Here is a 72,089-nt window from a genome sequence, read left to right as displayed (position 1 = left end):
TAAAAGATGCTAGTTTGGATAAAATCAAGCCATTAGTTATGATGGCAACCCAATTAAGCCAGTTTAACACCCCTTATCTCAGCTGTTATAGTAATTGAGGAAGAAAAATACATTGAAGACCCAGCCATCATTCCTCGTTACTTCAAGTACCAGTAAAATATCAATCACGTTAAAAATACTAGCTCAATTTTGTCACTGACAAAATGGCCCAATAAAAGAACTCTTGAGATCTCATAATAGAAGGGCTGTGATCAGAGCCATGTGTAGCAGCAAGTACACTCCACAGAGAGGGGGCCTGGCACTCTGCTCCCCTCAGAAGGAGCAGCACCCCAGCTTAGCTGAGGGCCGGCTCAGCCTGTCTCCCCACCTACAGGGTGCAGATAAACACCTGCCCTGCTGTGCTGTTACAAGGACGGGAAATCCTGAATGCAAACTTCCTGGTGACTTATAAGTCCTTAAATATTATAAAATTTAAATATTTAAGTGAGCCTACTTGAGGTGAGTCACAGACTGATTTTTCTAAATGTATCATTACAAAGTCATCAGTATCTGAAACAAACTATGAAGTGTCATCTGATGACTATGCTAGTGATGGTCTGAACATTTTTCTAGAGAAGGGACGGGCTGCAGAGCCCTCTACTGAGAGTAGGGTTCTGAATCAGAAAATTAGCCAGAAAATGCTGCTTTCTCCATGGGCATCAATGCATGGAGCTTGTTCTGTCTGAATGGGGAGAGGTAAGCTAACCTTCATCTACCTGACGGCAGGACATTTCCACGCTGACCAGTCAAATCAACCATCTTAAACATAGTGTTTTCAAACATTCATTGTGGGGAAAAAAACTGATTTGGGCATTAGAATGCTGTCTGCAAATGCCCATCTCTGCCAGCTCAATTCATCCTGCCAAGAGGTCTCTTAGCTCCTCCTCCTTGGTGTTCCCTCTTCCCCAGCTTGGGTAATAGCGTCACCATCTGCATGGTCCCCAAGTAGAGCCCCATCCCCACTGATGCTCCTCCCCCATCACTCCCTGTCCCGCCTCTGCTCTCGCATCCCCACAGCCCTCACCTAAGCTCCCACTGTCGGTCCTTGTTACTGCCCCGGCCTCCCAACTGCTCCTCCCTGCCCTCCCTCCGCACTCAAGTCCTCTCCTCTCCCTGCCTCCAGCACCCCGGCTTTCATCAAGGCCAACATCCAGCTGAAAAGTCTATGACCGCTTCTTCCCACAACTTCTAGCCACAGGATTTCCTCCTCCTAGAAGAACCTTCTCCAGCCATCTTTTTATGGAGACTTCTGAGCTCTCCCCAGACAGTTAATTACTCCACGTCATAAGCTCCCGTGATATTTTATCCTCACTTCTCTTCCTGCACTTACAGTGTTATCTTGCATCAGTTTACATATCTGTCCCTGCCACATGGTTAGTATTTCAACAATAGACACCCTGCACGGTTGACTTTTGTGCTTAGCCAACCCGGCACAGGGCAAAGTCACAATAAATAATTATGGGCTGAATGAATGAAATGAAACTGTCACGTTTAGAAATGGCCTCCAAATCAATTCTTCCCCTATTTTTGCCTTGTCTTTGGTTTCTGTAAGATGGAAGCAAAAAAGCCAAACGCTGGAATTAAAAAAAAAAAAAAAACAGTTTCAGCTTTCAAATTATTTCTCCTCCTAAAGAATTGAGTCTGAATTATGTGAATAATCGCCTCAGTTCTACATCAAGTATTAACCATGGAAACCTGACGCTGTAGTTTGCAAATCTATTTTCTACCAAGTTTTTGGTTGGTTTACTACTAAATGTTTTCAGCATATAAAATGAGATTGGCAAGATCTCTATTAACACAGCAATAAAAAAAAATGCTTATGAATTAAAAAGCGACAAGATTCTTGGCTTACAGGGCACATGCCAAAAAAAAAAGCGGACCTGTAAAACAGTGATCCTGCAGAGCCATAGTAAATAGAACATAGGGATGAACTGAGTAATATGAAGGGTCACCCTGCAGAGAGGGGTCCTGGTTGACTCCCTCTTGTGAGCACAGGTGAATGTAGCTTAGAGCCCTGCTCACATGAAATAAAAGACCTGGCATTGCTTTGCTCACAGCTACTTGGCAAAGGTTCAAGAGATGCCCAGACGTGCAGAAGGACCTGGGGGGGGAGTAGATTGCCCCCGCCAGTCACCTTGCCCTAACAAACACACCTCAGAATCCAGCAAGGGCACCCAGCCTTCACTTAGTGGCCACATGTGAACTGTGGTTCCCCATGAACTCACCCATCCTCCCGATTTTCCTTCCAGAATTTGGGCCTCAAGCTTCCTTGAGATGCTCAGCTCAGGTCTCCCTCTTGGTCCCTGGAGTGGACTCCCTGCTCTGAATTCCACAGATACTCCCTCCCACATACACACGTGTTTCTCCCCCAGGTGGGGGAAGGGAGGACACTGTTCTCAGAATAGAGGGAAACCTATGGAAATGCAAACATATGTGATTGTAAGTATGGAAAGAGCAATTTTCAAATCAACCTGAATTAATTCAAAACTCAGCCCAAGGAGTTCAGGCTTTTTGAGCACGAGCCACCCGTTCTCCTTGAGCAGCACTTTCCAATAAACACTGAATTTTCCTTTACCACAGATAATAATAATAATTTTTTTTAAATCTACCAGCTACCTATTCTAATAGGACATGACAGAGAATAGTCCTGATGCTCAGAGTCTGGGGAGCTCAGAAACGAGCTTTCTGTCTTTCCCTCCTCTCACTTTCTCTTCCTGCATATTATTCTCCATTGCAGGCAGCCTCACTCTGCACACTATTCCCCATACGGAACCACCTAGATGCATGATCAGTGTTAAGACACATGCTGCACACATCTAGCCCAGAGACCAGAAAAGCCTACTGCCTTCCTGCACTTCTCTGAGCTCACTTCCAGACGTTCTGGCTGAGATTCAACCTTCTTTGCATGTGAAGCCAGCCCAGCCAACTGTGGCAAGACCAGGGAGCCTATTCTTCTACAGGCACTCTCTTGAGGAGATGCACTGGGGTCTGATCTTATCAGTCTAGGGATCTCGTAATGCGTGAAAATCCGGTCTCTCAAATGCAGTTGTTCATAGCAGCATTGTTCATAACAGACTAAAAGCAGAAACAACCCGGATGTCCATTAGCTAGTGAATGGATAAAGAAAACATGGTCGATCAACAGAATGGAGTATTATTCAGCTATAAAAAGGAATGAAGTACTGATTCTTGGAATAACATGGAGGAGCCTCAGCGATACCATTTGGGGACTTTTCTGGTGGTCCAGTGGATAAAACTTTGCCTTCTCTTGAAGGGGCTGCAGGTTCAGTTCCTGGTTAAGGAGCTAAGACCCCGTGTGCCTCTCAGCCAAAAAAAAAAACAAAACATAAACCAGAAGCAATATTGTAACAAATTCATAAATACTTTTTTAAAAGTTGTGTGTTGTTTAATTGCTGGGCCATATCTGACTCTTTTGCGACCCCATGGACTGTATGTAGCCCGCCAGGCTCCTCTGTCCACGGGATTTCCCAGGCAAGAATCCTGGAGTGGGTTGCCATTTTCTTCTCCAGGGGATCTTCCCAACACAGGGATAGAACCCACATCTCCTGCATTGGTAGGTGGATTCTTTATCACTGAGCCACCTGGGAAGCCCTTTTAAAATGGCACATATCAAAAAAAAAAAAACTTTAATAAATAAATAGAATTAGATAATGGTGGTAGTTGCAGAACTCTGCAAATTTACTAAATATCGATTCTTTGTAAAAACAAATAGAGAAAAGAAAGTAGAATTGGAAAAAAATTTTTAATCCCTGTATAACTTTTGAATTTACATTTCTGTTTCTGATTATCACAGTAATCATGGTTATTATAAAGGAGATTGAAAAGAGAAAAGTATTACTTTAATGTTAATTACCTGGAGAGATAATCACTATTTAGGTTTGGGTATATTTCTTCCTAATCTTTTTCCTAATCATATATATCTTTTAATTAGTGTCACACTGTTTTTGTCTGTTACTGACAAGATAGATAGATATATGTGCATCTTTTGAATAATGGAACCTATCATAAAATCTCAGTGGTTTTTTTTTTTGTTTTTTTTTTTTTGGCTAAGTGAAAATCCTATGTGGTCAGCATTCTGAATAAAATGATATCCCCATAACCCTAATCCTAACCTGGCTCCGCTTCTCATTACACCCACCCAGTAGCAGGAGACCAGGTGTGACACGTGCCCTTGGGTACAGACCTTAGCTCCACCCACCTTCAACAGAAAGCAGTATATTGTTGGTGATTTAAGTACCAAAACACACAGATTGTTTTTCACCCCTTCTGCCAATTCTTGATGCCAACCACAGTGCCAGAACCCCTAAACTTGGAGCTCCACAGTCTGGCACAGATGGTGGGTTGTGCTGTGACCACCGGTCATTCCACTCACTTCTGGAGCTTCCGCAGCATGCACAGCATGGGAACACTGTGTCTCAGGGGCCGCAGTCCTCGGACAGGTGACACAGTACCAATGGTCACAGCGCCGTGGACAATTACTTCATCTTCTGAGTCCCAGTTTCCTCTTCAGGAAAAATGAGGGAAGACTGGAGGGTAGAGCCCCACGTGCTTAAACAGCAACCTCTCTGGTTCGCTTGGACTTTTAGAAAATGTACAGCTCCACCCCAACACACCTAGAACACAAAAGTCCAAGCCTCGACACTGAACCAAGCAGACTGAGGGTTTGGCCAGGACGGCTGGCACGGACACAGGATGCCAACTCGCCCAGCTCTCGAGGAGATCATCACCACCAAAGTGAATAGCACAAGTTAAATTGTCTTGTTTCAAAATCCAGCCGCAGGATCAGTTTGGTCCTAAACTGATCGATTTGTGAAGTATTATAAGCTGCCAGTGCTGAGTGGGAATGACAAAGCCAGAAATGGGAGCAAGCAGTGGTCCAGGGCACAGCTTCCTGAGGTCAGAGCATCTCTGTGGTCTTGAAGGCACAGTCCTGTTGATAAAACAGATTAGGTTATTCAGGTCCAGGAAAGAAAATGGTAACCATTACTCCCATGTCAAGCCACTGTTTGGCAGCACGAAAGCTTGAAGCAAAATGAATGACCCACCAAGATTTGAAGGCTGTGGGGAGGAAGACAGGGAGAGCTGTCTTTTAGTGGGGACAGAGTTTCAGGTGGGGAAGATGAAAAAAAAGTTCTCAAGATGGACAGCAGTGATGGCTGCACAGTGGGAATATACTTCATGCCACGGAACTGTACACTTAAAAGTGGTTAAAATGGTAAATATTATGCATATTTTACCACAATAAAAGTAGCTCATAAAAGAAGATACAAAAACAATACTAATAATAACCCCAAATGATGGTTTGGGAATTTTAGTTTGCTTTTGTAGTTGAAACGAGAGCAATCCACGGAGTGCAAACTTGGACATGGAAAGCTAAGATTAACCCTCGTTCTAGAGAAGGAGGCCTGAGACACGGAATTCATCTGAGCCGGTGCTCAACTTCTCTGCCTCAGCCTCACAACAACTGAACCAAGGTGTCGCACATCAGAAGCTCCAACCTCGCACGGAGCCCAGGCCACACTTCCAGTTCTCCCAGTGACTGCCAACCCTTCAGTGTGAGCCGGAGTGCGTTTCCTAAGGCAGGACCATGACCTTCATCAGATTCCCAAAGGGGAACCCACCTCCCATTCTATTTAAGACCCCCTGACAGGAGTGGCTCATCTGGGGGCCATTGCATCTCCTGACATTATAAAGACAAAAGCCCTTACAGACACGGGTTCTGAGGTGGGACTTCCTCTGAGCCTTCACGCATCCCCTGAGAATGTGGCCCTGGGCTCCTCTGAGGAGCGCCCAGGACGGGCAAGTGCAGGTCTAGCTCCACATCCCGGGATTTCGCTCAAATTAAGGCTTTTCCCAGCCGTGCTTTGGTTCCGGTGTTTGGTCATGCAGAGTGGGCCCTTGAGAGCTCTGGCTTGTGGACAGAAAGGAGAGAAGAGGGCTGAGGGATTTTTGTTGAGTGCCAGAGAATATCTGGAAGCTTGGTATTTCCTGGACCCCCCACAACTGCTGGAGCCGAAGGGCTCGTGAAGAATCTTTACATTTTAAATTACATTTTACTTTGGGGTGGTGATTTTCCTCCATCTCATACATAGAAACTGGGAGAGGCTTTCCCTGAGGATTTTGAGAATCCACTCTTTACCTTCTTTCTCAACAAAAGACAAACAAGCTCATTTTGCTTGACTTCAGAAAAAGACATCACCAGCCTGGCCTGAGAATAACACAGGGGAAATTGAAGACAGCAGTATAATTAAGTTCACGAAAGGCCAATTCTTATGACCATATTTCAAATACTCATAATGCCTTCTCATCCGTTCTTCCAAATGACTCCATATTATATTCAGAGTGAAAAAAATATAATGGATTCCTCTGAGATATTCAATTAGTTCCATAAAAAGAGAAAAATAATTTTTCAATAAAGAAATTCAGCCAAATGACTAAAGCTGACAGTGAGAAACCAACTTCAAAGTAATTACGCATCTCCTTTGGGTTCTTGCGCTAACAAAAGTTGATGGTCTGCTACCATTAGAAATGCCTATGCTTCTGATGATTAATTACAGCTGTGCTCCTATTTTAGCAGACACTTACTTGAATGTTTACTCTGGAACTATCTTTGGGTGTTGGTCTGTTTAAATTTCACCAGCCCCACTAAAGAGTATCCATTCTCGAGACTCACAGGCATACAGAACAGACTTGTGGTTGCCAAGGAGGAGACGGGGTGGGGAAGGGATGCATTTGGGAGTTTGGGGTTAGCAGATGCAAGCTATTATATATGAGATGGATCAACAACAAGGGCCAACAAAGGCACAGGGATATATTCAACACATCTTGTGATAAACCATAGTGGAAACGAATATGAAAAAGAATGTGTATACACGTGTCACAGTCAATGTTAGTCAATGTTAGTCGCTCAGTCACGTCTGACTCTGCAACCCCACGGACTGTATAGCCCCAGGTTCCAGGCAAGAATACTGGAGTGGGTTGCCATTCCCGTCTCTGACCCAGGAATCAAACCCGGGTCTTCTGCACTGCAGGCAGATTCTTTACTGTCTGAACCACCAGGGAAACCATATATATGTATAACTGAATCGTTTTGCCATAAAGCAGAAATTAACACAACATTGCAAATCAACTATTCTTCACTAAAAATTAAAAAAAAAAAAACAAAACTTTAAAGAGTATCTGTTCTCATGCTTTGTGAGTCACTGATCAGCTTCCTTCAATCTGGCTTCTTCCCCACCAATGCAAATCTCTCCCTAGAAAGTCACCAGTAACATTCTTCTTGGGAAACCCCATTGCTTCTCTTGACTCCTCATCTTTTTGAGCACCATAACACATTTAATTCTTGATCCTTGCCTCCACCTCCAATTCATCTCTCCCATGTCTTCCAGAAACTATCACCTGGCTTTTTAAACTTTTAACCTGCTCTTTGGTGTTTCTTGAGGTGCCCACCCCTCCATAATTCTGCACTTTCAACTCAGGTAACCTAATTCACTAGAAAGGTTTCAAGAGCATCTACATTGAAAATTCCCATTGGCTAACTCAGCCCTGGCATGTCTCCCAAGCTCTGGGCACTTTCTTGCAGGTTCACTGAACTTGACAGGCTCTTAGCACAGTCAGAGCGGAGGCTGTTGTCTTTCTGCACCCCACTACCTTCCGCTTTCCTTCTGGCAGCCTCACCTGAGGGCCTCAATAAGACGAGACATGTATTTGCCGTTCAAAATGCCCTTCATGATGCCATCTATTGCTGGGCTCCCTGCCTCCAGTGCCTGCATCTCCCATCAACACTACTGTATAGTTCCACAAATAAGTCAGATCAGATTGTTCCACTGCTTTTCTGAAAAAACTCAGCTATTTAGATTAAAGGTTTCATTATGGTAAGCAAGGATAAGTTCTAATTATCATTTCCATTCTTTGAGTGAATTTCAATGTGCTGGTATGACATGTGTGTTTAAAGCTTAGCACTCTAACGGTAAAGTCTGAAGAACATCAGTCAGAAGCCTTACATATGATAAAAGGTTTTTTGTATTTTTTTTTAAGATTCCACATGTAAGCAATATCATATGATATGTCTTTCTTAGCCTGGCTTACTTCACTTAGTACGATTATTTCTAAGTGCAATCCCACTCCTAGGCATATACCTGGAGAAAACTGTAATTCAAAAAGATAGATGCAGCCCTGTGTTCACAGCAGCCCTATTCACAATAGCCAGGACATGGAAACAACCCAGATGTCCATGGACAGGTGAACGGATAAAGATGACGTGGTGTATATGCAGTGGAATGTGACTCAGCCATAAAAAGAATGAAATAATGCCACTTGCAGCAACGGGGATAGACCTAGAGATCATAATACTACAAGGCTTTTTAAACCACTAAACTTTATACACAGATGGAAGCCATCCCTCTTGGTCCTGTTTGAAATCTAATGACAGCAGTAAAGGTGTCTGGCACGTCGGGAAGAGGTACTGTGGACGATGACCCCTGCGTTGTATGGGTTGTGTACTAACATCTCCCCTTTCCCTGTAGGCAACCCGCCCGCCACTGGCACTGGGACTCTGCTGATAACTCTGGAAGACGTGAATGACAACGCACCCTTCATTTACCCCACGGTAGCAGAGGTCTGTGATGATGCCAAAAACCTCAGCGTAGTCATTTTGGGAGCGACAGATAAGGATCTTCACCCAAACACAGATCCTTTCAAATTTGAAATCCACAAACAAACCGTTCCTGATAAAGTCTGGAAGATCTCCAAGATCAACAGTAAGTCCTCTTAACATTCCCTTGTTATTCTTCAGCTTTGAAGCCTGGTTTCCCTGGCTTGGTTTCTGTTCCAACCTGTTCCTCCTTTCCTGTGCTCTCGTGGATTCTCACATGGTTTGTTTCAAGTTATTCACGCATTACAAACACTGACAATTTTCCTACCAGCACCTGTACACAATTTGTAAAAATATTGAATATCAGTTTCTTAGAAATGCAAGCATGACAGCTTTCCGCCTCCTGCCTCATCTTTTCTCTGCTGTACCCTGTGAGCTATGCACCCCATACTTCACCCTCTGCACCCACCCAGGTTTCAGCCTTCAAAAGCTGGGGATCTTGGCTCAGGTGCCTCTCCTCACTCAGATCGCTGTGTTTCCCTTAAATTTCACCAGCACTGCAGAGATTTCTGGGCTATGCTTGCCTTCCTAAGAGAAGCACCAGTGCAGGAATCTTCAGGAAGCCTTACCTCTAATCCCCCACCTTCCGTTTTATGCTGCAGATCTCAGAAATGTAAAGACTTTGTCTTTAAAATGACCTTGGCTTTGACTTTCGGCTTTGATATCTTCTCCTGTTCCTCATTTATGAAACTTGCAAGCAATGCCCCGTTCCACCAATCCTTGCACTTGGACAGGTAGAATTTAAAACTTGTCTCAACATTTATCATCTGCCATGTTAAGACTGAAATATCAGATGTATTGAGTTGTGAATCCCCCACTGCCCTCCCCTCCCCATGGCAAGTGGGAACTCACTCCTGCAATCACCTTGCCTCGCAATAAAACCCAGACCAGAACTCATGTGTTACATACACTTTGCCATCAATAGTGAATTTAGCTTATGATTGACCCGGTCAGGGCTGGGTTCCCTCTTCTTACTTCAGAGGTAGAGTTTTTGAGAGGGATGGAGAATTATACATTCCATTAAGTTTTGAAAATGTATTATACAACTGTGCATAAAATTTTCTATTAAAAAAACCTCATCTGTATTGTTACGGCCTTATCTCATATCTCATTTTATTAGCACCTTTCTCTTGTTATTGATTCTACTTGCCTGTTTGTCCATTTTATTGCTTTTTAAAGAATGAATTCTGTTACACTGATTATTTTTAATTAAAATAGCCCTTCTCTTGTTTGAGGGGTTAGTATTTTATTTGCTAGTTTTTGTGTCTGTCGCTGATTTGAATAATCATCCCCAGCTTCAGTTTCCAGCTGGAACTTTCTCATCAAAGACTTTCTCATCTACCTGCAGTTCAGAGAACCTTCCTTGTGCTGACCTGCCATTTCACCGGGGTCATCATTCACATCGGTTATTTCTGCTGCTGTCACCTTCTGGTTAGGATAATCCTTCACCTGTTTGTTTAATTAATGTATTTATTTTGATTGGCGGTTTCTGCCGTACAACACCACAAATCAGCCATGGGTGTACATTTATCCCCCCCGTCCTGAACCCCCTTCCCACCTCCCTTCCCTCCCCATCCCTCTGGGTGGTCCCAGAGCATGGGCTTTGAGTGCCCTGCTTCATGCATCAAACTTGGACTGGTCATCTGTTTCACATACGGTAATATACATGTTTCAGTGTTTTTCTCTCAAATCATCCCACCCTCACCTTCTCCCACAGAGTCCAAAAGTCTGTTCTTTACATCTGTGTCTCCTTTGCTGTCTTGCATATAGGGTCATCGTTACTGTTTTTCTAAATTCCATATATATGTGTTAATATACTGTATTGGTATTTCCCTTTCTGACTTACTTCACTCTGTATAGTAGGCTCCAGTTTTACCCACCTCATTAGAACTGACTCACATACGTTCTTTTTATACTTGAGTAAGATTTCATTGTGTATATGTACCACGACTTCCTTATCCATCTGTCTGCTGATGGACATCTAGGTTGCTTCCATGTCCTAGCTAGCTATTGTAAACAGTGCTGCAATGAACACTGGGGTATATGTGTCTCTTTCCATTCTGGTTTCCTTGGTGTGTATGCCCAGCAGTGGGATTGCTGGGACGTATAGCAGTTCTATTGCCAGTTTTTTTGTTTTCAGGTCGTCACACTTTTCTTTTCCCTCCTGCTGCTGCTGCTGCTGCTGCTGCTAAGTCACTTCAGTTGTGTCCAACTCTGTGCGACCCCATAGACGGCAGCCCACCAGGCTCCCCCGTCCCTGGGATTCTCCAGGCAAGAACACTGGAGTGGGTTGCCATTTCCCTCCTGGTTTTATTTAATAGTTAAAATGCCTTCTAGATTCTTTTTCTTGCTCCTCCAAGTTTTTTTTTTTTTTTTTTTGAATATTTATCCTTGTTTATGCCCAGAAAGAGCCGGTTTAAAAAAATAGCTGGGACTTTCCCGGTGGTCCAGTGGTTAAGAACCTGCCTTCTAATACATGGGCATGGGTTTGATCCCTGGTCGGGGAACTAAGATCTCACAAGCCATGCAGTCATTTGAATGACTGAAGAGAAAATAGCCCAAGGCCAAAACAGTGCCAGGTGAGATGGCCAGTTCTGAGTGCTGACCAGTGGCCTAGGGTGGATGTTCCCACCAAGCATGAGCTTAAAGATCCAGTCCCCAAGTTGTGTATCAGTGCTATGAATTCCCACAGACCTGGGGCCTGATAAAGACTGGGGTCTGAGGCCTGATAAAGACTAAGCTATAGGGACTTCCCTGGTGGTCTGGTGATTAAGAATCCAAGCTTCCACTGTAGGGGGTATGGGTTTGATCCTGGTTGGGAAAGTAGGAACCCACATGCTGCACAGCATGACCAAAAAAATAAATAAAGATAATTTTTTTAAAAAAGACTAGAGTGTAGAAACCATCTCCATGGAAACAGATGGGGGGCCTGCCCACCTTAAAAGTGAGTAGATTTTTGTTATTGTTGTTCCAAAAGTGTATCTTGATTATTTGAATCTGTGTTCTTATATAAAAATGCTGTGAGCTAACAATTTATTTTTTCCAGCTTTATTGCATATTTTTATATACAAATAAAAATTGTATATATTTAAGATGTACAATGTGACAATTCAAGAATGGGTTTTTACATTATTTTTTCTAGATGTTGAATGTGATCTTTGTGAAGATGTATTATACTTTAATACATTTGTAGGGCGGAGTTCCTGGTACTCAATCGTCTCTACCAAATTGGGTCCTCCTGAAATTGATTATAATAGCCCTGAAACACAGAACTCCTCCATGGTGGAAGTGTTCTATCTGGTATTCTCTGATACGGTGGGCTTCCCAGTGGCTCAGTGGTAAAGAACCCTTCTGCCAGTGCAAGAGATGCAGGTTCGATCCCTGGGTCAGGAAGATCCCCTGGAAGAGGAAATGGCAACCCACTCTAGTATCCTTGCCTGGAAAAATTCCATGGACAGAGGAGCCTAGTGGGCTGCAGTCCATGGGGTCGGACAAGACTGGGCACAAACACCAACAAACACAATCTGGTATGGTAGCCACCAGCCACGCGTGCTTGCTAGGCACTTGAAATGTGATTTCTCCAAATGAAGAGCTGAATTTCTATGTTGATTTGGTGTTAATAAATTTATATTTGAGTACTCTTGTAGTTACATCAGTGCACTGCCTACTTTGTGAGTTCAGTTGCTGAAATTCCACTCTTGTTTGCAGAGGTCCGGCCCTCTCTTATGAAGGCCCCCTTTTGTATTTACAGATACACACGCCCTGGTGAGCCTCCTTCAAAACCTGAACAAAGCAAACTACCACCTGCCCATCATGGTGACAGACTCGGGGAAGCCGCCCATGACGAACATCACAGACCTCAGGGTACAAGTGTGCTCCTGCAAGAATTCCAAAGTGGACTGCAACGCAGCAGGGGCCCCGCACTTCAGCGCGGCCACAGCCCTGCTCCTGTCCCTCTTCAACTTAGCCTGTAAGTTCACCAAACTCTAGTGTGCATGTGATAGGAAAACACAACTGCCCCAAACCCACTGTTTTTCCACATATCTTCTTTCCCAAAATATGCATCCCAGAGGAAACATTCATTTTTAGCTTACATCTGTGTGATGGAATGTTACCTGTAAAGGTGCTCCCACTAATGTCTAAAGGCTCCTTCACATCCCCCTGCCAATCTGAGGAACCATGCAAAGGCACCCAATACCGTCAACAGAGCAGGTGGAGAGGAGGTTCCTGCAGATGACCCTAAACTTGAGCTCAGACAGATGTGCCCAGATTGGTTAACTGGTCTACCAGGGCCCTATTTCTCTCTGCATGATGCAGTGTAATCTTTAGCTAGATTTAAGGAGATTCTACACCCTTTAAAGAAGAGTTATGAGAATGCATGGAAGGACGGGGAGGCTGTAGGAAAAGAGGTGATTGCATATTTACACAGTTTTTTCACTGACCGGTTGTCATGACTGTGACATAATCAAGGATTATTTTAAATAAATGAACTATTATACCGAGTAATAGAGGTATGAGCATCAAATAAATAGATACGGGTATCAAATATTTCCTATTTGGGGCTTACTAGTCCAGTTTTAACCTTAAGCAATTATTTACATATAGCTTAATGCCATTCAAAAGACTTTGGGGCCTCAGTATTTACCTTCTGAGAAGGTGAATGGTGTTGTTGTGAATTAGGAGGCTAAGAAAGTGATGATTAGAAAATAAAAACAGAAATTATTGTATCCTAGTGACAGTGTTGAGTGGAGTCAACAGGAAATCTCATTCCAACTTCAGACACGTAGAGCTCCCTGCTGAGCCACTGACCTTGGAGTGGAATTAGAGAGGGGAATTTACAGTGCAAAGTGTCTCCCTGGATGGATGGATAGATGGATGGGGGGAAGTGAGGGATGGAGGGGGAGAGAAAGGAAAGAAGAGGGGGAAAGAGAGAAAGAGAGAGAGAGGGAGGGAATATATATTCCTGTCTCTCTTGTTCTTTCTTCCTCCCTCCTTTCCTTCTTTCCTTCCTTTTATATAAAACATGAGTATTACAGATGAAGCTGAAATCCCCTGTCCCTCTCCCCGGTTTCATTTCCTGTTCTCTCTCCCCAGAGACAACAGCTGTCATGCCGCAGCGTGTGTGGACATTGCTTTATACTGTCACTACACACCACACGCACACACACCCCATATAGTTCTACTTCGTGCAGTTTGTCAGACTTGGTCTAATTCATATTGTGTTGAGCCTGATGTGCTGGAACTCTCTGATCTCCCTCTTTTCATTACGTCTCCAAGCTCCATCTATGTTGCTGTAGTTCAGGGGTTGGCAAGCTTTCTCCATCAGGGCCCAGGTGGCAAATATTTTGGGCTCTGGGGGTCTCATCAGGGCTCTGTTTCATATTCCTTTTTATAGCTGTTTTGGTTCCGTCTTCCGTGTTTTAGCACCAAAAGTATGAAAACCATTCTTAGCTCGAGAGCCAGGCAAACACACTGCTCTGGTTCATTCACTCTAACAGCTAGAGAGCATCCCTTCCCATCCTAGGAATATGGCGCAGTGTACTCCCCTATCAACAGACACACGGGGATTATTTAGTGTCCTGCTCTGACCAACTCTACTGCAGTAAACCTCTGGAATCTGTTTTCCACCAGCTTCTCAAGTGATCACTAGACAGACACGGAGCAGAATTCACATATAGCAGAGTCGGGATAGACCAGAAGGCAGTACTTCCTGGGTGATTGTACAGAAATAAAATGCTGTGTGTGCGTGTATGTGTGTACACAGATGGAAAAGATGATTGAGTCGCCACTCACACATCACCCACAACTGGTGTTGTTGTTCAGTTGCTAAGTCATGTCCTACTCTTTTGCAACCCCATGGACTATAGCCTGCCAGGTTCCTCTGTCCATGGAGTTTCCCAGGCAAGAAAGAATACTGGAGGGGGTTGCCATTTCCTTCTCCAGGTGAATCTTCCCAATCCAGAGATCCAACTCACATCTCCCACATTGGCAGGCAGGTTCTTTCCCGCTGAGCCACCTGGGAAGCCCATAAATACAATTACATGACACCAAAGCCTGACTCTCCGTGAACCAAGGCTCTTCAAGACTCTGCTCACTTACCAGCCCGTCTAGGTGGCCAGTGAGTGTTTTAATGGAGGTTTCCAGCTCCAACTGTTGAAGTACAGATAGATCCCCAGCCCATCCAACCCAGGGAACCAATATCCCAGGTGACCGTAGCCTCCAGCACACATACCCAGTGTTTTTGTGTGTTAACACAATATTTTTTACGATAATACACATGCCTGCTACTCCAAATCATTATGTTAAATACTAGTAAGATGTAATCTGTTGAGATTAAAAGGAATATAATAGCCATGGCAGCATTTGCTTCCTCCCACAAGGGATTTTCTTGTTCCTCCTACTTTGGAGCACCCTGACCTACAGGTGTCAATAATGAGCAGGTTCCCCAGGATGGCTCACTTCTCATCTCTCCCGTCTGAGCTCTTGGATCACAGTTAATCCGAGACAGAATTGTCTGATGACTGCCAAAGAACTCGTGATCATTTTATACTCAAAATAGTACCTTTGAGAAAAGACAGGTGCATGCATTCTGATTTGAAATGTCAGATGCACTTTCTGTTCTCACCTAAATGGAGAGCCACATGGTTATCCCACTGCAGGTCAAGGCACCTGAGGACAGGCCATAATTATCCTCAGAAAGAAACCCTGAATCTCCCTTTTTAGCTGGAAATGACCCTCCCATGTTTTGCACCACAAGACATGTCATTTCAGTCCCCAGTTAAGATAAATAGTTAAGAACAGTTATCATCACCGACCTGTCTGACTGCAAAACAAACCTCACCCTGTCCCTCTATCAAAGGCATAAGATTATTTAATAATGTTCGTCTGAACGTTAGAGATGCCTGCCAAATAAAATGATTCCTGTTTTATTATAGACTAGCCCAAGATGTTCTTCCTAACAGAGAAAGAATGAAACTAATAATGTAGGCATGTGAGAAACTGGCAGGAATAAGACGCCTTGAATGTCCTATGTCTCAGACTCTCCTAAGAGCAAGGTCAGTGTGGCTGACCCATGACAATGGCAAGAGGGCACACGGAAATGGGTCCAAAGTATTGAGCAAAGTGGGGGCATGAGTCCTAACAACACTGTATCTATCAGTAGATTATAAAGTGCAAGGACAAGAGAACTTCCCCACCAGCCATGGTCCTTGAATGAATGCGGAGATTTGGTAGAATCTGTTCAATGTTTCTTTAAAGCAGGGAGTGGCAAACTACAGCCCAAAGGCCAAGAAAGGCTCACTTCCTGATTTTAAGATTTGATTAGAATACCCATGCTCCCTGGTGGATCAGCGGTAAAGAATCCGCCAATGCAGAACATGCAAGGGATGTGGGTTTGATCCCTGGATTGGGAAGATCCCCTGAAGGAGGAAATGGCAACCCGCTCTAGTATTCTTGCCAGGAAAATCAGATGTTCCATGGACAGAGGAGCCTGGCGGGCTACAGTTTATGGAGTCGCAAAGAGTCGGACACAACTGAGCGAGTGAGCACAGACGCACAGAATACAGAAGGTCCGTCCATTTACAGACTTAACCTATGACTGCTTTCTGCTACTACCACAAAAAGAGCTGAGTGGTTGCCCCCAAGACCCTATGGCCCAAAAAGTCAAAAATATTTACTCCCTGGCTCTTGGCAGGAAAAGCATGTCAATTTGGTCTTTAAAGCCTTTGTTCATAAAACTGCAGGGCTCACGTCATCCAACATGGGAAGAGAAAATGGGTTTTGCTCCTCTTCCCCAATAATATTCTGATTCAAGTAGACTCGCATAAACCAAACACCCCTGTTCTGTGGCTTTTCTCTTTGTTTCCTTCATTGCCCTGGTGGTTTTATTTCACTCTGTAGACGAGACACTGATGCTCAGAAAGGTCCCAAGGTGGGTTAGCATGGAGGCCAGTGTTCATTATTAGACTGCCTCCCTTGTGGAAAAAGATAATAAAAACATTTCAGTTTATTATGATACCATAGGTGGCTTTATTGCATTTGAGAGTTGAACTGAGAGAGACGCAGTTCCTTCTTAGACATCCCAAAGTAAAAGAAATAAAACTAATGACATTGAAAGCAATAAAAAATGTAAATGAAATGATTTTTACTGCCAGTTTGTTGTTTAAATCACATGTTGATGACATCGAGGGGATGCATAATTCTCCCCCTAGGACCCTCCAAAGAAAGCAAGCTGGCACATCCATGAGGGTCTTTGTGCTGTGACAAGGCAAGTTCAAGGAATATTGCGCTGAAACCTTTTCAAACACTGTTTTAAAATTAATTCACAAGAGCAAGAATATAAAAGAACAGATCAGGTGAACCATTTGAATAAGTACCAAAATTAAATGTCTCTATATTGGAAAGGACGGGGGATTGAATTGTAACCTTGATGATCACAATGAAGAAGTTTAAAGAGGTGACCAAATGAGCAAAAAAAATGGTCACCAGAAATACTTTTCATTCTAATGCTTTTTATTAAGGTATTATTTGCATTCCATAAAATTCACCTATTTTAAGGGTGCAGTTTGATGAATTTTGGTAAAGTGTAGCCACTCCACAATCAAGATGCCATTCCTTGTACCCCTTTCCTGTTGATCCCCTCCCCAGAGTCCAGACTCTCATTGATCTGCCTTCTCTGATTAGATTCTTGCCTTCTCTAGAATTTTCCATAAACAGAACCGCACAGTCCATGTCATTGGGTGTACCAATATTTTGCTCCTCTTCATTGTGAAATATATTACGGGCAGAGGCAGAGCTTGGAGGAGCACCAAGCCGGAGTAGAGCAGGCCATCCTCGGCCTGCAGACGGAGCTGGTCCCTCCAAGTTTATGGACAATGACAGTCAACCTCTGACGTCCCAGGGCTTTCTATGTGCCACACACATGCACAGCTAAGAACATTACATCATTGTGAACTTTTTTGTGCAATCAACTCAACAGTCACAGGAGATATGCTGTGGTCTGACTTGACTTAAACAGGGCTTGAGGGCTTTCAAATGGAGTGGGTCTTATTAAGCCAAAATTTTTTCCTATTTTTCTCAATGACGAAAATGATTAAGTTATTGGCCTCACACAGGAAAATATTTTTAAATGAAATTTGTGATGCCATTTAATATGTTCTTTTCCAGTCTTCAAATGCAAGTGAATATGAAGGATATAGTTTACTGCAGCCCAGGTCACCAAAGAGTTTAAGGCAATGGTAGCAAGGGCAATGAAAAATTCACTTGAAAAATAAAAAGGAAATTAAATGAGTTCAGAAGAGTCCTAACCCCAGAGGAATTCACCTGTCAAGCAGTATAAAGATCCCTAGGTATAGAAAATAACAATAAAACTTGCATCTGAATCAGCATGTTCATTTCCATGGTCCTTTCTGTTAAAACAGCTTTCTCCCTTAACCTTCTCAATATCATTTTATTTACACTCGAGTCACATTACAAAGATTTTTCTATCTAGAATTTAGAGCAGATACATGACTACTTTAAACTCTGAAATCAGTGGGGTGCAGCACAGGTTGGTGACATTTGCATGCTGACCCGCCCCCTTAACAGATTTAGAGTGAAAAGCCCTAAGCTTTACAGAACAACCCATTATACTCCAACAATCAATTCATTCCAGAAGAGACTATACTTGCATTGTGGGTTGATCTTTTATATATTTTTGTTTCTTTGTAACATGAGTTTTTAGTGGTACCTTCTCCCTGTGCAAATCCAAGATATAATTATAATTAGGCAAAGGTGGCAGAGAGCCAAGCTGCTTCCATTCACCCTATCAGCAGGCAGGGTGGAAGTCCCTCAGCTGGCCTAAAGCCTAGAGAGCAAGCAATGCAAACCCTGAAGCAGGTCTCAGAGAGGCAGGGAGGGGCCGCGTCCAAACAGGCAGCCTGGGGAAGCTTGAAGGGGAGGAGGGGGCTCCAAAAGGAACTCTGCCAGCGCCTGGACTGTAGCCCCCTAAGTCTGACCTCCAGAGTGTAGGAGAGTGAGTGTGTGTGGTCTGTGAGCCGCTGAATTTGTGGTCATTTGTGACAGCAGCCCTCGGGAACTCATACACCATCTCTGCAGAACCACCAGTTACTCTCTTGCTTTTCTCAGGGACCAAAAGAAATATATATATGTATATGTATCTGGGATGATGGTCCATTTCCAAGCTGCCAAGTAGGCTTGTTTATACAAGAGCCCAGCCCTGGGCCAACTGCAGAAGACAGGGCTCAGTGAGGCAGCGGGAGGGGCCACGGTTGATCTGAGGTGTGAGACATGTGGTATTCGCATTTTCAGAGAAGTCCAGCTTTTTGAGTCATAAACCAGCAGAACTATTCCTTCTCTCTTCAAATGTTGTGCTTAAGGAAAAAAAAAACCTTCCCCAAAGTAGTACAATATTTATAAATGCATTTATTATAGCTTGCCAGTCATGTATCTAGTATTTAGCTAAAATGTTTTTGAATCGAGTTGTTATATTCCTTGACTTGACTCTGAGTCTTTTCCATTCAGGTCTGTGAGAACTCCTGACACCTGAAGCTTGATTCCCAAGTTTCCATAGCAACAGGAAAAAGAGAAAAAAAAAAATCCAAATCTGAAGATTGCAGTTTACAGCTCTCGAACTTCACAACCAGGCCTCAATTGTTTCAGATTTTCGTTTTCTTTGCAATTTTCACTTAATCTGTACTTCACCATTTTGACAGCATCTTCCTTTTCCCCTTTAATTAATGGAATCCTCTGAATTTTCCCTTGAGTGTTTTAAACATCATGGCATAGAACTTGACCTTCTGGGAGGAGGAACAATGAATACTTTTCCTGATGTGTTTGCCATGTTGCTAGTCAGCACTCCACACTTCCGGTTTGGTCTGTGGGTTAGTATTTGTATATGTATGCGTATCTGTATGTGTATATACCCAGTATTTATAGAGACAGACTACAGAAGCTTGGTCCTCATATACTGTCACCCTTTCCCGAGAGGTTAAGCACAGAAGGGGTAGAAGCTAAAGCAGCTGACCCCTCCAGGGCCTCAGCGTCCAGTTCAGCACTAGGGCAGAGCACAGAGCTGGAGCTTCTCCTCAACCCACTGTCCAGGCAGGTCCGCAGAGGGGGACAGTTTTCACTGCCATCCTATGTGAGGATGATCCTGAGTGACGGTGGTGAGGAGCAGAGCTGGACGTTTCACCATCAAATGCATGGGCGTCTACCTCTATGCATTTGTAAGTGTCCGGAAACCACAGTCCCAGTGGGTTTTCTGGGGACCTGGCCCAGGATAGAGAACCTTGCCCTCCTTGGCATACGTACAACAGCCAGCGTCATCATGGAGGTCACACATGCGTCCGAAGAGGCCATCAGGTACCATGTGTATACATATATCGGCCCACATGTACAGACATACATTTACGCACATGCACACCGATCATTTCCTATATACATGCATACAATAGAGTAAATACAGGTAGTTTTAAAAGTACCCTTTTGTGTGAATCGACGGCCGTCGTTTGCAAACCTGAAAATAAAAGATGTTCATTATGTATGAGAAGTAACTGATTTTTATTCTGTGAGCATGCGAACATAAGACGGAGGTTAGTGCTTGTACCAAGGTTATCTTCTTGTCCATACGCTGTAACTGAACCATCAAAGCTCACACCAAATTTTTCTAGCAGATAAACTAGTGACAGCCTGTGGCTTTTTCTTAGCGCTCGACACGAGCTAGGGTCAGGTAAGTGTCTTAGCATATTTTAATGCCGTTGCTTACTAAAGGTTTTAACCACACTCGCGGGCACGCGCGGGTGCGCACACGCTTTCTTATGCAATCTCTGTTTGCACCTGTGCTTTTGAGTTTGCCTTCATAGGAACTAGAAGTCATATGTTGTCTTTATTGTAGTGAAATTATGCAGATAGAGTTCCATATATTGTATTTGTTTCTATAGTAAATCTTTTTGAAGCATATAGAATGCAGAGATTTTTTTTTTTCATTAAAATAAATGGGTGTTGGTGGTTAAAACTGCCGGACGGTAGCTCTTCTCTGATTTCTATGTTGGCGTCTAATGTCGCAGACGCTGGGTCTTGCCCAGTGCGAGTTCACACTTCTGGCTGGCCGTTTGGGTCCCCCGACATCAAATGGGTGAGTGGGAAAGTCAGCAGCCCTGCTGAGGGTACAGAGAAGCCTCAGGGACAGGGGCTCTAAGCCTGCAGTCACACTTTACCAGGTTTCCTCTTCTGGCTTCACAGGACGCAGCCCCGTGTCTCCCCGGTGGAGCTCGCTCCCCTCTTCCTGCAAGGCAGAGGGGAGGGCTCACCACGGAGCATATCCAGCAGCATCCTCAGAGGCCAGGCGGTCAGCAGCCTGGCTCACAGGCTCGCTAACTAGGCATCAGGAAGCTCGCTTCATCCTGAGCCCTCCCTGGGGAAGAAGACAGACATCGAGTGACCGTCCACTCGAGTGTAAGACTTGCCCTTGCCTCTCAAGCCCACAGGCTCTGCAGCACTTTACAAATGGCGCCGGTAGCTCAACTTAGCATAGAACACTAAGAAATCAGAGTAAAGGGCATACTTCATGAACAAGCAGGATATGCCTTAATTTTCTCGTATTTAAGTTTATTCCCTGTCCCCAGGATCCTCATCAAGACAGAGATATTTCTGTCATGTTGCTCTTTTGAATCCCTTCAAAAACAACAACAAAACAGACCAATTCTTAGGAGCCAAAACGGTACCATTTCCTGAATCATAGGGTGTATTTATATTGCTAGAATACAGTTGCACTGCAGAATCAAAATGTTATTTCATAATTACCAATGTATTTTATTTCAGTCTAAGTTACTGGAAAAAAAAAAGTCAAGTGAGAGCCAGAAATTTCTTTCCCATTAAGCACAAAACTGTGGGGATTTTATTTTCACTGAATGAAGTCACACCTTCTCCATTTTTTAATTAGTGTATTAACCACCTTAGTTAATTAAAAATTACATTTTCTCCCCATTTTACACATGATTAATTGTTTCAGATGGTTTGTTCTAAGAAGAACATGCGAACATTTTCTAATTTTGATACAAGTTCCCCTCGGTGCTGACAGTTCTCTCCCGATGGACATCATTCAGGTAGAGGTACCTGCCCTGGCTCTCCGCCAGCACCTGCCAATCTGAACATCATAACAAAATAAACCCAGCTACATTTCATGGTAGGTGTGAAATCAGAGATCTCGGTGATCCAAAAGTTAACTCCAAGTGATCCAAAAGTCCTCCCAAGTACCCAGTCACTACCAAACCGACTGAGCGGGGTAGAGAGCTGAGTGGGGGGTGTTGTGTGGGATCTTTAAGAGCTTGCACTGTACTTGGCTATAGACAAATGCTAAAGGGTCTCCAAGCATTTTCTGATTTTCTAAGTAGAGCGCACTAATCTAGCCACTTGTAGTTGACTTAAGAAGGAATCATCGGGTAAATCACACCAGGGAGAGAAAAGTCACAAGAGAAAGGTGAGCGTTGAGAAAGAAGAAACTACCTTTTCTATTTAACTACTAAATAATAGAAACGATAATAATAATGATGGCGGTGATGGTGAAGATGATGATGATAATGATGGTGGTGCGTAGCTGCACTTTTCATAAAGATGATGCAACCATCTTCTTATCTGGCTGTTGAGACTCGGAAGATTTGGGACTTCTTGTAATCCTATGATAATGGGCTTTCATAATTGTTCATCTACTGCAATCAATAATTCCTTTGCTATGTAAAATGCATTACCCTTATTTTATTTCCTATTGCTACTGGATTAGCCCACTGCTGAAAAATTTATCTACTTCTGACTGTGTTTGGCTCAATAGTAAAGAATCCACCTGCCAATGCAAGAGACGCAGGTTCCACCCCTAGATCAGGAAGATCCCCTGGAGAAGGGAATGGCAACCCATTCCAGTATTCTGGGAAATCCCATGGACAGGGGAGCCTGGCGGGCTACAGTCCATGAAGTTGCAAAGGAGCAGGACACGACTGAGTGGCTAAACAACAACAATGTAAAAGCGTATACAAAATCTGTAGACACAGGAAAAAATGGGGGGACTAAATGTGTGACTAAGGATTTCAGATAGGAACTCTAATTCTATAAATTAAGAATAAGTCTATGATTTAAACAAATCATTTAGACAGTCATCCAATTGGGAGGCAGAAAAGCTTCTTCCTACCATGCACGCTGCATCACTATCAGAACAGCAGTCATTGGAGGGTTGCTGAACTTGGTAAGCTTTGGAAATGTGTTTGGTCCCAAGTCGCTCAGTTGTGTCTGACTCTATCGGACACAACAGTCTCCTCTGTCCATGGAATTCTCCAGGCAAGAATACTGGAGTGGTTGCCATTCCCTTCTCCACAGGATCTTCCCAAAGCAGAGATCGAATGCAGGTCTCCTGCATTGGCAAGCAGATTCTTTACCCTCTGAGCCGGCCCCAAGTGCTTGCTGGGTGGTAGGGATGCAGTGAGAAGCAATGGGTGTAGTAAAACCATAGTAATTTTCACTACAAAGCTCTGAAGTCTTTGAGAAAGTGGTTCATAGAAGTCCTATAAATATATGCTGAATTCTCCATTTTCTGCTACTTTTTAAAGCTTTTCCTTTATAAAATTAGTCATTCTTTATCATATACATGCATTCAGATTATTAAAGGGTTTAAAATGAAGGCTATATGAAAAATATTTGCATTGTCATGCATTTGTGTCAATCCTGTTCTGGTGTTAAATATTATTTATTTCCCCCAAGATAAAATTTTTCAGAAATTTTAAATGAATTTTTTCATAGACATTTTAAAGAGATAAAAGTTTATTATTTAAAACTTTTTTCATTCAACTGAAGATACTGTACCTTTGGGCCCTAGTTGCTGACTTTCTTATAGTCTCTGGGCTATAAATTAACATTTGATTTACTGTGTAGTTGCCATGAAATTTTAACTTGTTTGTGAAACAGTCAAATAAAGGTGATCTGAGATTTTTAATGTGTGTGCTTGGGCTTAGACTGGCTTTAGTACAGTTTAAACACAGTGACAAAACAAAGGTATATTTTTTCAAATGGTGCTCTGGTTGGCCTATAATATTTAATGACCAAAGTAAAACCAAGTGCTGCCTGCCTGCCTAATAATTAACTCTTTTCCTATCTTCTTTTATAACAGTCAAATCCTTCAGACTTGGAAAAAAACATATAGATGATTGGTAGGTAGGTACGTAGGTAGGTAGAGAGAGGTAGAAAGATACAGAGTGAAATAGAGAGATAACCAGGTACAGGAAGATGTCAAGAAGATGACTTAATTCAGATTTTAAGCAAAAAGGGGAAGGGGAGGATGCTAATACTTGGTAAGAGCCTCCTATGGTGAGATATTTTACATTATTTGTGTGTGTATTTGCATATTATGTTATACATTTTATATGTAATATATAACTATATATTACATAGATAATTTATATAATTCAAGAACAGTGAAATAGAGATTATCCCCACTGTACAGATGAGAAAACTCCATTGACATAGTTAAAGCTGTCTTAGCCAGGCCTCACTCCTTGGTTGTTCAGCTGCTCGGTTGCGTCCAGCTCTTTGCGACCCCATGTACTGTATCACGCCAGACTCCCCTGTCCTTCACTATCTGCTGGAGTTTGTTCAAACTCCTAGAAAGTGTATGTGTGACTCCAACACTGATCTTTTCCTACTTACTTATCCTAAGCCAGTACCACCCATATGTCACCAGGAATCAACGGAACCAAGTTTGTATCATTACACACAATGCGTGAAATTGATGATGACAAAGCCACTGAATAATGACAAGATCAGTGAAGCACACCAAAACCAAACTTGTAAGTCAAGAGTCGCTAAGAAACATTTCCTTCCTCTCTAGGCAGTCTGTCTGCAGGAAATTGCTAGTTTTGGTAAACAAACAGGAAATTGATTCCTTGTCAGGCAATCACAGTGACACTAATTTGGAAAACTGCCATAATGAACATGAGAAACATCAACCAACACATCAAACTAGAAGCAAAACAATTGGAGGTGGATCGGGATGCCACCGGTGACACCATTCTTCCCATGAAAGCAGTTTTCTTTTCTTTTGTGAACGCAACCTCAAAGAGACCCTCCCAAGTCAAAGTCACCAGAGGCTGTCCCCAGGGTGCACTCCAGGACACTAGCAAAACTTGATGTCACATGGGAATCCATGCCAGGAAGACTGTCCTGGGGCAAAGGCGTTTCAAAATTAAATTTGTCAGAACTAAATTAAATGTTTGTTTCTCTCCATAACAAAGGCCTACCTTTGGTGCTCCTCCTCTGATCCACCAAGAATGGACCCTGAATCCCTGCCCTGCCCTTCCTCACACCAGCAAGGCAGCATCTTCTCTGCTCAGGATTACTGAAGGCTTGTTCTATACCAAATGGGTATCCAGCACCTATAGAAATTCCCAACCGTCCTGGTTGTGATTTATCCCCAAGGAGAAGAGATGTGTTCCTCTGATTCAGCAGCATTTCCCAAAGTGTGTAATGACAAATTACTTAAAGCAAGCACTACCTCTTTATCTCTGCTGCCCTGCCTTCTCTTAAGGCAGAATTTTCTAAACTGTCATCCTACGGGAGCATCCTCATGGTTTAAGGACATCCATCTCCCACCTCACCTAACCAGACCACACCAAGAAGCCACTCATGCTGTCAGTTACAGCCATAGCGTGAAACTGTATACCTTTAAATTTGTGATTTTTACTTAAGTCAATATATTTTAATGAAAATCATGCCTACTATGAATGAAAAACCAGCATCACTCAGGATATAGTCAAGTGATGATCGAAAAAAATACAGAGCAAAATGGCAGAATGAGAGGCTCCAGTCCACACGCCCTCCCCCAGAAACATCAATTTAATGACCACTCATGGATTAGGACACCTTTATGGAAGCCTAGGAGTACACCTGAGATGTTCCAGCACCTCAGTGGAGCAAAAGGAAACTGAAAAAGATGCCTTTCTCAGAGGAACCTGAATAAAGACAAGAAGAGTTTCACTTTACTGCATCACCCATCCTCCAAGGCAGCCCAGCTCACAGCCAAGAGACTCCTTGGTCCACAGTTTCTCCTTTGGGAAAGCAAACTGAGTCTCTGCTCCCCCCACCTTTGCAGCATGTTGCCCAAAAGGCCACTCTGTCTGTCCCGCAAAGAACACAGAGGCAATCTGCACAACTGAATATAGTCTGAGCCGGCTAGAAGCTGAGAGGACGTGCCCGGGGCTCACAGCACTGAGGAATCTCAGCAGCTGGCCACAGATCCTACTGCCTGGCCACACTGGCCACAGTCTCCACCGTGAGTCCTGCTCACAAACAGCATGGAGGCGCCTCAAAAAAATTAAAAAGAGAACTACCACACGATCAGCGGTCCCACTACTAAATATTTATACAAAGGAAATAAAATCAGGATCTGGAAGAGATGTCTGCACTCGCAGGTTCGCTGCAGCGTTATCTGCAACAGCCAAGGGGTGGAGCCAAAAGACCCCGATGCTGGGAAAGACTGAGGGCAGGAGGAGAAGGGGGTGGCAGAAGATGAGATGGTTGGATGGCATCACTTGATGGACATGAGTTTCAGCAAACTCCAGGAGTTGGTGATGGACCTGGAAGCTTGGCTTGCTGCAGCCCATGGGGTCACAAAGAGTTAGACATGATTTAGAGACTGAACAGCAACAAAGGGGTGCAGACAACCTACCTGTCCGCTGACGGATGAGTGAATAAAGAAAACGTGGTGTGTACGCAAAATGGAGTATCATGCAGCCTCTAAAAAGAAGGAAGCCCTGCCATTTGGGACACCATGGATGGGCCTGGAGAACATTTTACTAAGCGAAATAAGCCAGACCCAGAAAGACAAATATTTGACCTCACTTGTGTGTGGGATGTATAACAGTTCAATTCATAGAAGCAGAGAGCACAATGGTGGTTGCCAGGGGCTGGAGGAGGCAGAAAGGGAGAGATGTTGGTCAAGAGATAAAAAGTTTCATTTAAACAGGATAAACAAGCTCTGGAGATCCACTAGAGAATAGTGCTCATAGCCACAATACTCTATACTTAAAATTTACCACAGGGCATTCATTACATTTAGTGTTCTTTTAACACACATTAAAAAAAATATTACTACTTTATAACACAATGTCAAGGCTATGGTTTTTCCTGTGGTCATGTATGGATGTGAGAGTTGGACTGTGAAGAAGGCTTAGCGCCTAAGAATTGATGCTTTTGAACTGTGTGGTGTTGGAGAAGACTCTTGAGAGTCCCTTGGACTGCAGGGAGATCCAACCAGTCCATTCTGAAGGAGATCAGCCCTGGGATTTCTTTGGAAGGAATGATGCTAAAGCTGAAACTCCAGTACTTTGGCCACCTCATGTGAAGAGTTGACTCATTGGAAAAGACTCTGATGCTGGGAGGGATTGGGGGCAGGAGGAGAAGGGGACGACAGAGGATGAGATGGCTGGATGGCATCACTGATTCGATGGACGTGAGTCTCAGTGAACTCTGGGAGTTGGTGAGGGACAGGGAGACGTGGCGTGCTGCGATTCATGGGGTCGCAAAGAGTCGGACACGACTGAGCGACTGATCTGATCTGATCTGATGAAGTATTTTATTTTATTATATAAAATGTATTACCTATATTACATATATTTAATATTAATAGTATATGTTAGTGTATCAGGAAAACTTTGGGGGTGTGGCAGATATTTCTGGTTCTGATGGGGACAATGACTTCATCAGCTCAGTTCAATCGCTCAGTCATGTCCAACTCTTTATGACCCCATGGACTGCAGCATGCCAGGCTTCCCTGATTTCACAGGCACATACTTACCCCCAAACTCATCAAGGTCACTTTGTCCTCTGAGGGGAAAGGGCTGAAGTGATACAGGTGCTGATGGAGGGACATGTGTAGATCAGGAGGGAGGTTCTGACAATAGTCTCTGTTTTCACTGCAAAGTAGAATAGTCAGTCATCCTCTGAGAATGAGGGGATGACGCACGGGGTCTAGAGAGACTGGAAAGGTTTGGAACGTCCAGGAAAGGCTGGAGCCAGTGCAGCCCGGGCCACCAGAAGGCCGGGGTACTACAGCCTGAAGCTGCTGCGGGGCATCGTCAGACCTGAGGCTCACCTGCACGCGGTGACCTGGAGACCCCAGTGCACACAGCTCAGAGCAGGCTTAGGTCCTAACAGCTGATGTGGGTGCCAAGTCAGGAAGGAAAGAACCAATGACAAGTTCTTGAAGGCCCACCTTGCGGTGGTCACTCCTCCCCTGCTCAACCAACACGACACCTCACTGCAGCTGTAGACACATAAGCATCAGTCCTGTTTAGTGCAAGTCGGAGAACTGAGGATCCAGAAACAAGGCCCGGCCTGAAGCAAAGCGCAAGCATGAAAATAAACCCAAACCATCTCGAAAGGGGAAAAGAGAACTACTTCAGTCACTCAGTTAATTAAGAAATAGTTTTTGTTTTTTTTTTTTAATGCAAAGAGGACATAAGACACTTAAACAGAAATGAACGTTGTTCAAAACCAAAGTTTTAAAGGTTAACTGCTGGTGCCTCACACTTGATACAGCAATTTTGTTAAGAGAACAATATTCAGTTAACTTTGGTGTGTCAACTCCACAAAGTAAGTGTATCAGCTATGATGATAAATTAGTGGAGCTTTTGCATAAAGCAACAAAGTATGTCGTCTTTCTGCTTAAGTGCAAAAGAAAACAAGCTTCCACTGAAAAGGTGTCAAATTTGCTGGCTGTTTTGAAATTTTCAGTCACGATAGAAAGGTCTCAAAGTCTCCTGCCAGAAACAGACACCAAACAAAACTCCAGATCCAAGCCTCACAGCACGTTCGTTTCACCTTTTTCCTCCCGGGGCGGGGCCAGGAGCGGGGCGCGGGGCGGGGCCAGGAGCCGGGCGCGGAGCGGGCCGCGGTGGGGGCGGTGGGGTGGGCGTGGCTTATGGAAAGGGGCGGGGAAGTGCTGGGCGGGGCCTCGCCTCGGAACGGAAGCGCAATGCGACAGGCCCTTCCGGCGCGTGACGCGAACTACGACTCCCAGAATGCCCAGTGGTCCCGTGAAACTGGCCTCGGTCGTCGCGAGAAGTAGCCGCTGGGGCGTCTGCGCGAACAAACGGAAGTATAGGTGAAGGTCTGAGGCAGCACCGCCAAGCTGGGCACCGGGGAGATGGCCGAGACTGACCCCAAGACCGTGCAGGATCTCACCTCAGTGGTAAGGGGCGGCTGTGCGAGACGCACCCGAGGCCGCTGCAACCCCGGGCGACTCCGGCGAGGCCCACGGACCGAGGCGCGTCTCCGCGGCCGCGCGGGGCGGGTCTCAGAAGGCCCTGTTTCTGAAGGCTTTGCTGCCGCGGCCCCCCTACCTTGACCGCCCCCGGTCGCTGTCTGTAGGTCGCTCACCTGCTGACGCGCCCGGGTCCCCCGCCCCATTCACTCTCGGTGACCCCGGGATCCCGCAGCTCCCATCCCCAACCCCTCCGTCCCCAAACACCCAAGGCATTATAAATCGCAGAGGGTCCAGAAGGGAGGGGCGTCACCAGCCCCTCCCACCCCACCCCACCCCCCAAGTCTTATTCGCCAGTTGGGAAAACTGAAACCCAGACAGGGAAATTGAAGGCCACGGAGCTGCGGAGAATTGGGGTCCTTGATCTCCCCAAGGGACGAGAGCTTCTACCCTGATCCCGTGACGGCGTCTCCAGGGTAAGCGTGGGGTGTTGTGTTTGGTCGTTTCACAGGTGCAGACACTCCTGCAACAGATGCAAGATAAATTTCAGACCATGTCCGACCAGATCATTGGAAGAAATATCCTTTATTTGTAGTCAGTCTCTAATGGGTCACTGGGTCCCATTTTTCCAGTAGTGGCGATAAGTAGGTAGTTTGCAGGTCAACGTCCACTTGTCATTTATCCGGGTTTTTTGGGGGTTTTTTTGGTTTTTTTTTCAGTGAGCTTAGGTACACACTTCCTGAGAAGTACTGTGCAGAGATCTAGGGATACAGCTGAGCTAGATCCCTGGCAACAAGGAACTTGCAGTCTATTGATAATACTGTCTCAAGTGGTTGACTGTGAGCTAAGCATTTCATGTGTAGATCTCCCGTGATCCTCACCATCACCTGACGAACAGGTTGTGGTGGATAAAGAGTCAGGAATCTTAGAAAGTGAGAGAACTTGCCTAGGTCCTTTCACAAGAATAACGGCAGGGCTGGGATGTGCTCTAAGCCAGATTCTGACAATGTCCAAAGGAAGTTAGGAAACCACTTTCATTAAGCTGCTGTGTGGAAGGCCCTAGTCTGCAAGGAGCTGGGGGAGAAGGGTAAGAAGTGGAAGCTCTGGTGCCTTGTCTTTAACTTCCCCACTTGATGACATGAGCAGTCGCATTGATGACCTGGAGAAGAACATAGCAGACCTCATGACGCAGGCCGGGGTGGAAGAGCTGGACGGTGAAAACAAGATCCCGGCCACACAGAAGAGCTGAAGGTGAGCGGAGGGAGGGGCAGGACCCTGGTACAGGTCCCTGTGACTCTGATGTAGTTGGACTTCCTCTAGGTCCGTCCCCAGCCACAAACCAGCAAGCATCCGCTTGTTGTTGCCCCTGGGGACTCCAGGCTGTGAATTTTTCATACCAAACTAATTCCTTATGAGGAGTATATTTTTTCCTGTTTTTATCAGTGAACCCTAGATTACCACTGAGTAATATTAGATAACACTGAGTTTATACCAGTACAACCAAAACCAAAAAGTATGTTTTGTTGGCCTGAAAATTCGAATCACTGGCAGATCTTCCAATGGCTTTTTAGGGTTTTTTGTTTGTTTGAGAGAACACCCACTTTGCCACCTTCGTAAATACCATAAGTTCTAGGGATTCTCTTGCAGAAACACCCCTTCACGAGGTAAATGCCAGGACAATAACTGATTATGTATGATTTAGATGACCTAAACTATGGCCACGTTAACCCTTTATGCTAGAGTTGATTTAAATTTCCAGGGGAGAGACTAATAATAAAAAAGAGCAGTTAAAGCAAGATAGCTAGACGCATAGATGACTGCTTTGGTCTCACCGTGGTGGATTCCTTCATGGTGAGCCTTTTCTAGAGTGTGGCGTTTACCCCATTACAACCCAGAAAGTGAAAGTGAAGTCGCTCAGTCATGTCCGACTCTTAGCGACCCCATGGACTGCAGCCTACCAGGCTCCTCTGTCCATGGGATTTTCCAGGCAAGAGTACTGGAGTGGGTCGTTTTTAAACCCTCTTCGCACTTTTAGCATTTTGTTGAGTTGAGTTGTGTCTGACTCTTTTGCAACCCCTCGGACTGTGGTCCACCAGGGTCCTCTGTCCATGGGATTTCCCAGCTAAGAATACTGGAGTGAGTTGCCATTTCCTTCTCCAGGGGAGCTTCCTGAGCCAGGGATTCCTGCATTGCAGGCGGATTCTTTACTGCTGAGCCTCAGGGAAGCCCTTTAGCATTTTAATTTCCTGTAAAAGTAAAGTTTACTGTGAATGTTTAGGTAACTAGAGTACCAAGCAGAATATACAGGAAAAGACACCAAATTCTTTTTTTTATTTTCTGAGCATGTCCTGGCTGGACCAAATTATAGGTAACTATGAAATACGGGTTGAAGTCCAAGAAAATAAATAAAGGTTTGAGAGGTAAAAAATCTTAAATCTACTGTTATCTTAATAGTAGATTGGGTTGTTGCACTATGTGAGTAAATCACAAAGTTGTTTTTTGTGGTTGTCACCTTGATTCCTTGTAGACTTGGGCAGTGTTCTTCTGTCTCCGGAGCCCCTCCAGGTCTCATGTCATCCAGCCGTCAAAAACCCCATCAAGTGAATGAGAACACCCTCTCAAGAACTGCAAGATTGAAGAATTTCAAGTGACAGGCATAATGCTAGAAAAGGAGTGGGAGTAGGAAACAGTCACAATAAACTTTTTAATAAAGGTTTTTATTGTAGTTTTGCTAGGATTTTATGCAGACACAATATTTACTTCAAATGAGGATTCTGAAAGGATTTTTTGTTACTAATTCTGTGTATTATTTTTATTTGTCCTTATAGAATGAATAGCACATTGATGGCTTCTCCTTTTTCAACAGGTTGCTTGTCTTCGCTGGAATCTGGAACACCTTTTTACAAGCCAAGAGGAGACAGATGGCTTTTTCAACTAACTACTATGTGTAGACAGGTTTTATATTATAAAGTGTGCATTCTTCTTACCACATACTATAGAGTTAGTTTATGGAGTGACTTCCCTCCCCTGCCCCCATGTTTCCTGAACATGGTGACTTCACATCTTGGACCTTGGTCAGTTGTGCTATTAAACACTAAAACTTTGGCAGTTCCTGCATACAGTTGTCCAACTTTTTAGTGTATTTTTGTGAGGTTATTCTTTTTCCTGTCATTCCCTTTGTAGTAGTTGCTGTTTGATAGAAGTTGCTGCGTGATTTTTTTATTAGACATAGAGTAAACTCTTGGTTATAATTAGATTTTGTGAAGTAAGACGTTTATAGTTAAGGTTCTTTGATTCTCAGAGTAACCATTGAGTAAATACCAAATAGTGTGTTGGTGATACTTTTCAAGTGGTTAAAAACATTTAAAATTGTGTATTCAGAATATCTGTCACTACTCTGTCGCCAGAACTCAGAATTGAACCACGATCTTATATCTGAGTCCCTGAGGTCAGATGCCACAGTAACTTAGAGTGACCACTGCCACTTTAGTGTTAGAATTTTTAAATATGGAAAACGACAGAGTTGCCTGATGTGATGAGGCTTTCAGTAGTTAGAGTTTTGCATGAGATTTGAATTCTTCAGTCGGACCCTACATTGTCCACTCACAGTCGTTACCATAGGAAATCTGGCAGGATTGTACAACTCAGTTACTCCCATCTTTTGAGCTACTGGCTGGGAAAAGAAACAGAAAAGAAAAGCAGACCATGTTAAGCCTGTGCCAGTGGTTTGGCTAGAAGATGATAAATAACTTGTAGTAGGCTTGAGTTTTTAAGAAACACTGCTTCTTTATACTGTTTCCTACCTGAATTCAAGCAGAGTAGTGGCTTTATTACTGATGATGCTGCTCAGCTGAGTATGTCGAGTTTTGATCCTGGAGGCAGTGTTGACGGGAAGGAGAACTGCGTGACTGTCTCAGCAGGGTGATTTTGTAGAGAAAATGGAAGAAGTTGAGGAATGAAATAGTGTTAAGGAGAGGAAAGCCCATAGTCAACACAGTATGATTTTTTTAAAGTTTCCTATGTCACCAGTCTTAATTGTTTGTATTGCAAATGTATAATAAGATTAAGGAAGAATGTGTCCTGTTTGTAAAGTATCCAGGGAGCACAAAGGATTTGATTTCTTCTGGACAAGATGGATTCTCCGCTGTTAGCACCAAGCTGCAGAAAGTCCTTCCCTGGGCTGGTGGGTCCTGCTTGGGTTTGGCCCTGGAGGCCCAGAGCACAGTGGACGGGACAGGAGCACACACAGGTGCTTCCAAGCCTGGGAGATGGCAAGTGGCAGTCGGGCGCAAGGAGCTGGCTTCCTTAAGTTACAGGAAGTTTTCAGGGGAAAGTCCCCTGACCAAAAATACCTGCCATGAATAAAGGTGCCTGAAATCCTGCTGTTGATGCTTCCTTTTGTGTCACAAATGATTGGTTTTCTGAGTTTTCATACCATTTTCAGGTGATCCGCTAGAACCTCTGGAAAGGTTCGGTACCAACAGCCAAAGTGGGGACAGACGGGAGGTTCTGGGGAGACTGTGCTGCCAGAAGGGAAGGCTAGGCTCGCAGCCACGACAAAGGAAAGTGAGCATCGTTGCTATGGGGACAGAGAGTCCAACAGACAACTTACAGTGAACCTTTTAAAATCCTGTCTGTACACTGACGGTTTCCTATATGGATAACAGTGTTCTTTTCTTTTATTCTGTAGTTTCTGTTTTAATTAGATTAAAATCGAGGGGTTTTCAGAGTATGTTGTCAGATCTCACCTTGAACATTAACTGGCAACAGTTAACAATGAGTCGTAGCCACCAGCACCTATGAAAGTGGTTGTTGTAAACCATGGTGCTATGCGAGCATTTTGTTTACATGACTTGACTTCATCCACATGACAGCCCTGAGTTAGTTTTTATCTGATCAGCCCATTTTAAACAGAAGGGACCCAGTGCTGGGCAACAATTGACCACACAGCTGGAAGCAGGGACCCTGGAATCACCACCGACAGCTGCCTGCCCAGGTAAGACTTCCAAGTTGTCTCGGCCGGGCTGTCTGGGAATGAAAGCCTGCCACCTCAGTGGATCTCGAAATTCAGTTTTGAAAGGCTAATTTCAGTTAAACATGACCTAAATTAAATAACAGACATGCTTGATGTGAATTTTTATTCAGAATTAAAACTCTTCAGGGCTGTTAGAAATGTGCTCCCGGACTAGCCTCTTTTTCTTCCCTCCAGAGAAGTTATTTGAGAACAGCTATAGAAGCAAACCGGTTTCTCAGACGTTTGCCCAGACAAACCACAGCAAGTGCTGGCTACTGGTTCTCAGTTGTTTCCTTGCTCGCACCCCCCAGCATTCCTCTTCCTCTGACATTACCCCTTGAGACCGCTAAAGCCCTTTTGGCTTTCGGTCTCGTCAGGTCTCTTAAAACGACAATGAGTTCAGCAGCATTAAAGTACCCGTGCAGCGTCACCTGCAACCTTGGGCTCCTTCTAATGATGTTAAGCAGCTGCATTTAGCTGTAGCTTCTTTAAAACTTTGAGTGAATGAGGAAGGGTGGGTATGGTATGTGAGTCACTGAAAACAAAACCAGAGTGATGGCGACTGGTCACTCATCGAACTCCCAGATGACTGGAAATAAAGGAGTTTGTCTCCACAAGTCATGTCAGCTCTGCTAGAAAAGAATCTGCTCAGCCCTCACAGTGAGGCTTCCACCAAGTGAGGTTAGGTCCTGGAAGCTTGGACACCTCTCCAGTACAGAACTCCTATTCCCGAGGGGCCCTGGCCACCGCTGGGAAATGGAACATTCCATCACTCCCTAATGCACCTGCGCTGATGCAGACTAGGTGCACATCGTGGGCTGCTCGTGGCTTCGTGATGATCACCTTGGCTGTGTATCTATACTTTCCTACGTTGTGGATGTATTTTGACAAATGATTCCTATGATCACTAGCAAACGTCTGCCTTCTAGATGGAACAGTATCATTTCCCAATAGCTAAGCTTAAATTTCAGGATTGAGCAGTTTGGAAGCATTTAGCTGCAAAAGGGGTTTTGTGGTCTCAGCAGCCCCACAGAGAGTGAATTCCATGCCTACAGGACCAGCAAGGACCCAGAAAGCCCCACCCAGGTGAAGCCCACAAACAACACCTTCTCTCATCTCTAAGACTGAAAAAAATTCCTCCAAGTTCATGCCTCCCAGGCCTCAGCTCCCAGAGCACTCAAAGGTCACTGACATCAAGAAGTTTTCCAGCTGCAATCTTGTGTCTCCTTGACCCTCAGAAAATACACCCCCAGACCACTGATGGTGATTTACTGCCTCTTACCTTTTATGCTTCACTGACTACGCTAAAGCCTTTGACTGTGTGGATCACAGCAAACTGTGAAAAATTATTGAAGAGATGGAAATACCAGACCATCTTATCTGTCTCCTGAGAAACCTGTATGCACATCAAGAAACAACAGTTAGAACCCGACAGGGAACAATGGACTGGTTCAAAATTGGGAAAGGAGTATGTCAAGGCTGTGTAAATGTCATCCTGCTTATTTAACTTTATGCAGAGTACATCCTGTGAAATGCCAAGCTGGATGAATCACAGGCTGGAATCAAGATTGCTGAGAGAAATATCAACAACCTCAGATATGCAGATAATACCACCCTAATGGAGAAAGCAAAGAGGAACTAAAGAACCTCTCGATAAAGGTTAAAGAGAATGAAAAAGCTGGCTTAAAACTCAGCATTCAAAAAACTAAGATCGTGGCATCTGGTCATCGTGCCATCACTTCATGGCAAATCAGATCAGATCAGTCTCTCAGTCGTGTCTGACTCTTCGTGACCCCATGAATCGCAGCACGCCAGACCACCTGATATGCCTCTTGAGAAATTTGTATGCAGGTCAGGAAGCAACAGTTAGAACTGGACATGGAAAAAAAAAAAAGAACTGGACATGGAACAACAGACTGGTTCCAAATAGGAAAAGGAGTTCGTCAAGGCTGTATATTGTCACCCTGCTTATTTAACTTATATGCAGAGTACATCATGAGAAATGCTGGACTGGAAGAAACACAAGCTGGAATCAAGATTGCCGGGAGAAATATCAGTAACCTCAGATATGCAGATGACACCACCCTTATGGCAGAAAGTGAAGAACTAAAAAGCCTCTTGATGAAAGTGAAAGTGGAGAGTGAAAAAGTTGGCTTTAAGCTCAACATTCAGGAAACAAAGATCATGGCATCCGGTCAATAGATGGGGAAACAGTGGAAACAGTGTCAGACTTTATTTTTCTGGGCTCCAAAATCACTGCAGATGGTGACTGCAGCCATGAAATTAAAAGACGCTTACTCCTTGGAAGGAAAGTTATGACCAACCTAGATAGCATATTCAAAAGCAGAGACATTACTTTGCCAACAAAGGTTCGTCTAGTCAAGGCTATGTTTTTTCCTGTGATCACGTATGGATGTGAGAGTTGGACTGTGAAGAAAGCTGAGCGCCGAAGAATTGATGCTTTTGAACTGTGGTGTTGGAGAAGACTCTTGAGAGTCCCTTGGACTGCAGGGAGATCCAACCAGTCCATTCTGAAGAAGATCAGCCCTGGGATTTCTTTGGAAGGAATGATGCTAAAGCTGAAACTCCAGTACTTTGGCCACCTCATGTGAAGAGTTGACTCATTGGAAAAGACTGTGATGCTGGGAGGGATTGGGGGCAGGAGGAGAAGGGGACAACAGAGGATGAGATGGCTGGATGCCATCGCTGACTCGATGGACATGAGTCTGAGTGAACTCCAGGAGTTGGTCATGGCAAATAGATGGGGAAAATAAAATGGAAACAGTGAGAGACTTTATTTTCTTGTGCTCCAAAATCACTGTGGACAGTGACTACAACCATGAAATTAAAAGACACTTCCTCCTTAGAATAAAAGCGTTGACAAACCTAGACAGTGTATTAAAAAGCAGATACCACTTTGCTGACAAAGGTTCATATAGTCAAAGCTATGGTATTTCCAGTTGTCATGTAGATGTGAGAGTTGAACCATGAAGAAGGCTGAGCACTGAAGAATTGATGCTTTCAAACTGTGGTGCTGGAGAAGACTTTTAAGAGTCCCTTGGACAGTAAGGAGATCAGTCAATCCTAAAGGAAATCAACTGTGAATATTCATTGGAAGGACTGATGCTGAAGCTGAAGCTCCAGTACTTTAGCCACCTGATGCAAATAGCCAACTCATTGGAAAAGACCCTGATGCTGGGAAAGATTGAGAGCAGCAGGAGAAGTGGATGACAGATGATGAGATGGTTGGATGGCATTAACAACTCAATGGACATGAGTTTGAGCAAACTCTGGGAGATAGTGAAGGACAGGAAAGCCTGGTGTGCCACAATCCATGGAGTAGTAGAGTCAGACGTGACTGAGTGACTGAACAACAACCTTTTATGGGTCTTGGGAAGTTGCCATCAAAATCCAGTGTTTCCAGGAAGACATTTTAAATATTAAATATAAAACTACAGACCTGTTATGGAGAAGAAAACCAGTTAATTTTAATGGGCTGTAAATAATCATCACAAAACTCATTTCTGGAAATTTAAAGAATATGGTTGTTTCTTTTAATGATAATTCTCCTGGTAATAGACCTCTTGACTGATTCTGCTCCACAATCCTGCTGAGACAAAGGACAGGCCCAAATTCTCTGCAGAATGGAAGCCTCAGCTGGCCTGCTACACAAATTGCAAGGCTGCAAAACAGTGTCCCAGAAGGAAATCAGACTTGCCCCTTGATAGGCAGACAGTTCCTGATCAGCTCCCCTCAGTCAGAACCCGTGTTCCTTGGACCCATAATTAAGAATCTTAGAGAAAAGGACTGCTCTGAAACTAGCTGAAAAATTGCACTGTCTTGCCAGCAGAATTTCAAAAAGGTTGTTGATTACCAGGTCAGCCTTGGGGTCCATGAGCCCTCATCACGTTTGATTATATGAAACATCCATTTCACCAGCATCGCCCAAAGGAAATACAGTTAGGATTCAGTGGGTCAATCTCATTTTCTCAAGTGCAGACAAGGCTTTGAGATGACCTGTGACCCAGCCTCATCCTCCCCAGAAGGAAAAGCAGTGCCTCTGGCACAACTGAGCCGGTGTTTCTGGAATCATTGAGAGCGTATCCCCCTTTAGGAACTGCCAGACATTTCTTGGATATATTATCCTAATCTGTATTCCAGAACAGTTCTGGACGAGATGTGTGGTAGTACTTTAACTGGGGGCTGTTTGACAAGTTTAGAACATAAAGAATCTCTTTCTATACTCAGTGATCCGGTGTTAGTCACTCAGTCGTGTCCGACTCTGTGACCCAATGGACTATAGCCCGTCAGGGTTTTCTGTCCATGGAATTCTCCAGGCAAGAATACTGGAATGGGTTGCCATTCCCTTCTCCAGGGGATCTTCCTGACCAGGGATCAAACCCAGGATCTCCTGCACTGCAGGTAGATTCTTGACCATCTGCGCCAGCAGGAAAGCCCTGTGATCCAGTAAATTGGGCGAGAATTCTTTTGACACAAAAGTGGACCCTGGGGTTGGGGCCTGGCAACCTGAGCTTTTGGTTTGGGTTGGTCTTTTGTTGTTTGTGTTTTTAACATCTTTGGTCGATTTAGTTTTTAATTTATTTTTAATTGGAGGATAATTGCTTTACAGTGTTGTTAGTTTCTGCTGTACAACAGCGTGAATCAGCTATAAGTATACATGTCTCCTCCTCCTCAAGCCTTTCTCCCACCACCACCCCACATCCTACCCAGCTAGGTCATCACAGAGCATTAGGTTGAATCAGCCTGAGTTGTAACATGACCACAGGAGAGCGAGAACCAGGGCCCTCAGATGCCAGCTCCAGTTGTCTGATGGGGGATCAGACTAGTCTAAACACAAGAAGCCCCTGGAGGATTAACATGCAGGTTCCTGGGCTCCTCTTCTGTAGAATCTGATCCAGTACATGTGGGACAAGGGCTGGGAGTCCTTGTATTTAATCAGTTCTCCAGTCATTTATTTTTTTATATTCTTTCTTAAACTCAGGAAAACACTACACAGAGAAATGAGGTGGCAGGGAAAACACTCTCACTCTGAGTCACTCAGGCCAGGGCCTGTCCTCAGGTAATTTGAAAGGAATTGAGTCTTAATTACCCAGAACATCAGAGCACGGGGTAGAGCATGACCTTTCCAGCCCCGTGAAATGAGGAGCTCGCCCTCCAGCCCAAGGAGCTGAGCACAAAGAGCCCTCACTCCACAAGGACTTGAAGCACTTTAAATCAATTTGCTTCTTATTAAGATGCACTTCAATAAGAAATCATTTCAACTCTTAAGCCACAAAAGGATAGCCAGTCATTTAAAGCTTCCTGAGTGCTTCGGTTGATTAAAAAGCTTTTAAAGAGTATGGTAAATATTTTACCAGAAGGATAAGTCATTCAATAAGAAGATTATTTATTAAAAACTAGTAATTTATTTAGTTCATATATCTCTCTTTTCATGGAAATGCATTCTTTCCATCTGGGCCTACTTTTCTACTCCCACAACAGATTACCCTGTGAATTGATCATTCTGTAATACACAAATACATTGAAGTATAATTTAACTTGTGAAAGTAAAGAGATTTTACTAATAACAAGGCATATCTGTAAAATTACATTTAAAAAGAACTCTTGGAGGGTTTTAAGCATAGTTTCATGTACTTAAAAAGAAATCATGTTTGCTATTTTGGAAAAAACGAGTATCTCATTTATCATCCATCCTAAAGGAAGTAGCATGACTGTTTTTCCTTCTTATTGATAAGAAGGAAAGCATTTAATGCTTAGGTCCAAAACCAGGATTATATTCAAGTACCTACGGTCAAATATTTTATTTCAATAAAAAAAAATTAGAATAGTTTCCGTTGCAAGCAATGAGTAAAAATGGACTTAACAGTAAGGATATTTAATGACCTCGTAAAAAAGTCCGGAGGTAGGCAGTTCTGGGGATGCGTAATTTATCCGTTCCATGCCGGCCGACTCCAGGCTGGCTGCTCTGTTTTCTGACTTCTCCATCATCCTGATGCAATATCTCCACGCAGCACATCTGGGGACCAACCCAACACCCCTCCCAAAACCCTTTTTCCCTGTCCCTTTCTGCTGTGGGTGAGTCATGTCCTCTCATGAGATATGTTGAAATCCTGCCCCAGGACTTCAGAGTGTGATCTTACTGGCAAGCAGAGTCTTTGCAGGTGTCACCAAGTTAAGATGAGGTAATGCTGGGTTGCGATGGGCCCTAATCCAGTGACTGGGGTCCTTTGAAGAAGAGACACAGAGAAGGACAAAGACACAGCATCCTGTGATAATACAGCCCAAGACTGGAGTGATGTGTCTACAAACCAAGGAGTACCAGCAACACCAGTAGCTGGGGGAGAGGCTGTCCTTTTATGGCTTAAGAGTTGAAATGATTTCTTACTGAAGCGCATCTTAATAAGAAGTAAATTTATTTAAAGTGTTCAAGCAAATTGATTTAAAGTGAAAAGTGAATGAGGACTCTTCACTCTCAGCCCCTTGGGCTAAAGGGAAAGGTCCTCACGGCCTCCAGAAAGGAACAACCCCAGGACACCTTGATTTTGGACTGGCAGTTCACCTTCATCTCTGCCTGCATCTGCCCTTTGTCCCGGAAGCTCTGAACCCTCCCTTCTTCTCCAGACCTCACTAACTCATTCGGGCTATCTCTGGGTGCCTGGCTTAGCATTTTATAGTCGGCTTTTTAAAAGAAATCAAAGCTAGCATATCGAGGGTTAACTTGCTTTCGTGAGATTAAGATTTTTGTTTTCATACGCAAGAAAAATGAAATTTCTCTGGTGCTGGCAACTTCAGTAATCAAAGAGAACCTTAAGAAAACTGAGCATTGCAAAGAGAATTTGAACTGAGTCCACTCAACCAAACATTTTATTATGAAGATTTACAAATATATGGCACAGCTAAAGGAATTTGCACGGTGAGCACCTGTGTCCACACCTCGGTTAACACGTGGCAGTACTCGCTTTGTGGTAGCTCTTTCCACCCTTCTCCCCATCTGAGAATTAGTTTTTTAATTAGATGATTGCCAAATTGCCCTGGGGACTCTCTGTAGGGAAAGTGTAGAGCAGAGTCTGAGTGCCTCCTTTCCAAGTTCATCAGCTCTCTGTAGACAGAAGCCCTTTGTACTTGGATTTATAAGAAGAAACACATACTTGGTCTTTGCCCCATTTCTGGCTCAGAGATCCTGAGACCCTTGGAATTTCCTAAGTACTGCAAACTATAAAGGTGTTTTAACAGCCAGAACAAACCACACCTGAGGTTACCTTAATGAGGTGATTTTTGGAAATCAGCTAAGGATAGGGCTAGTTGCCAGGGGAAACAGCCCTGTGATTGGAGGGTTGGAAATCTCAGTCCCACCCCCTACACTTCCAGGGAGTGGGAGGGGCTGGAGGTTGCCTCTGGTGCCAGGGGCCAGTGGTTTAATCAACCACGCCTCAGTAACGAAGCCGCCATAAAAACGTAAAAGGCAGGGGCTCAGAAGGCGTCCAGGCTGGTGAAGACAGTCACGTTAGGGAGCTGGTGCACCTGCACCTCTTCCCCCACCCTGCCCCGTGCAGCTCTTCCATCCGGATGTCATCTACTTGGTAAGTAAAATATTTTCCTGAGTTCTCTGAGCCACTCCAGCAAATCAATCAAACCCAAAGAGAGGGTTGTGGAAACTTCTGAATTATAGCTGCTAGGGCAGGAGCACAGGTAACAACTGGACTGTGATTGGAGCTGACACAGAGCCCTGAGCCCGAGGCGTGAGATGCTGTCTCTGAGTAGATGTGTCAGAGGCGACTTGAACTGCAGGACCCCCAGTTGCTGTCGGGGGATTGCTGGGTGTGGAAGAATGAACCCACATGTGGGAGTGGGCTCTGAATCTTACCCCACCACCCCTCAACCAACACATGTCTCTGTTTGTGGCCCCTGAAATCTGTCCCCAACCCCACCTGCATCTCGGCCTGGTAACCTTCTATTCAACCTTTAAGACCCAAGTCAACTGTTCCCTTTCAAGGGGAAAAAAAAAAAAAAACGTGCTAGCCTCAGTTCTCTCGAGGAGAGGTACCCTTCCTCTTTTGTGATCCGCAACGTTTTAAACATGCCTTTAATACACATCACAGTGTCCTCAAACTCCTTGCCATGTGTCTGGTGCCTGGCACAAGGCCTGGCATGTTGCAGGTACGCACTCCCTAAAATAAACTAAGTAGCCCCACTTGTAAGTGTGCAACCCTTCTTAGAAGTGTCATGCAGGTGTAAGTTCAAGCTGCCATGTGACACCTGTCATCACTCCCGTTAGTGGACTAGCCTAAGAGCTCACATACACGTTGGCAAAGGTGCACACCGTGGCCCTCCTTCTATATAAGGGGTGATTCTGTTGCAGCTAAAAGCATGAAACAATATACTGTCTAAGCAGGTGTTTTCTAAAGAGTGGATAAAAATAGCTGCTATTCAAAACAAACCAAAAAAATGTTCCGTGATTAAGCTGGGAAAACACTGAACTAAGCAACGTGCACAGATTTCTCCAGTATTTCTCGAAACTTTGAGTCTGCTGACATCCAATATGAATTTCTAAAATGTGACTAAAGAAAGGCTTCCAGAAGAGAGCCCTGGAATGGCCAGCTCCACAGGGACAAACCCTGGAAGACCCTCCTCTCTCAATTCTGTTAACCTGCTTTGCCTTGCACCCCCACATCCTGCCTTTCAGGCTTAACACTGAATTTCTCATTCTGTGCTATATGTGGGCATGATGGAGTTACCCTGGGCTTTGCTGTCTTTCAATCTAGACGTAGCCAGTTGTGTAACTTAACTGTGGGATCTGGTGTAACACCATCCAGCTGGCAACCACGGGGAAAGGAAGATTCCAGGCAGCCACAAAGTCACTAGGATGCGTCTTTGTCACAGAAGAACCCAGCCCTCAAGAAGAGTCTGTGTTATCAGCATACAAAGCCTTAAGGAAGCCAGCACTGCCATGGGAATCCCTGGGGAAATGCCCAGCACCTAAAATTGGCAAAAAGATTTGTTGCATGTTTCTTCTTCTTGTTAGTTTCATTTCATAACCAGCATAGTAAAATTCGGCTACCTACTACCCATCTGTTTTTGAAAGTGTGCAGTAGGTTTTATATTTTCTTGCAACCATTTAAGTAAAAATAAAATTTTAATGAAAATATACAAAAAAAAAAGTTTCCATACCCCGCAGCCTGCAGTTCTAAAAATTGCTGACTGGCTGACCTGGAAACAGTCACCTTCCAGGCTCTGTGCCCAGAGCAGTGCCTGGCAGAAAGGAAATGGGCAGCCAACAGTGGACGGTGGGATGCCCTGTGCCCTGGAAAGCTGTACTCAGAGAGAACACAGACCCCAGGAGTCGGTCTCAAAGATCTGCAGTGGCCTGATGAGAAGAAGGGTTCTCAGGACGTCATCTGGGCTAAAGGGAGATAGACTCTGGTGCCGGCTCCCTGAGACCTGGAGACCAATGCTCCCTGAGCGTCTGTGTCTCCTCTCACTCCGTGCTGGATGTTTTGTATTTTTAATATCGTATTTTTGAGAGTCTAACCTCTACTGTAGATTTTTAATCTTTGCTTCTTGGTATTTGTTATCAATTTTGTACCTTAAGAATCTAATCTTCAGTATCCATTTTCACTTGGGGTGTAATTACTGGTTTGATTGCTCTCTCCCCTTTTGACTCTCCCTTTTCTCCCCGAAGTCACCTCTATCTCCTCCCTCCCCCTTCTCTTCTCTACTTAACTCTGTGAATCTCTCTGCGTGTTCCAGGCTGTGGAGAACACTTAGGGAACTGATTACTGGATCGATTGGTCTCTTCCCTTTTGACTCTTCATCTTCTCCTCCTGGTCACCTCTATCTCCCTCCTCCCTCTTCTCTTCTCCATGTAACTCTGTGTTACATGTGAACCTCTCTGGGTGTCCCTCACTGTGGAGAATCTTTTCACCATTAACCTAGATGTTTTATCATCTGTGCTGTATGAATGGAGAAGTCTTGAGGCTATTGTAAGAATAAGACTGAAAGCCAGAGGCAGAAGGCTTAAATCCAAAACTTGAGAACATCAGAAAACTCCTGATTCCAGGGAACATTAATCGACAAGAGCTCATTCAAAAACCTCCATAACTACACTGAAACCAAGCTCCACCCAAGAGCCAACAAGTTTCAGGGCAAAACATACCATGCTAATTCTCCAGCAATGCAGGAATACAGCCCTGAGCATTAAAATATAGGCTGCCCAAAGTCACACCAAACCCATAGACACCCCAAAACTCACTACTGGACACTTCATTGCACTTCAGAGAGGAGATGCAGCTCCACCTACCAGAATCGACTCAAACTTCCCTAACCAGGAAACCTTGACAAGCCACTAGTCCAACCCCACCCACAGGGAGCAACCTCCACAGTAAAGAGGAGCCACAAACTTCCAGCCTACAGAAAGGCCACCCCAAACACAGCAATCTAAACAAAATGAAAAAGCAGAGAAATAATCAGAAGGTAAAAGAGCAAGATAAATACCCACCAAACCAAACCAAAGAGGAGATAGTGAGTCTACCTGAAAAAGAATTCAGAATAATAGTAAAGATGATCCAAAATCTTGAAAACAAAATGGAGTTACAGATAGACTAGAGACAAGGATTGAGAATATGCAGGAAATGTTTAACAAGGACCTGAAGAAATTAAAAAAAAAAAAAAAGAGTCAGAAATGAATAATGCAATAACTGAGACCAAAAGCACTCTGGAGGGAACCAACAGTAGAATAACTGAGGCAGAATATAGAATAAGTGAGGTAGAAGATAGAATTGTGGAAATAAATGAAGCAGAGAGGAAAAAAGAATTAAATGAGGACAACCTCAGAGACCTCTGGGACAATGTTAAATGACCCAACATTCAAATCATAGGAGTCCCAGAAGAAGAAGACAAAAAGAAAGGGCATGAGAAAATACTTGAGATAATAGTTGACTTTCCTAAAATGGGGAAGGAAATAACCACTCAAGTCCAAGAAACCCAGAGAGTCCCAAACAGGATAAACCAAAGGCAAAACACCCTAAGACACATATTAATCAAATTATCAAAGATCAAATACAAAGAGCAAATATTAAAAGCATCAAGGGAAAAGCAACAAATAACACACAAGGGGATCCCCATAGGGATAACAGCTGATCTTTCAACAGAAACTCTTCAGGCCAGAAGGGAATGGCAAGACATACTTAAAGTGATGAAAGAGAAAAACCTATAACCCATATTACTACACCCAGCAAGGATCTCATTCAAATATGAAGGAGAAATCAAAAGCTCTACAGACAAGCAAAAGTTGAGAGAATTCAGCAGCACCAAACCAGCTCTTCAACAAATGCTAAAGAATCTTCTCTAGACAGGAAACACAGAAAAGGTTTATAAACTTGAACCCAAAACAACAAAGTAAATGGCTACAGGAGCATACTTATCAATAATTACCTTAAATGTAAATGGGCTAAATGCCCCAACCAAAAGACAAAGATTGGCTGAATGGATAAAAAAACAAGACCCCTGTATATGCTGTCTACAAGAGACCCACTTCAAACCAAGGGACGCATACAGACTGAAAGTGAAGGGCTGGAAAAAGATATTCCATGCAAATAGAGACCAAAAGAAAACAGGAGTAGCAATACTCATATCAGATAAAATAGACTTTGAAATAAAGGCCATGAAAAGAGACAAAGAAGGACACTACATAATGATCAAAGGATCAATCCAAGAAGAAGCTATAACATTTATAAATATATATGCACCCAACATAGGAGCACCACAATATGTAAAGCAAATGCTAACAAGTATGAAAGGGGAAATTAACAATAACACAATAATAGTGGGAGATGTTAATACCCCATTCACACCTATGGATAGATCAACTAAACAGAAAATTAACAAAGAAACACAAACTTTAAATGATACAATAGACCAGTTAGACCTAATTGATATCTATAGGACATTTCACCCCAAAACAATGAATTTCACCTTTTTCTCAAGTGCACTCGGAACATTCTCCAGGCTAGATCACATCCTGGGCCATAAATATAGCCTTGGTAAATTCAAAAACTTGAAATCATTTCAAGCATCTTTTCTGATCACAATGCAGTAAGATTAGATGTCAACTACAGAAAAAAAAACTATTAAAAATACAACATATGGAGGCTAAGCAACATGCTTTTGAATAACCAACAAATCACAGAAGAAATCAAAAAAGAAATCAAAATATTCATAGAAATGAATGAAAATGAAAACACAACAGCTCAAAACCTACGGGATTCAGTAAAAGCAGTGCTAAAAGGAAGGTTCATAGCAATACAAGCTTATCTCAAGAAACAAGAGAAAAATCAAATAAATAACCTAATTTTACAGCTAAAGCAACTAGAAAAAAAGAAGAAGTGAAGAACCCTAGGGTTAGTAGAAGGAAAGAAATAAAAATTAGAGCAGAAAAAATGAAAAAGAAACAAAGGAGATTATAGCAAAAATCAACAAAACTAAAAGCTGGTTCTTTGAGAAGATAAATAAAATAGACAAACCATTAGCCAGACTCATCAAGAAGAAAAGGGAGAAGAATCAAATCAACAAAATTAGAAATGAAAATGGAGAAATCACAGCAGACTACAGAGGAATACAAAGGATCATTCAGTTCAATTCAGTCGCTCAGTCGTGTCCGACTCTTTGCGACCCCATGAATCGCAGCACGCCAGGCCTCCCTGTCCATCACCAACTCCCGGAGTCCACTCAGACTCACATCCAGCAAGTCAGTGATGCCATCTAGCCATCTCATCCTCTGTCGTCCCCTTCTCCTCCTGCCCCCAATCCCTCCCAGCATCAGAGTCTTTTCCAATGAGTCAACTCTTTGCATGAGGTGGCCAAAGTACTGGAGTTTCAAAGGATCATACGATCCTACTATTAGTAACTGTATGACAATAAAATGGACAACTTGGAAGAAATGGACGAATTCTTAGAGAAGTATAAGCTTCCAAAACTGAACCAGCAAGAAATAGAAAATCTTAACAGACCCATCACAAGTATGGAAATTGATACTGTAATAAAAAATCTTCCAACAAACAAAAGCCCATGACCAGATGGCTTCACAGGTGAATTCTACCAAAAATTTAGAGAAGAGTTAACACCTATCCTACTCAAACTCTTCCAGAAAATTGCAGAGGAAGGTAAATTGCCAAACTCATTCTATGAGGCCACCATCACCCTAATATCAAAACCAGACAAAGATGCCACAAAAAAAGAAAACTATAGGCCAACATCACTGATGAACATAGATGCAAAAATCCTCAACAAAATTCTAGCAAACAGGATCCAACAAAATATTACAAAGATCATACATCATGACCAAGTGGGCTTTATCCTGGGGATCCAAGGATTCTTTAATATTCACAAATCAATCAATGTGATTCACCACATTAACAAACTGAAAGATAAAAACCATTTGATTATCTCAATAGATGCAGAGAAAGCCTTTGACAAAATTCAACATCCATTTATGAAAACAAAAAAAAAGACTCTCCGGAAAACAGGCATAGAAGGAACATACCTCAATACAATAAAAGCCATATATGATAAACCCACAGCAAACATTATCCTCAGTGGTGAAAAATTGAAAGCATTTCCCCTAAAGTCAGGAACAAGACAAGGGTGCCCACTCTCACCACTACTATTCAACATACTTTTGGAAGTTTTAACCGCAGCAATCCGAGAAGAAAAAGCAATGAATCCAGATTGGAAAAGAAGAAGTAAAACTCGCACTGTTTGCAGATGACATGATCCTCTACATAGAAAACCCTAAAGACACCACCAGAAAATTACTAGAGCTAATCAATGAATATAGTAAGGTTGCAGGATATACAATTAACACACAGAAATTCCCTGCATTCCTATACACTAACAATGAGAAAACAGAGAAATTAAGTAAACAATTCCATTCACCATAGTGATGAAAAGAATAAAATACTTAGGAATAAGTCTACCTAAAGAAGCAAAAGACCTATATATAGAAAACTATAAAACACTGATGAAAGAAATCAAAGATGACACAAATAGATGGAGAAATATACCATGTTCATGGATCAGAAGAATCAATATAGTGAAAATGAGTATACTACCCAAAGCAACCTATACATTCAGTGCAATCTCTATCAAGCTACCAATGGTATTTTTCAGAGAACTAGAACAAATAATTTCACAATTTGTATGGAAATACAAAAAACCTTGAATAGCCAAAGCAATCTTGAGAAAGAAGAATGGAACCGGAGGAATAAACCTGCCTGACTTCAGATTATACTACAAAGCTATAGTCATCAAGACAGTATGGTACTGGCACAAAGACAGAAATATAGATCAATGGAACAAAAAAGAAAGCCCAGAGGTAAATCCATGCACCTATGGACACCTTATCTTTGACAAAAGAGGCAAGAATATACAATGGAGAAAAGACAATCTCTTTAACAAGTGGTGCTGGGAAAACTGGTCAACCACCAGTTTGAATGGTGGTTGCAAGGATTTCAAAGCAAAAATAAACAAATGGGACCTAATTAAACTTAAAAGCTTCTGCACAATGAAGGAAACTATAAGCAGGGTGAAAAGACAGCCTTCAGAATGGGAGAAAATAATAGCAAATGAAGCAAATGACAAAGAATCTCAAAAATATACAAGCAGCTCATGCAGCTGAATACCAGAAAAATAAACGACCCAATCAAAAAATGGGCCAAAAAACTAAAAAGACATTTCTCCAAAGAAGACATACAGATGGCTAACAAACATGTGAAAAGATGCTCAATATCACTCATTATCAGAGAAATGCAAATCAAAACCACAATGAGGTACCATCTCACACAGGTCAGAATGGCTGCTATCAAAGTCTACAAACAATAAATGCTAGAGAGGGTGTGGAGAAGTGGGAACCCTCTTACACTGTTGGTGGGAATGCAAACTAGTACAGCCACTATGGAGAACAGTGTGGAGATTCCTTAAAAACTGGAAATAGAACTGCCATACGACCCAGCAATCCCACTGCTGGGCATACACACTGAGGAAACCAGAGTTGAAAGAGACACATGTACCCCAGTGTTTGTCACAGCACTGTTTATAATAACTAGGACATGGAAGCAACCTAGGTGTCCATCAGCAGACAAATGGATAAGAAAGCTGTGGTACATATATACAATGGAGTATTACTCAGCTATTAAAAAATAATGTATTTGAATCAGTTCTAATGAGGTGGATGAAACTGGAGCCTACTATACAGAATGAAGTAAGCCAGAAAGAAAAGCACCAATACAGTATATTAATGCATATATATGGAATTTAGAAAGATGGTAACAATGACCCTATATGTGAGACAGCAAAAGAGACACAGATATAAAGAACAGTCTTTTGGACTCTGTGGGAGAGGGCAAGGGTGGGATGATTTGAGAGAATAGCATTGAAACATGTTTATTACCATATTCTGATGCAAGCATGGAGCCCAAAGTGTTTCTCTTCTCATTCACAATTCAGTTCATGGCTCTAAAAAAAATTGGAGGACATTTAGTTAATACTCACTGAACACCAGAAACTATGCCAGGGCCTCCACCATGGCACTCCAGCCTGCCTGATTGTTAGGATCATCTGAAACACTTTTGCACCAGGCAATGCTGGGGTCTGGCCTGCAGAATTCTGACTTTATTGCTCTGGGCAGATTGCCCAGGGCATCAGTGACCCTCCATCGCTTTCCCTTCTCCGGGTGTGCACGGCAGCATTAAGAATCCCTGTACTGAGAGATGAGATGCTTCATCCTACAGGTATGGAGGTGTCGTCTTGGGGGGCTAAACAGGGAGGTGACAGATGTGTGATTTAGAAAGAAGGCTGGGGAAGGCGATAGGGCCCTGGGTTTGGAATGAAGCCCAACTCCCACTGCAGGACTGGCCTCATAACAGCACTAAATGAAATGTAGGTCCTTTGTTCAAAATCTATTAATAATTTCTAAGGGGAGGGGGGCTCCTAAGCACAAAGCCCTGTTCAAGGTTACAGGCCACGAACTGGCCCAGGCTCATCACTGAAGACCGTGGGGAAGTCACTTGACCACCTCCAAGCTCCTGACTCTCTGTGCTGTGCACATCCCAGTAAGATCGTGGACGGGCAGTGCTGGGGGGCGGGGTGTCATGTACCCATTTGGTGGGTGAAGGGAAGCACAGAGAAGAGAGGAAGGGACGCAGGCTGACCAGCCAGTGTGAATGGAGACCCAGCTCCATCCACAAATTGAAAGATGAGCCTGGTGTCCAGCCCCCACCTTAGAGCAGCCACAGACCGCTAGCTGTGGCCAGCAGAGGGCAGCGTTGCACAGCTAAGACCCCAGGAGCTGGGGCACGTCCCAAAGTTGGATAGAACTATCTGCAGGAATGTAGGGCCAGGAGTCTGCGTGACTTAAAGCAGAAAATGCCCTAAGAAATAAGGCCTGGCCGTGACCTTCACCGTGAGACCAGAGCAATAAACAGATTAAAGGCAAAGACACGTGACCCACATGCAATAAAGAGGCAGCATGAAGAAATCGCTTTCCTGGGATCTATAACCCAATTCCCCTTGGCCTCCATCCCTGGGATGAGAACTTCAGGGTCCTCCCTGCCTGGTTTTCTCAAGACTGGAAAGAGGACGCACTTGATGGGCACTTCCTCACAGGGCATTTCATTCGATCTTCACAGTGCCCTAGAGGCATGTTTATATCTTCACTTGTTTCTAAGCAGAAGAGTAAATGACGCCCCGAGCTAGTTCTAGGCTGTGCTGGCTTCCTTTCCACCCCAGGGCCTTTGCACATGCTGGTTCTTTCCCTGAAATGCTGTCCTTCCACTCCACTCCTTTCCTGTCATCTACATCTACTTATGTCTCGGCTCAGCATCACTCCTCAGGGAGACCTTCTCAAATCTTGCAGATCTTGCCTTATCACTTTCATCATAGTGACCCATCCTTCCTTTCAGAGCTCCTCTCATGGTGTGCAGGTATATCTGTGGTTATCTGATTAGCATCTTTCTCTCTCTAGCCTGTAAGCACCAGGATGGCAGGAACTCACCATTTTGCTCACAACTGACTTTCCAGTGTCTTGGCCATTGCCCGGCCCAAGCCTATGAATATATGTATTCACTGAATAAGTGAGTAAACTTGCCCAACATCACATGGCTATTATGAGCCAGATCTCCTGACCCTGCAGTCAGCCCACATTCTCACTTTATCTTGTTGCTAAATATGAGAAAATATCTGTTACAAACAGGATAAAGAAAATCTTTTTTTTGTCTTTTTCTATGATAAAACTTTCCACTGCATTGTGTTTTCTTGAACCCATACAAAAAACATGAGTTTGCCCCTCACAGACAAACCCTAGTCTCTATGACTTTTCTGCCTCCAAAACATTAATAAATAAAATGTTATAATAAATAGATGAACCGGGGAAAACTGTTGAAAGTCGGAGGTGGGGAGGAGCAGGGGTGGTATTCCAGAGGCACAGAGGGCGCTACAGGTCGTCTGGACCCCATGACCACTCTAAAGAGGGGGAGTGGAGGCACAGTGAGCTTAAGCGACCCGCCCCAAACCACAGAGCTAGGTCTTCCATCGTGAACCTCCTGCTCCCAGACGTATGCCTTCCCAGCTTCTGTGTTTCTGCAGCCAGATTGCAACAGATGCCTTTTTGGTCGTTTAAGAAGATGCTTGCTTTGTTAAGCCCTGCACAGCTGTGCCACCTCATACTTTCCTGCCGCAGGCGGAGGACTTAATGAGTGTCTAGAATCTTATTTGGTGGTATACCTTCACCATCCCATAATAGGCAGGGGCAGAGCATCTTCTTTCCCATGCTAGGACATGCAGTCAAGCACACATTTTTGCAGAAGTTTGCCACTAGTCTCCTGAAGGTTACTGCTAGTCACGAGAAGCAGTTGTCACCATTTATGATTTTAGTGGTTTTCCAGATATGAGGAGATACAAGAATTTGGCTCATATAACCTTTTCCCAAAAATTTTTAGCCATCTGAAGGCCTGTTCTACCAATTTTCCCAGAGCACAGAGTGCCCCATACCCAGTCTCCACCCTGAACTCCTTTCAGGGATTGTTGAGGGTCAGTGAGCACCGCAGCTTGTGACTTCATCGTTGTAGAGGCAGATGGCAAGTGCCCATCTATAGCTGAGACTATCTACCAAATACCAAGGCTTCTCTCATAGCTCAGTTGGTAAATCATCTGCCTGCATTGCAGGAGACCCAGGTTTGATTCCTGGGTCGGGAAGATTCCCTGAAAAAGGAAATGGCAACCCACTTCAGTATTCTTGTCTGGGAAATCCCATGGACAGATGAGTCTGGCAGGCTACAGTCCATGGGATCGCAAGAGTCAAACGTGACTTAGCGACTAAACCACCACCACCAAATACCTCGTTGCACCAGCTTTGTGAATGGTTGCAGTAAGCTGAGAATGTCACTGCGCTTGAGAGTAAGTTGCAGCTTTTGTTTTTTTCACTTCACCAAGTTTCCAGGTGTGCAGGATGCCTGCTGAGAACTCATGGCCAGCTGTTAACTGAGGCACTGATGGTGAAGTCATTTTCTTAGGAAGGCCTCAGTGGTTGACTGTCAGGCCCCTAATGCTCAGTCACACAGATGGAGTCGGGGGTTTTCTCACATAGCAAGAAGGGAGGCGGTCAATTTCCTCTCCTGTATGTTTGGCTGGAGACAGTCACGTCTATTCCTGAGCCAAATACTGGTGAAGCAAATGAGATGGGCTTTATTTATTTAGTGAAACGCTCTGTGCCAGGCATCATCATAAGCGCTAACTCAGTCCTCTTACGGCCCTATAAGGAGGGTCTGATCATTACAGAGAAGGCAATGGCACCCCACTCCAGTATTCTTGCCTGGAAAATCCCATGGACGGAGGAGCCTGGTGGGCTGAAGTCCATGGGGTCGCTAGGAGTCGGACACGACTGAGCGACTTCACTTTGACTTTTCACTTTCATGCATTGGAGGAGGAAATGGCGACCCACTCCAGTGTTCTTGCCTGGAGAATCCCAGGGACGGGGGAGCCTGGTGGGCTGCCGTCTATGGGGTCGCACAGAGTCGGACACGACTGAAGTGACTTAGCTGCAGCAGCAATCATTACAGAAGAGGAAACTCAGGTCCAGAGAAGTTAGCTTACTCGGTCAATCCTGCATAGCTTTTAAGTGGAAAAGCTGAGGTTTTAGTCCAAGCCAGCTGACTCAAGAATTTCCATCCACGCTATCCTACCCCTCAGTGCCCTTGGGTGTACAGACCCATCCTGGAGCCCTCGGTGGGAGCAGTTCTCCTGAGGGGTGTCTGCTTTGAGATCGGGGTAGACGTGGAATGGACTCAGAATGCCTTTATGAAGGAGGGCTGGGATGAATGCCCAGGGGGTCCCAGCAGTGGCCTCTGCCCTCCCCGTCCGCCCTTTCATCTCTCTTTCCTGCCTCCCTCCCCGGGTCAATGCTTGCATAAAGGGGGTTGCTAAAACCCAGTAATTACTCCTCTCTCATGTCTGTGACCCTCGTCATCCTTCTGCCCTTTCCCCTCACTTTCTGCTTCTCGCTCTTTGAGTTGTGTTATGAAATGACTTTCACAATGTCAGCCATAAATAGATTATGAGAAGAAAATCTTTTGTTTAAACAGAAATTCTAATTTTCCAAAAGGTGGTGAATAAACACTCTGGGATGCATTAGAGATCAGCAAATCTTGTTTGCGCAAAATCATGCTTCAATTTCCTTTTATAAGCAGAAAATTGCAGCTCTAACGACCTTGCCAGAGGCCTCTTTGAGTCAAAGGATTGGCCTCCCCGTTTCAATTTGCGCTGCTCAGAAGAGGCTGAGCCTTTCCGTGAGCCGGGTGGGTTGTAGGCTTGCCTCAGGGGCACTGAGTGGCTCTCTCCACCCTTCCTGCTGTGCGCACCCCAGCCCTTCAAATGAACGTGCTGTCAAGGGTGACTCATAAAGGACTTTCTTCAAGCAGAGACATCCACAGCCTGGGTGCAGGAGCATGGAGCCCCAGGCTTGGGAGAGCTCTGGGTGGCTGTGTAGTTGTGGGTTTTGCTGCCGTCAGAAGCAGAATGTTCTTTTCAACACCTCTCACCGGTGGCACCGGCGACTCCTTACACAACAGGCCAGGGAGGGTCTTCAGCGACTCCTCAGGGTGGGCATCACTGAAGCCATCACAGCCACATCGGTAAAGCAGGGAGGCTTATTAGAAGGACAGGCTGCCCTCATGGAAGCGAGGGTGGGCAGCGTTCCAGTTACCAGTACTGCATGACACGTCATCCCAAAACCGAGTGGCGAGAAACAATCCCTTTTCTAATGCCTGAAAACTCTGTGGGTCAGGAAATCGGACAGGGCACAGCAGGAAGAGCCTGTCGCTGCTCCAGGATGCCCAGGCCTTCATGGAGAGGCCGGTGGCCTCATCTCTCACGTGGCTGGTGGTTGGCGCTAGCGGCTGGGAACTCGGCTGGGAACTCGGCTGGGACTGTCAGTGAAACACTTACATGTGGCTTCTCCCTGTGGCCCGGGCGTCCATGAGGAGGTATCCCGAACATCTCTGACTGCAGGGAGGGAACTGCCGTACAGTCCCAGCTCCACGTTCTGAAAGCCATTGCCACATCTGTACTGAGGCCACACGGGTCGCGGGCTGGGCCCAGACGGTGACAGAGTGTGGCAGAGACACTGAGCCTGGTCCGCTCCTGGGGAACGCAGGATTCCATGGGTGACCCTGGCGGGGGGCCTCCCTGACAGCCCTGCCAAGCCTTCCCTGAAACAACCCTCTGGAGGAACAAGCCCTCACTCCTTAAGTGCGGTCTGCATGGAGCAACCTTCCAAAGAGCACTGTACAGTGGAGAAAACCAAATAGATCCAGGTCAGCCTCTGCAGGGATAAATCATGTCGATGGCATGGACCCTTCCTTGACAGGATGTGGTGAGAAAGACACTTTACCTCTGGAAGTCTTGATCTTCAAAACTCATCACCAAACTCAGCATGAAAATAGCATCAAACAGATTCCCAGAGGGGAACAGCTACAAAATACCCAACTGGTGTTCCTGAAAACTGTCAAGTTCATCAAAGCAAGGCAAGGCTGCGAAACTAGGGTAAAGCTATTAAGAAAGTACACATGTGGTGGGGGGAAGAAGATTTTACAGGAGCTGAGGGAGTTGAACAGGGCAAAGGAGTGAGGAAAGATGGTCGCAGAAAGTGAGCCCCAGCCCCTCCGCCCCGCCCCATGCTGGCCTCATCCTGGGGCTGGGGGCTCGATGGGGGCCTTCTTTCCAGGCATGACATCCAAGTACATCAATAGCCAAAGGAAAGGATATCAACACCTCCAGTTAGTTTTGTCTTTTTTTTTTTTTAGCCACAAGAAAACTGTCCTCATGGCCCATTGGACCATTCACTGCAGTGACAGGGCTACCCTGCTTGGCTGGGATGAACCAGAATCTCCCCATAGGTTGGAGTTGGGGGTCATCTTCTCCCTAGTTTGTTGGGTCTTCTTAGCGAGAAGGGCAATGATTGCTGGATTGGTACCAAACTCCATCCGCCACCCAGGGCTGGAATGGATGCTGGAAGAGCCTTGGGAGGCTCCACAGGCACAGGCAGTGGTCCTGAACTGGGCAGAGCATACTTAGAGAACTGGATGAATCAGGTTATCAGAGATGCAATCGATAGGAGTTTCCTGTGGACTGGATAGCTTGGTGCAAGAGAGAAGTTCTTTATATGGATTCAGTACTATATGATGGTTTTCCTAAACTCAGTTTCATAGTAATCACACCTCAAAACCACAGAACACACTGTTCTCTCATGAATGTGAGCCTTCTGAGAGGGGCGGTCGTATTCTCTGTTAGTGACATAGCATGAAATTCCATAAGAAAAAGGACCTCATTCACTGGGAGTGTTTTCTATCCCCACCAATGACTTCACCAAACGTTCCATTCATGAGCACTTAGAATCAATTGAGTCCAATTTGGAATAATTTTTAAAGGAAAAAAAAAACATTGAACTCAATCGGTTCCATGTTTAATAAAATTATGCCTCATAAGACTTCAGTTTGATTAAATTTAAAATATAAATGTCTAGGTATAAAGCAAAACATAATGGCTTTTATTAAACCAGCCCCAGTCAGAAGCCCAGTCAGATTTCACATGGTTTCACATCTGCATTTCCTGCTGAGTCCTTCTTTTCATAAACAACTGTTGAAATCATAAAGTCTACATTTATCAATGTGGATATGACCATCCTTTCTTGGTGAATGAATACAGGTATAAAGTATTATCACATTTACTCTGCTCAGAAGGGAAGATGGCCTGCCAGTGTGTGCTATTACCCCAAAAGAAGTTCTATAATGAGTGAGCCCTAGACAAACCATGGGTTCCCTCTTCATATATGCTCTGATTCTGATAGGAGCCTTGTAAGCACTTTGAAATGGCTCTGAGCTGTTACTTTGATAGCCTTCAGAGCCATACGTGTTGCTATAAACCTTAAATTTCATTTGGAAGCAGTTTAACCCTCAATTTATCCACAAACTTTTAAAGAAAACTGCACAATTTCCCAAAGCAAATTCCTCCTGAAATGTGAGCTAGCGTCTCATCAACTCAGCCACTATACACTTGATAAGGACTACATGAAAATTAGGGCAATTCAAAGTCACACTGACTCAACCAACATAAATCGGGATTTTAGTCGTGTTTTGTTTCTGCTGTGGTATTGTTTGGGGGTTATTCTGATTTTTTAATTTGTTAAATGTTTTAATGATTAATGATTTATGCCAATATGCCTTTATGCAAAAGAGTGGATACGCTCATAATACGTTGATAAGGATACAGGCTGGTACAGCTTTATTGGAAGATATTGTGGCAGTAGGCTTTAAAGTGTTTGCAATGTATTTCTAGATATTAGACTAAAGAAAAACTTGCCCCACAGCAACCCCAGCATGGGGCAGGTCACTCTGGTCTGTGCTCTGACGGCACCGGGTACCATCTCTTTTCAAACTCAGCATAACCATGATTATCCAACCATTCCATAGGCAATTAAGCTCAACTAAGAACTACTCCTAACCTGCAGAAAACAGTGAAAGCAGACTTGCATACAGACCACCTAGACTTCACACATGGTTCATTTATCCAACGTCTATCCCCCCCTAGACCCTGAGAGTTACATAATGTGACTCTGTGTCTCTGTGTGTCGACGTTAAAAACGGGGCTCATACTCTATGTCACAGGGTGCTTGTGAGAATTAAATATCTTTCCTCTATTTTTTTATTGACGTATAGACGGAGAAGGCAATGGCACCCCACTCCAGTACTCCTGCCTGGAAAATCCCAGGGACGGGGGAGCCTGGCGGGCTGCAGTCCATGGGGTCGCTAGGAGTCGGACACGACTGAGCGACTTCACTTCCACTTTTCACTTTCATGCACTGGAGAAGGAAATGGCAACCCACTCCAGTGTTCTTGCCTGGAGAATCCCAGGGACGGGGGAGCCTGGTGGGCTGCTGTCTATGGGGTCACACAGAGTCGGACACGACTGAAGCGACTTAGCAGCAGCAGCAGCAGCAGCAGTTGATTTACAGTGTCATGTTAGTGTCAGGTACATGGCACAGAGATTCAGTTGTGTGTGTATATAACTTTATATATATATTTACAAAAGAACATATATACTCTTTTTCAGATTTTTTTCCCTTATAGGTTATTACAAAATATTGAGTAGAGTTCCCTGTGCTACACATAGGTCCTTTTTGATGATCTATTTTATCTATAGTGTGTGTATATACTAACCCCAAACTCCTGGTTTATCCCTCCCCACCAACCTTCCCCTTTGGTAACCATTTAAGTTTTTTTTCCTATGTCTATGGGTCTATTCATGTTTTGTAAATAAGTTCATTTGTATCTTCTTTCTCAGATTCTACATATAAGCTATATTAAATGATATTTGTCTTTGTCTGACTTCCTTCACTTAGTACGATCATCTCTAGGCCCATCCATGTTGCTGCAAGTGGCATTATTTCATTCTTTTTCGTAGCTGAGTAGTATTACATTGTGTGTGTGTGTGAGACATCTTCATTCATCTGTGATAGACGTTGAGGTTGTTTCCTTGTTGTGGCTATTATAAACAGTGCTGCTGTGAACATCAGGGTGCGTGTATCTTTTCAAATTATAGTTTACTCTGGATGCATGCCCAGAAGTGGGGTTTCAGGATCATATGTTAACTCTATTTTTAGTTTTTAAGGAACCTCTACACCATTCTCCATAGCGGCTGCATCATTTTACATTCCCGCCAACAGTGTAGAAAGCATTCCTTTTTAAAATATCTTAAGCTGAGTTTCTGGAGAAGGGAATGGCAAGCCACTCCAGTATTCTTGCCTAGAGAATTCTACAGACAAAGGAGCCTGGCGGGCTACGGTCCGTGAGGTTGCAAAGAGTCAGACACGACTGAGTGACTAACACACACACGGACTGAGTTTCAGTACTAAATACTAGTGTGGCTTGTTACCCAGCACACACTGACTGCTACATTTGTCATTGTTCCTTTCATGCCTAGCAGGGGCTGGCACTAGTAAATTCCCAATTAGTATTTATCGAATGAATGAATGAATGAGTTCATGAGCAAAGGAAAGAATTGATGAGTGAATGAACAAATGAGAGGCAGGAGGGAAGCAACCCTTTAATTCTATTGGATAGATTAATTCTAGGGAGTGGGAGGATCAAGTTACAACAACAATGATCTCTTCTTAATTGCCTTAATTTCATAGACTGTGTGCTTAGAAAGAGAAATGTGATGAGACATAATCTTCTAATCACATTAGAACAACTTGTCATGTCTTTTCTATGGATTGTAAAAGAACATCCAAATTTCAGATTCAGGTCCCCTGACTACTTTAGAAAACCAAACCATCCATTAATATATTTCAGGAAATTACACTCAAACTGGTTATCTTACTTATTAGCAAGGTTGATATTTCTCCTTCCCTCAACCACAGATATAAAATGCCATCTGGGAGCACAGACAATAATTTGAACTCTATGGGATTCTTTAGTTTATCTCTATCGTGTATAACTGAAATCTTAATTTTTCCAGTCATATTAAGTTCTTCTTTCTCCTGAGGCAAAACCAGAAGGCAAAAAATCTTCAAAGCCATTGAACTGTGTTCTTGCCTTCTTGGATTTCAGCTCTAAAACAGAGTTGAGAAGACAAAACAGATTAATTAATTGAAGTGTCACAATTGTAATTATCTAATTCATTTTATTCCCCAGATTTTCAACATGTTAAATTCAGGTAGTAGTTAAGTTTTGAGGATTTATGTGACATAAATATTTGTTAATCAACTACCAGAAAACTCAGTTTCCTTTTTAAAAATGATTTCCTGGGGCTATTAGGGAGGGGAGTAGGATAAATGGACCAGTTTTGGTTTTTTTCATGCCAGAGTCAGTGAATACCATCTAGAGTTAAAACATGGGGACTTAGAAAAAGTTGATGACTTCAGCTTCTCTGGTTTTTATCTTTTTTTCTTAAGTTTAAGGGGAAAGTGAACTTGTTTCTCTTAACTGTGTGTGTGTCTCCAAATGGTGGCAGTTACTTTAGTTCAACTTCAGATTTCATTAGTATCAAATCTAAGTCAAGTCAAATGCCTTCTCATTACAAATACTATATGTAGTAAAATTCCTCCTTTTCAACAAAGAATATTATTTGTTTTTTTCATCCGTAGAGCAGAGACCAAATACTGAGGATGGAGGTTATTCAAGGGTGGCAGGGAGTAGAGTATTGAGGTTGTTTTTCCTTGGGCATCATCCTTTGTACTTTTATAACTTGTTCAACTTTTAGAAAATATAACCACATTATCATTTTATACAATGATAAAGGTATTAACATTTTAAAAAACCAAATCACTAAAATGTTTCTCCTAGCTTGCTCCAAGTTAGTTCTCCACCTCAAAACATCTGGCTTTAAAAGCCTACAGCACAGATAATGCATTTGGGAGTGATCAGCACAGAGAGGGTTCTGTGCCACAGGAGAGGAAATGGCCCAGCCAGAGAGGAAGAAAAGAGAAGCAAGGCCTCCTTCCCCAGAAGACGAGCTGGCACTGAAGCCGGAGTGAGCTCAGAGGTGTCGAGACAAGACAGAACCTCCTGCAGTCACAGATGCAAAGCTTCCAAGAAAGCCCCAACAGGAGTCCCCCACTCTCAAGAGTTCTCTCCGATTCACTCATATTTCTTTGAATGACATAGAAATTCCGGAACACTGCTTGCTAGAGACCCATCACAGGGCTTCGCATCCCCAGTATTCTTCTGCAGCAGACACCATGTCCCCAGGAGGTGCCCCAGACAGCCTCCAGCCCTGTAGCGGGGTAGAATCTTCACTGCTGACCCTCCCGGAGCTCCACGGCTGCTGCTGAGCCCCCCTCCCTCACCCCACACAGCCCATCCCCCAGCTTTGTACAAACTGAGGAAGATACCCAAGCACAAACATGGTACTTCAGGCCTTGGTGTTTTCCCTGAGGCAGATTCCACACGCTCATGGTAAATCTAAATATAACTCCCTGGCCTGTTGCCTGGAAGAAGCCCTCCACGGTCAGGTTCCTCTGTAACTTCCCAATCACGTCTCCTCCAAGGGACCCGTGAGCCTGAGTTTCCCTCTGCTCCCTGTGTTTCCTCCGGAGTCATCAGCAGAGGGCTCGCCCCATGCAGCAGCCTATAGAGTGTCTTTGAGCCGTTTAGAAAGAAGCATCCCTTCCTCACATTACTTTTACTTCCATCTGGCAGAAAATCACTGTCTTGTACTGATGTATCTAGAAAACTTTCAGGATAGATTACCCAAAGCCACAGCATCTCTGCCATAAACAACAGGCGCCCCTTACAGGACATCCTTGTGTGTGGCACAGCCTGCCTTCCCAGGCCCTGCCTTCCTGGGCTTTTTTCTCTCTGCATCATGTATGTGTTTTTCCCAGCACTACTTCCATGACTGAGCGTTAGGTATCTCAATGTCTTGGGAGGAATTCTAAGGTCAAGTGGTCAAAATCAGCATCTTGCTAGAAAGATCACGTACCCACCTGGCCTGGCCTGTCCTCTCTGGATGTGAACTTCCTGTTCAGTCTTAGAAGCTGGACTGTTTCAAGGAGAACCTGTTAAAGGATATCAAGCCTCCACATTTGCTGGAGACTGGACTCATCTCAATCCTCACTGGCATGTGAATTCACTCTACCCTGAATTTTACAGGTAATAGAAATCAAGGCTTCCCAAGACTAAGCAGCTCCCCCAGGGTTCACTGGAGATGCTACACTGCATGGTCTTCCCACCCTCAAAGCCCCTAACTCAGCAGGTTGAAACAAGAGACCAGAGAAGACGAGAGATGTGTCCACGAGGATGGGCTGGCTGAGTACCTTGCTGTGTGAGCCTAGATGTCCCTTTTCACTTAGGGAAAATTTTTACACTGCAGTCAAAAGCCATTTAAGACATAAACTCCAGGAAGACAGTAATGGAAGTGCTGGTAACCCTTAATGACAGCGGCGCTCGCAAAACGTACAGTTCACGAAGGGCTAACGCTTGATCCGAAAAGCTCTTGTTAAAATCCAATCATCATGAGCAATGAGCGTGAGCAGGAGATGCTGTTGCTGAACAAAAACTGGAAAGGTTAATGGCCTTCTTTGCTAAAAACAATCTGAGGCTTTATCTCACGTTCCAGCTCAGCCTCAGATCCGTGCATATGCTGAAGATTGTTTTGGTTTTGGGGTGGTTTTTTTTTTTTTTTTGCATTTTAGTAATCAGGAGAAAAATTGATTACCAAAATTATAATTAAGAGCTGGGAAAATATGCAACAATTTGGCTGCTTCATTTAGCACATATTTCAGGTTAATTGCATGATTTTACTAATGAAGATATTTGCATGAATATTTTCAGGGGCTACATTCACTTTATTGTGTAATGAACACTCTGCTGAGCAGAAGACTTCGCTTTTTGTGGGATTCAGGATGAGACAAAGGCTGAAACTCTCGATGAGTTTTTAGCCTCACATGTCAGGAGCTTAATTCAGTTCCCTTCAGTCACTCAGTCATGTCTGACTCTTTGCGACCCCGTGGAGTGAAGCACGCCAGGCCTCCCTGTCCATCACCAACTCCTGGAGCTTACTCAAACTCATGTCCATTGAGTCGGTGATGCCATCCAACCATCTCATCCTCCGCCGTCCCCTTCTCCTCCCTCCTTCAATCTTTCCCAGCATCAGGGTCTTTTCAAATGAGTCACTTCTTTGCATCAGGTGGCCAAAGTATTGGAGTTTCAGCTTCTACATCAGTTCTTCCAATGAACTGATTTAATGATTTCCTTTAGGATGGACTGGTTGGATCTCCATCCAAGGGACTCTCAAGAGTCTTCTCCAACACCACAGTTCAGAAGCGTCAATTCTTTAGGCTCAGCTTTCAGTGCTCAGTGCTCAGTTATAGTCCCACTCTCACATCCATACATGATCACTGGAAAAACCATAGCCTTGACTAGATGGACCTTTGTTGGCAGAATAATGTCTCTGCTTTATAACAAGCAGTCTAGGTTGATCCTAACTTTTCTTTCAAGGAGCAAGTGTCTTTTAATTTCATGGCTACAGTCACCACCTGCAGTAATTTTGGAGCCCAAAAAATAAAGTCTCTCACTGTTTCCACTGTTTCCCCATCTATTTGCCATGAAGTGATAGGACCAGATGCCATGATCTTAGTTTTCTGAATGTTGAGTTTTAAGCTACTTTTTCACTCTACTGTTTCACTTTCATCAAGAGGCTCTCTTTAGTTCTTCACTTTCTTCCATAAGTGTGGTGTCATCTGCATATCTGAGGTTATTGATATTTCTCCTGAAATCTGGATTCCAGTTTGTGCTTCATCCAGTCCAGCATTTCTCATGATGTACTCTGCATATAAGTTAAATAAGCAGGGTGACAAAATACAGCCTTGATGTACTCCTTTCCCAGTTTGGAACCAGTCTGTTATTCCATGTCCAGTTCTAACTGTTGCTTCCTGACCTGCATACAGATTTCTTAGGAGGCAGGTCCGGTGGTCTAGTATTCCCATCTCTTTCAGAATTTTCCACAGTTGTGAAAAATTTCCACTACGTTGTGATCCATACAGTCAAAGGCTTTGCCATAGTCAATAAAGCAGAGGTAGATGCTTTTCTGGAACTCTCTTGCTTTTTTGATGATCCGACAGATGTTGGCAATTTGATCTCTGGTTCCTCTGCCTTTTCTAAATCCAGCTTGAACATCTGGAAGCTCATAGTTCATATACTGTTGAAGCCTGGCTTGGAGAATTTTGAGCATTACTTTACTAGCATGTGAGATGAGTGCAATTGTGTGGTAGTTTGAGCATTCTTTGGCATTGCCTTTCTTTGGGATTGGAATGAAAACTGAACTTTTCCAGTCCTGTGGCCACTGCTGAGTTTTCCAAATTTGCTGGCGTATTGAGTGCAGCACTTTCATAACATCATCTTTTAGGATTTGAAATAGCTCAACTGGAATTCCATCACCTCCACTAGCTTTGTTCATGGTGATGCTTCCTAAGGCCCACTTGACTTCACTTTCCCGGATGTCTGGCTCTAGGTGAGTGATCACACCACCATGATTATCTTGGTCATGAAGATCTTTTTTGTACAGTTCTTCTGTGTATTCTTGCCACCTCTTCTTAATATCTTCTACTTCTGTTAGGTCCATACCATTTCTGTCCTTTATCGAGCCCATCTTTGCATGAAATTTTCCCTTGGTATCTCTGATTTTCTTGAAGAGATCTCTAGTCTTTCCCATTCTCTTGTTTTCCTCTATTTCTTTGCATCGATCACTGAGGAAGCCTTTCTTATCTCTCCTTGCTATTCTTTGGAACTCTCCATTCAAATGGGTATAACTTTCCTTTTCTCCTTTGCTTTTTGCTTCTTTTCTTTTCATAGCTGTTTGTAAGGCCTCCTCAGACAACCATTTTGCCTTTTTGCATTTCTTTTTCTTCGGGATGGTCTTGATCACTGCCTCCCATACAATGTCATGAACCTCTGTCCATAGTTCTTCAGGCTATCTGTCTATCAGATCTAGTCCCTTGAATCTATTTCTCACTTCCACTGTATAACTGTAAGGGATTTGATTTAGGTCATGCCTAAATGGTCTAGTGGTTTCCCCTTCTTTCTTCAATTTAAGTCTGAATTTGGCAATAAGGAGTTCATGATCTGAGCCACAGTCAGGTCCCAGTCCTGTTTTTGCTGACTGTATAGAGCTTCTCCATCTTTGGCTGCAAAGAATATAATCAATCTGATTTTGGTATTGATCATCTGGTGATGTCCATGTGTGGAGTCTTTTCTTGTGTTGTTGGAAGAGGGTGTTTGCTATGACCAGTGCATTCTCTTGGCAAAACTCTATTAGCCTTTGCCCTGCTTTGTTCTGTACTCCAGCCAAATTTGCCCATTACTCCAGATATTTCTTGACTTCCTACTTTTGCATTCCAGTCCCCTATAATGAAATGGACATCTTTTTTGGGTGTTAGGTCTAGAAGGCCTTGTAGGTCTTCATAGAACCACTCAACTTCAGCTTCTTCTGCATTATTAGTCTGAGCAAAGACTTGGATTACTGTGACATTAAATGGTTTTCCTTGGAAACGAACAGAGATCATTCTGTCGTTTTTGAGATTGCATCCAAGCACTGCATTTTGGACTCTTTTGTTGACTATGATGGCTACTCCATTTCTTCTAAGGGATTCTTGCCCACAGTAGTAGATATAATGATCATCTGAGTTAAATTCACCCATTCCAGTCCATTTTAGTTCTCTGATTCCTAAAATGTCAATGTTCACTCTTGCCATCTCCTGTTTGATCACTTCCAGTTTACCTTGATATGAACCTAATTCCAGGTTCCTATGCAGTATTGCTCTTTACAGCATTGGACTTTACTTCCATCACCAGTCACATCCACAACAGGGTGTTGTTTTTGCTTTGGCTCCATCTCTTCATTCTTTCTGGAGTTATTTCTCCACTGATCTCCAGTAGCAACTGGGCACCTACCAACCTGGGGAGTTCATCTTTCAGTGTCCTATCATTTTGCCTTTTCATACTGTTCATGGGGTTCTCAAGGCAAGAATACTGAAGTGGTTTGCCATTCCCTTCTCCAGTGGACCACATTCTGTCAGAACTCTCCACCATGACCCGCCCATCTTGGGTGGCCCCACATGGCATGGCTCATAGTTTCATTGTGTTAGACAAGCCTTGGTCCATTTGATCAGATTGGCTAGTTTTCTGTGATTGTGGTTTTCAATCTGTCTGCCCTCTGATGGAGAAGGATAAAAGGCTTATGGAAGCTTCCTGATGGGAGAGAATGACTGAGGGGGAAACTGGGTCTTGTTCTGATGGGCGGGGCCATGCTCAGTAAATATTTAACACAATTTTCTGTTGAAGGGCTGGGCTGTGTTCCCTCCCTGCTATTTGACCTGAGGCCAAACTATGGTGGAGGACCTCCTTCAAAAGGTCCCATGGACGCTCTGCTACACAGCCCCCCCAACCCTGCAGCAGGCCACTGCCAACCCTCGCCTCCACCGGAGACTCCTGGACACCCACAGGCAAGTCCGGGACAGTCTCTTGTGGGGTCACTGCTCCTTTCTCCCGGGTCCTGGTGCACAAGGTTCTGTTTGTGCCCTCCAAGAGTCTATTTCCCAGTCCTGTGTAAGTTCTCATGGCTCTGTGGTGGGTTAATGGCGACCTCCTTCAAGAGGGCTTATGCTATACCCAGGTCTGCTGCACCCAGAGCCCCTGCCCCGCAGCAGTCCACTGCCGACCCGCAGCTCCTCAGGAGACACCCAGACACAGTTCTGTCTCAGTCTGTGTGGGATCTCTGGGTCCTGGTGCACACAAAGTATGTTTGAGCCCTCTGACAGGCATGGGGTTTGATTCTAAATGTGATTTTGCCCCTCCTCCCATCTTGCTGGGGCTTTTCTGCCCTTGGACATGGAGATGTCCTCACAGTTGTTCCAGCACCGCGCAGCCACCACTACAAGTTAAGTTTTACTTGGGGCAAAATGAGGCCTGCAGCATGGAGACAGCACCTCAGATAGCTTAATTAGTAATCAGTTAAACCACCCTGGTGGGATTTACAGTGCCTGCTGGTACAACTTGGATCCTTCTGTAATTTTTAAGAAGACTAGAAGATTCACAAAAAAAAAAAAAAACCCTTGAAAAAGCCCTTTATTACCACTTTTTGAAAAAGTATACCAAAAAGAAGTATTTGGGGACCTCCTTGGCCATCCAGTGGCCATTCAGTGGTCAAGACTCTGCCTTCCAACACAGGGGGTGCAGGTTCAACCCCTGGTCTGGGAACTAAGATCCCACATGGCTCAGGGCTAAAAACACAAGACATAAAACAGAAGCAATGGGGTAACAAATTCAATAAAGACTTTAAAAATGGTCCACGTCAAAAAAATCTTTTAGAAAAAAGAGAAGTATTTCAGCCATGCCTACCCAGTGCTAATTTCTACTAGTCATCATAACTTACTTTCATTTAAGAAAAAAATAAATGTGATGCCTATAAAATTACAAAGAAGTTAGAAAATATTTTTTTAAGTCAAAAGAAAATAAGAATTATCCCTATTTCTACCCCTCGAAGAGAACCAGTGTTAAAAATGGGGTGGGGGGTGGGGGAGTGTAAGATTCTAAATATTTTTCCTTTCTGAAAATGTACTTTTCATTTTTACCAAAATGCATTTACTGTAGGTAGTTTTTTATTTAAGCTGTTTCTTCACCTAACAATGAATTGAGAGCACATTCTATATCAGTAAACATTTTTCTACTGCTGTGTAAATATATGAAGCTTTTCATGGTGTGAACATGTCATGATTTATGTAAATGACCCCCTTTTGTTGCGTTGGGTTGAATCCAGTTCACTGTATAAGCAGCAAGCACTGAACATTCTCAAAGCTCCTTGAGCACATTTATCATTATTTCCTTAAGACAAATTCATAGATACTCAACGCTTAGAAAGCCTTGATGAAAGCGAAAGTTGCTCAGTTGTGTCCGAGTCTTTGCAACCCCACGGACTACATAGTCCATGGAATTTTCCAGGCCAGAATACTGGAGTGGGTAGCCTTTCCCTTCTCCGGGGGATTGTCCCAACCCAGGGATCGAACCCAGGTCTCCCACATTGCAGGTGGATTCTTTACCAGCTGAGTCACAAGGGAATAGATGCTGCCAATTTGACCCTGCTAAGCTGCTAAGTCGCATCAGTCGTGTTCGACTCTGTGCGACCCCATAGACAGCAGCCCACCAGGCTCCCCTGTCCCTGGGATTCTCCAGACAAGAACACTGGAGTGGGTTGCCATTTCCTTCTCCAATTTGACCCTAGAACAACAGAAATTTTACATCGCACCAGCAGTGTGGTATAAAGCCGCATTTTCCTACAATCTCACCAACACTGGGGCCCGATGCTATCATCTGAAAATGGAGGCTAGAAAATGTCTCTCTGTTGATTTAATTTGCATTTCTTCAGTTGCTGGTGGAACCCGTGGTTATTTGTGGGCCATTTATGGTTCTTTGTGAGTTGCCAGCACAAGCGCTTTGTCCATTTGTGAAAACTGGGCTGTTAATTTCGTTTTCTGTTTCATAGGATCTTTCTATGTTGTAAGAATATGATCATTAATCTGTATATATGGTCCACATAGGTTTCCATTGGTTGTAATATTTTTTTACTGATGCAAAAAATAAAATGATTACATTTTGTTTACCACATTCATTCCGTGGGAGAGTTCCAGGCCCGTGGGGCGGAGCCACCTCTGGTGGGCTGGTGGGTGTACTCTTGCCAGCCCAGGCACTGCCCCCACCCCTGCTCACTGAGTTCTCATATTATTACCTGCATCTGACTATGAGGGGATGGAGGTTCCAAGGGCTTCAGGACTTGACCCGGGTCACTCAAGAACGGTGTCAAGACCTGAACCCAAGCAGTCTGTCTCATGGGCCAGACTCTGCCTGCAAAGCGTTGCTAGTAGTGAGAGATGATAGAGCAAGCATCCGGTGCTGTAAACTCCAGGCTCCAGCCAACTGTTCCTGTAGGAACTTGTATCTGTTAGGAATGCTTGGCAGGTGGAACAGAAGCTCCAGCTACAGCGAATTGAACAGATAGGGCTTTTCATCCAGAGATGTTTAATTACTGCTGTGTGTGATGTGCCAGTGGTGTATTGTGTGTGACAGCGTCAGTTGGACCTCGAAGCATCTCTAACAGTATCTATGACTACGTGTGTTTTTATAAGGATTTGCACTGCTGCTTGAGAGAGAAGGCAGCAGCTGAGTGTATTGTCAGAGGCCTGGTTGACAGTGGAAGATGGTTCAGGGCACAGTTGATGCTGTGCATTTGTTCCCAAGGCTCCTGCTCTCGGTACCTGTTCCAATGGGCCTGCAGAACATGGCGCTGGAAATGATGGAAGCAGCTACACCGGGTTTAAGAGCATCACTACTCAGCTCTTCCCACCCTAAGGTGCGTATTCCTCTAGCTCAGCAACCCTGCTCAGGAGCAAATGCCTGAAAACCCTGGTGGGACCAGAGGCCTCATTATAAAGGAGCTTGGCCTCTCGGTGGCTTCACTCTCCCACCAAGTGAAAGAGCCAGGCGACACCTTCCCTGGTTCACCATTAGCATCCCGGGGGGGTGAGGGGGCAGGCCTAGGAGGGTTAGACTGAGAGAAGGCCCAGGCTCCGACCCTCCCACACTGGGGCCAGCTGAGGTTGGGAGGCGCAGCTTCTCTTTCCAAGCTGAGGCTCCCCATGAGTTAAATCTGAAAATGTCAGGAAACTTCAAAAAAGCACAAATAATGTTCTTTTGAAAAGCTATTTAACATGATTCTACAATGCAAGGAATGAACCTAGGTGGATCCTGGATGGGGCAGGAGGGAGTTGCCACCCAGCATAGGACCCGATACTGAAATAATGACTACCATTGAATAATAGTATCGAATCATATTCAGCTCTTCCAGAACTTGATATTTGGACCCTGATTATGGAAGGGGGCTCCTTGTTCCTAGGGGACACATGTGACCTCTCGAAGAATAAAGTGCCGTGACCCCACCGCGTATCCCCAGGGGTCGAGGGAGGCTTCCTAGGACGATGCTGACAGAGTACGATGTTAACAGGTAAGGATCTGGGTGAGGGACTTTGAGGGGGTGGGGATGAGGGAGGTGGGCATCATTGTTCTGTTCTTGCAACTTCTCTGCAGCTTTGAATTTTTTGAAAATTAAACATTTTTTAAAGCGTTATTTAAAATTCTGGGTGTGACCATACACAAAAATAAACTCAAAATGGATTAAAGAGCTAAATGTAAGACCAGAAACTATAAAACTCCTAGAGGAGAACATAGGCAAAACACTCTCTGACATACATCACCACAGGATCCTCTATGACCCACCTCCCAGAATATTGGAAATAAAAGCAAAAATAAACAAATGGGGCCTAATTAAACTTAAAAGCTTCTGCACAACAAAGGAAACTATAAGCAAGGTGAAAAGACAGCCTTCAGAATGGGAGAAAATAATAGCAAATGAAGCAACTGACAAACAACTAATCTCAAAAATATACAAGCAATTCCTACAGCTCAATTCCAGAAAAATAAATGACCCAATCAAAAAATGGGCCAAAGAACTAAACAGACATTTCTCCAAAAAAGACATACAGATGGCTAACAAACACATGAAAAGATGCTCAACATCACTCATTATCAGAGAAATGCAAATCAAAACCACTATGAGGTGCCATTTCACGCCAGTCAGAATGGCTGCTTTCCAAAAGTCTACAAGCAATAAATGCTGGAGAGGGTGTGGAGAAAAGGGAACCCTCTTACACTGTTGGTGGGAATGCAAACTAATACAGCCACTATGGATAACAGTGTGGAGATTCCTTAAAAAACTGGAAATAGAACTGCCTTATGATCCAGCAATCCCACTGCTGGGCATACACACTGAGGAAACCAGAATTGAAAGAGACACGTGTACCCCAATGTTCATCACAGCACTGTTTATAATAGCCAGGACATGGAAGCAACTTAGATGTCCATCAGCAGATGAATGGATAAGAAAGCTGTGGTACATATACACAATGGAGTATTACTCAGCCATTAAAAAGAATTCATTTGAATCAGTTCTAATGAGGTGGATGAAACTGGAGCCTATTATACAGAGTGAAGTAAGCCAGAAAGAAAAACACCAATACAGTATACTAACGCGTATATATGGAATTTAGAAAGATGGTAACAATAACCCTGTATACAAGACAGCAAAAGAGACACTGATGTATAGAACAGTCTTTTGGACTCTGTGGGAGAGGGAGAGGGTGAGATGATTTGGGAGGATGGCATTGAAATATGTATAATATCATATATGAAACGAGTCGCCAGTCCAGGTTCGATGCACGATACTGGATGCTTGGGGCTGGTGCACTGGGACGACCCAGAGGGATGGTATGGGGAGGGAGGAGGGAGGAGGGTTCAGGATGGGAAATACATGTAAGCCTGTGGTGGATTCATTTTGATATATGGCAGAACCAATACAATATTGTAAAGTTTAAAAATAAAATAAAATTTTTTTAAAAAGTGAAGAAAAAATAATAATAATTAAATTCTGGGTGTGATCACCATGGGTGCTAAGGAATTGTTGAGCACTCAGCCCAGATTCCTCAGTCCTTCATGAATTTGCCCCAGTGACCTGTGGTGACAGGTGACCTGTCAGGCCACCCAGACCCCCTCGATGGGGACGTGTCCCAGCTCCAGGCTCAGCAATCACCCCTCAGGGTCAGCCACACCCACAGTCAGGCCCTTCCCCAGGAACCCAGGCTCTGTGACCCACCAACACTGCCACATAAAGGCTTGGCCATCTCAAGCCAGCTGGGGACAGGTCTGGGGGGCCACCTCAGCTCCATAGCTCCTGGGGGGCACCTGAGCTGCCCCTCCTCCCACAGTGCTGACGCAAGCCCTCCTTCAACAGACACCCATGCGTCAGTTCCTTCCTGGGGGTCCAGCCTGCCACAGGCCCCCCAGCCACATCCCCCCCACCTCTGCTCACACACCTGCATCCATCCTCCACCATCATATCTGTCCTGCCCCATGCTCATCACACACCATGAACATTTCTTCCTTTAAAGCAGTTTGATCTGAAATATTTCCAACACACACACACGGAACGGGTGATGAATACCTGACGCCCTATAAGGCTTTATCAGATCTCAGCCAAAGGTCACATTTCCTCAGCTCTCTGCGTTTTAAGGAACGAAACCTCACCGATTCAGCTGAGGCCTCCCACTTACCTGCTCCAGGCCCTTCCCTCACACCTCTCCTGAAGGTCTCCCATCATCAGTTTGGTGTTTCTCCTTCATGTGTATGTTCTCACACTTTTAATACAGCTTTCTTCACCCATAAACAATAGCCGGTGTTGTGTTTTAGGTTTTTAATCTTTACGTAAATAATGTCATTCCGATCGCATCATTCCATGACTTGCTTTTTCAGCCCCAGGTTGTTTGTGAAATGCCTCCAAGTGGATGTCTGTGGTCTGGCCCATTTGATCTGCTTCTGTACACCCCATGGATTTCAGCCCGGCTCCCGTGGGTGGACGTGTGTGTCGTCCTCTGGACAAGCAGAGCTGCAAGCACCGTCCCCACCCACAGCTGCATGAGCACCCGAGGCAATGGCCCACAGGTATAGTTACCCATCAGGGAGATTATTCTGGGGGAAGGAGGAGCATTTAACAGGAGCCACCATCTGAATCTTAGACAAAGCTCCTGGCGCAATTCCGGCCCCATGAAACAGACCCCCCACCCCAACCCTGCACTCCATCCCTGCCGCCTGCTCCTGATACAGTCAGGTTTCGCTGCAGTAATGCTGTGTAATAAACAGTCCCAGCTCCAGGCACAACGGGCATTTGTTTCTTACTCACGCATCAGCAGGGGAGCCAGGTTCAGCACTGTTCTGGCCATGGCTGGGTTTCCATTCACTTTGTGGGTCTTTTATTCCTGAAGGGCCTATGGCTTTCTGGGACATGCCTTCCTCAAGGCCAGAACTAGAGCACAAGAGGCCAAGTCAAACCACGAAAGCGGACGAAAAGACTCTGGTCACATGGGGCATGTGTTTCGTCCACTTACGGTCCACTGGCCAAAGC

The 72,089-nt window shown here is 44.1% G+C and overlaps 2 protein-coding genes and 1 long non-coding RNA gene across 4 annotated transcripts in view; all 3 read left to right on the top strand.

Annotated features, from left to right (window-relative positions):
* Positions 1–20,252, top strand: part of CDH13 (cadherin 13) — a 1,011,871-nt gene extending 991,619 nt beyond the window's left edge. For both annotated transcript variants that reach the window (XM_070388650.1, XM_070388651.1), the window contains 3 exons: positions 8,585–8,818; positions 12,464–12,682; positions 19,234–20,252. In XM_070388650.1, the coding sequence (XP_070244751.1) occupies positions 8,585–8,818; positions 12,464–12,682; positions 19,234–19,241 (461 nt within the window). In that variant the 3' untranslated portion in view covers positions 19,242–20,252. The remainder of the gene's footprint in view (positions 1–8,584; positions 8,819–12,463; positions 12,683–19,233) is intronic.
* Positions 20,253–28,783: 8,531 nt separating this feature from the next.
* HSBP1 (heat shock factor binding protein 1) lies at positions 28,784–33,332 on the top strand. Its single transcript, XM_005902628.3, has 4 exons — positions 28,784–28,939; positions 29,463–29,529; positions 30,082–30,202; positions 31,818–33,332. Exons 1-3 carry the CDS (start codon positions 28,895–28,897, stop codon positions 30,198–30,200), a joined length of 231 nt encoding a protein of 76 aa, XP_005902690.1. The 5' UTR covers positions 28,784–28,894; the 3' UTR covers positions 30,201–30,202; positions 31,818–33,332.
* An 8,095-nt stretch (positions 33,333–41,427) lies between these two features.
* On the top strand, positions 41,428–69,079 carry LOC138991699 (uncharacterized). The gene is made up of 3 exons (XR_011467566.1): positions 41,428–41,566; positions 68,318–68,429; positions 68,973–69,079. It is a non-coding gene; the product is annotated as an uncharacterized lncRNA (long non-coding RNA).
* The last annotated feature ends 3,010 nt before the right edge of the window (positions 69,080–72,089 follow it).

This window comes from Bos mutus, chromosome 18 (genome assembly GCF_027580195.1).
Source record: "Bos mutus isolate GX-2022 chromosome 18, NWIPB_WYAK_1.1, whole genome shotgun sequence".
Classification (NCBI taxonomy): Eukaryota; Metazoa; Chordata; class Mammalia; order Artiodactyla; family Bovidae; genus Bos; species Bos mutus.
The sequence above is the reverse complement of the archived record's forward strand: the minus strand, read 5'-3'. Positions and strand labels throughout refer to the sequence as shown.

Excerpts from the sequence above, each read along its gene's own strand:
- HSBP1 (XM_005902628.3), top strand. The coding sequence starts at position 28,895 with ATGGCCGAGACTGACCCCAAGACCGTGCAGGATCTCACCTCAGTG. Across the intron at positions 28,940-29,462 it reads TGCAGGATCTCACCTCAGTG|GTGCAGACACTCCTGCAACA; the intron begins GTAAGGGGCGGC and ends GTCGTTTCACAG. Across the intron at positions 29,530-30,081 it reads CGACCAGATCATTGGAAGAA|TTGATGACATGAGCAGTCGC; the intron begins ATATCCTTTATT and ends TAACTTCCCCAC.